Genomic DNA, 72,089 nt, shown 5'->3' on the forward strand with positions numbered 1-72,089 from the left:
CTGAATGTTATAGTCAAGCACCATTTTGAAGTTAGATGGCTCCTTATCAGTAATGGGTGGTTTGTCTGCTATAATAACACTCCTCTCTAACAGCCTAACTTTTTCAATTTCTTGCATAATCAAGGGGCGAGAGTAACCTTTAGACACAAATCGATTAGATAATTCCTGCGACTGGGCCAGATAATCCGACTCCAGGGTGCAATTCCTGCGGAGCCTCACAAACTGGCCTCGCGGGATATTGCATAGCCACAGACGATGGTGACAACTTGACAAAGGAATATATCCATTACGATCAACTGTTTTAAAATAATTTTTGGTTAAAAGCACATTATCTGACTTGAATATCTCAAGGTCAAGAAAGTTTATCTTATCATGGGAGACTGTCCAAGTTAAAACTATATTCTTGGTATTAGAATTCAGTTTATCCATAAATAATTGTAATGAGGGCAGGTCACCCTCCCAGACCATGATAAGGTCATCAATATACCTACGGTAACACCGCAACTGGTGCGGTCTATCTTGGAAAACAACGTCACGCTCCCAGTGTGCCATAAAGAGATTGGCCACACTGGGAGCGAAACGGGCTCCCATAGCAACTCCACATTGCTGAAGAAAGAATTCTTTATTAAACCAAAAATAATTTCTTAACAAACAAAATTTAAGGCAATCCAGCAAGAACTTCATCATGATCGTAGCTAAGGTCGGATTACTCTTACGCCCAACGAACCGAAGTCAAGGCTGCTTCGTGATCGATGATGGTATAGAGCGACCCTACATCTGCAGTCACAAGAATGGTATTGGGAGTGCAGGGGATAGTATCCAAAATCTGAATGATCTGTTTAGTATCCCTGAGGTAAGCAGGCAACCTACATACAAGGGGTTGTAGAAAAACATCAAGATATTGTCCCAGTCGGGAACTGACGGAATCTATGCCGTTTACAATAGGGCGGCCAGGAGGCCTTTCAGCATCCTTATGTAATTTCGGTAGAAAGTAGATAATGGGAGTCCGGCAGTAAAAAGGATCTAAATAAGAGGCCTCCTTACTGGTCAGAACACCCTTACCCTTACCCACTTCCACCAAAGAATGCAGCTCATTTTTATACATCACCATAGGATCACCCCGCAATACAGAATAAGTACTACGGTCGCTCAAAAGTCTGCTCATCTCCTCGAAATAATAAGCCTTACTGAGCACAACAAGCCCCCCCCCCTTATCAGCGGGACGAATCACTATATCATTCCGTTTTTCTAGTGATAAAATTCCACGCTTAATACATTGAGAATCTTTCACTCTCTTGATGTTGAGACTTTCCAAATCTTTACACACCATATTGCGAAAGACATCAAGATGCCTAGTATCTGTATATTGTGGGTTAAAAGTAGAGCGGTTCCTAAGATTCGAATGACCCGGAGTAATCCCAGAGGAATTCCTCTCTATTGGATTAGACAAGAAATACTTTTTCATATTCAGACTTCTGGTGTACTTTTGTACATTGACATAAGTCTGAAATTTGAGACTCTAGTTTCATCATCGGTCAAAGGAACTCCGCTAAGGTTAAAAATTCCAGTACCTATCAGGACCTTGGCCTTTTGGGCTCTTCTACCGCCTCTGACCCCTCTAGATTTTTTCTCTTTAGGGTGGATTTCCCCCTTGGGGTCTGACTTGGAGGAGGAGGACCGTTCTCCCCCCAATCCCCTATCCAAGGAGGTGGGTAAGGCGGAGGTCCCCTCCAAGGGGTCCTCCCCTGCCCTAAAAAATGCTGATTGGTAGGTGGGGGTCCTTCCCAATAGTTCTGCAAAGGTGCATAGTAATTATAGGTGGGCAGAGGTGGGGCCCCCCCTGGGACGCCACCCCTCCCCTTACTGACGTTTCTCAGAGGCTGCAGTTGCCTCTGACTCTGGAGATCTCAATATCTCTTTTAAAAAATTGGGACATTTATTCGATAAAAAAATAAGGACCTGGTGGGATATTGTCACCTTTGAACAATATCTTGTGACTAAAATCATACCCAGACGTCTAAGGTGGGATTTGCCACCTAATGACGGGCTTACTGATGAGGAGTCAATCAAAGAATGGTTAAATTTTTTTACTGAAAAAGGCTTTGAGCTTATCAGGTTTTTACTATCCCGCAAACAGCGGAAGAAGTTATGGTTGGAGAGTCAAATTAAAGAGATAACTGACCGTATTGAGCGACATAAGGACACCTCTGAGTTCATTCGCCTCTCTGGGGAGCTTAAAAATAAGCTTGAAAAATGGGATAAAGAGACCCAAGAAAAAAAGCGCAAGAAGTTCTTGCGTGATGTGAATGATTTTGGGGTGCCTAACGTTTACAAGTGGCAATCTCTTAGCTCTCTGTCTTTAGCCCCTACTTTATCTGCATCAATGGATACCTCTGAACCACCCCCTCCCATGTTATCCCAGGGATCTGGGATTAACCATGGTGATGGGGTGTCAACTAGGACACCTTTGAGACCAGTCAGTCCTCTAAACAGAGGAGGGGGTCCTACAAGGGGAAGGGGTAAAAATAACAAAAATAAAAATACGAGAGGAAAAGCGGGTCACCAAGTCGGTAGACTACCTCAATCACCTGGACCTGATTCTCAGGCCATTCCTCCCTGGAGGACAGTCTCTAACAGGGGGAACGGACAGGGTGGTGGGAGGGGTGGCGTCCCAGGGGGGGCCCCACCTCTGCCCACCTATAATTACTATGCACCTTTGCAGAACTATTGGGAAGGACCTCCACCTACCAATCAGCATTTTTTAGGGCAGGGGAGGACCCCTTGGAGGGGACCTCCGCCTTACCCACCTCCTTGGATAGGGGATTGGGGGGAGAACGGTCCTCCTCCTCCAAGTCAGACCCCAAGGGGGAAATCCACTCTAAAGAGAAAAAATCTAGAGGGGTCAGAGGCGGTAGAAGAGCCCAAAAGGCCAAGGTCCTGATAGGTACTGGAATTTTTAACCTTAGCGGAGTTCCTTTGACCGATGATGAAACTAGAGTTTTAGATAGAGGCTTAAAATTTGCCCCGATCCGGAATATGAACAAATTTCAGACTTATGTCAATGTACAAAAGTACACCAGAAGTCTGAATATGAAAAAGTATTTCTTGTCTAATCCAATAGAGAGGAATTCCTCTGGGATTACTCCGGGTCATTCGAATCTTAGGAACCGCTCTACTTTTAACCCACAATATACAGATACTAGGCATCTTGATGTCTTTCGCAATATGGTGTGTAAAGATTTGGAAAGTCTCAACATCAAGAGAGTGAAAGATTCTCAATGTATTAAGCGTGGAATTTTATCACTAGAAAAACGGAATGATATAGTGATTCGTCCCGCTGATAAGGGGGGGGGGCTTGTTGTGCTCAGTAAGGCTTATTATTTCGAGGAGATGAGCAGACTTTTGAGCGACCGTAGTACTTATTCTGTATTGCGGGGTGATCCTATGGTGATGTATAAAAATGAGCTGCATTCTTTGGTGGAAGTGGGTAAGGGTAAGGGTGTTCTGACCAGTAAGGAGGCCTCTTATTTAGATCCTTTTTACTGCCGGACTCCCATTATCTACTTTCTACCGAAATTACATAAGGATGCTGAAAGGCCTCCTGGCCGCCCTATTGTAAACGGCATAGATTCCGTCAGTTCCCGACTGGGACAATATCTTGATGTTTTTCTACAACCCCTTGTATGTAGGTTGCCTGCTTACCTCAGGGATACTAAACAGATCATTCAGATTTTGGATACTATCCCCTGCACTCCCAATACCATTCTTGTGACTGCAGATGTAGGGTCGCTCTATACCATCATCGATCACGAAGCAGCCTTGACTTCGGTTCGTTGGGCGTTAGAGTCCTCCGACCTTAGCTACGATCATGTGCAGTTCTTGCTGGATTGCCTTAAATTTTGTTTGTTAAGAAATTATTTTTGGTTTAATAAAGAATTCTTTCTTCAGCAATGTGGAGTTGCTATGGGAGCCCGTTTCGCTCCCAGTGTGGCCAATCTCTTTATGGCACACTGGGAGCGTGACGTTGTTTTCCAAGATAGACCGCACCAGTTGCGGTGTTACCGTAGGTATATTGATGACCTTATCATGGTCTGGGAGGGTGACCTGCCCTCATTACAATTATTTATGGATAAACTGAATTCTAATACCAAGAATATAGTTTTAACTTGGACAGTCTCCCATGATAAGATAAACTTTCTTGACCTTGAGATATTCAAGTCAGATAATGTGCTTTTAACCAAAAATTATTTTAAAACAGTTGATCGTAATGGATATATTCCTTTGTCAAGTTGTCACCATCGTCTGTGGCTATGCAATATCCCGCGAGGCCAGTTTGTGAGGCTCCGCAGGAATTGCACCCTGGAGTCGGATTATCTGGCCCAGTCGCAGGAATTATCTAATCGATTTGTGTCTAAAGGTTACTCTCGCCCCTTGATTATGCAAGAAATTGAAAAAGTTAGGCTGTTAGAGAGGAGTGTTATTATAGCAGACAAACCACCCATTACTGATAAGGAGCCATCTAACTTCAAAATGGTGCTTGACTATAACATTCAGTATAAGAAATTTGAAAAAATAGTGGCCAAACACTGGCCCATCTTGAAGGGCGATGTTGTTTTGGGTCCGGCCCTTTCCGGATCGGCCACAATTCATCTATAGAAAAGCCCCCTCTCTGAGGGATAGTCTAGCCCCTGGTGTAATTGACCCGCCAGTTGTTGCACAGCCAAAACTTTTTGACTTCCTATCTGGATTTTATGCTTGCGGTCGCTGTGCGACCTGCAAGCATGTCAAACAGCATATTAAGAAACGGAAGTCTTTCTGTTCCAATGTGACCCAGTTAGAGTATCCCATCAAGCAATTAATTACGTGCGATACTATCGGCGTAGTTTATATGCTTGAGTGTGAGTGCGGCTTGCAGTATGTGGGTCGCACGTCACGGGCATTGCATGTGAGAGTGGGGGAACATATCAGCAATATCAAAAGGGGTATTAGGAGTCACAGTGTATCTAAACACTTTAGGCAGTGTCACCAGAGGAATCCCAAAGGGTTAAAATTCTGGGGCATTGAAAAAGTTACAAAACATTGGCGAGGGGGACATTACATCCGCCAATTGAGTCGGCGTGAGTCTTATTGGATATATGAGACTAAAGTATCCTCGCCAGCTGGTTTAAATGTAGAGTTTGACCTTAATTGTTTCATTTCCAATAGATAATCCCCCCTTTCTTATGTATCTGTATATTTTTAAATATTTTTTAAATATTTTTAATTATATTTTGTATATATTATATTTTATATATATATATATATATTTTTTAATATTAATATTTTTATTTTTAATATTCTTAACATTTGTGTCCAGTATCTATCTGTTACACGTAGTGTTCCTTTTCGAGACCTCAATGGGTTCATATATAAGGATTTACATATGTGTTTTTGATGTATTTTATGTTATTTGGGTGTGCGATCGTGGCTGACGTCATTTATATTTTTTATGTAAGATTTCTTTTTAAAGGGGTCTTTTTTGCCTTTGAGGATTTCTATCCTTATTGCATATATATAACTTTTGGTATTTAGGAGTCTGCCCTTTGATAGTATTCCGATCGAATGTGTTTCCTTTTTCCCATTATGATCGAATCTGTCACTTTTTTCCATCATGGTGCAGTTTGTGCCTTCCTTTGCTGACAGTCTTTGTTGTCTAATTAGGATTGATGGGAGGGCTTGATTACTAGTGGGTGTGTCATGGCAGCCACAGGCTTCTTATACCTAGACAGCGGGACGTTTGCATGCTGCCTTTTTTTACCCCACGCTGATGAAGTCCCGCTCATAGGGACGTAACGTCGTACGAGGGGAAGGGGCCACATGTGACGTCAACCGCGATCGCCGACCTAGACTGAAACCCATGCTCTTATGGATGTTTTATGCTGTTTCGCTGCACTCGTTTGAGAGTGCTTATACAGTGAGTGTATTCGTTTTTTATTTTTAAATAAATGTATTTTGGCTTCAGAGAGCACTAGATTTCCTCTCCTTTGTTTTTTATGCCCTGATTGCCATGTCCTGATCCTGAGTCTGACTGATATTGTGGTTCTACTGCTGCATTGCTTGCTGTCCTCTGAGAACAGGTGGTTCTCTGATTATGCTTTGTGACCTATTGCAGGTCGAAGTTGTAAGGTGAGAGGCCATTCCTGCTATTTGGTGGAGGTTCCTTCTGGATATCACCCTTTGGATTTTTGCACTATTATATTCCGATTTGGATCATCTTTTTGCACTTGAGCACTTTATATGGACTTTATTATATAATTTTTAATTATATATCATATATCATATGTTTTAACTTTCTGTATGTATAGTTTAAAATTGTTTGTTTTGCGCTGCACTATTATTATTTTAGGTTTAGTACACACCCCACACTATAAAAGGCCGCCTGCAGGTCAGCCTTGTGTAGTGTGTTGCGGCGGTGGTTAAAGACAGACAGAGAGAGAGAGAGAGAGAGACAGTGTCATTTTTTCTGGGTAGATAGAGCAGGCAGGCTAGTCAGTTAAAGTTACAGTGTGTAGAGGATATATATGCATCCCAGGTGTTGCACATATATTTATACACTGTAGAGTTTAGCTAGATCAGTTCTTCCTAATTTACTGGCAGGCAGGTGATTGTGCTAGCTGCAGTCCTCTGTAGTTTGCATCTAAAGCTACTTGGTGTGTACTGCACGTGTCCTCTGTAGTTTGCACCTAAATCTACTTGGTGTGTACTGGCCGTGTCCTCTGTAGTTTGCACCTAAAGCTACTTGGTGTGTACTGCACGTGTCCTCTGTAGTTTGCACCTAAAGCTACTTGGTGTGTACTGCACGTGTCCTCTGTAGTTTGCATCTAAAGCTACTTGGTGTGTACTTAAAGCTACTTGGTGTGTACTGCACAGGTCTTCTGCAGTTTGCACCTAAAGCTACATAGTGTGTGTACTGCCCGTGTCCTCTGCAGTTTGCACCTAAAGCTACTTGGTGTGTACTGCACGTGTCCTCTGTAGTTTGCACCTAAAGCTACTTGGTGTGTACTGCACGTGTCCTCTGTAGTTTGCACCTACAGCTACTTGGTGTGTACTGCACGTGTCCTCTGTAGTTTGCACCTACAGTAGGTGAACCCGATTTTGTGTCAATCTCGCTCTCTTTCTCAGCGAGATTGAGCACCTACGAGCCCCATCGCGGGAGCCAGCGCCGAGCTGGCTTGCCGCGATGGATACAGAGCCGTCATAGAAGCGACGGGAGATCCGACTTGGATTCCCGCCAATTCTACACGTGTGCGGCGTTTGTTATGAATCCTGAAGGGGAAGTCCCCGCCGGATTTTAAATAAAAATCCGGCATGGGTCCCCCCTCAGGAGCATACCGGGCCCTTAGGTCTGTTATGGGTTGTAAGGAGAGCCCCCCTACGCCGGAAAAAACGGCGTAGGGGGTCCCCCTACAATCCATACCAGACCCGTATCCAAAGCACGCTACCCGGCCAGCCAGGAAGGGAGTGGGGACGAGCAAGCGCCCCCCCCCCCCCTCCTGAGCCGTACCAGGCTGCATGCCCTCAACATGGGGGGGTTGGGTGCTCTGGGGCAGGGGGGCGCACTGCGGCCCCCCCACCTCAGAGCACCCTGTCCCCATGTTGATGAGGACAGGGCCCCTTCCCGACAACCCTGGCCGTTGGTTGTCGGGGTATGCGGGCGGGAGGCTTATCGGAATCTGGGAGCCCCCTTTAATAAGGGGGCCCCCAGATACCGGCCCCCCACCCTAAGTGAATGAGTATGGGGTACATCGTACCCCTACCCATTCACCTGCAAGAAAAGTGGTAAAAACACAAATAAACCACACAGTGTATTAAAATATTTTATTTTTCTGCTCCGGAGGCCGCCCCCTGTCTTCTTTATTAGCTCTTTTACCAGGGGGGGCTTCTTCTTTGACGTCTTCGGGTGGGTGGGGGCCGCCGTCTGGTTCTCTTCCACCGCCGGGGGGGGGTGGCTTTAAAAAAGCCCCCACCCCCCCGGCGGGTTTACTCCGGCGTCTTCGGCGGGGCTCTTCTTCTTCCGCTATCCCGACGGGTCTTCTCAACTCTCCGGGGTTCTCCTTCTGTCTTCGCCGCTCTCCGTTGTTGACTCGGCGCACCCCGGTTCTTCGTCTCGCTGTCCGGTGTCTTCTTCCGTGATGTACGTCTTCTCCTTCCGTGCTGTGATGAGTTCTTCTTCCGTGCTGTGACGTCATGTTCTTCACTTCTCTCCTTCTCCCGATGTTGCCACGCCGGTCCTCCTCGCTGAAATGACGGATGCGCGCCTTGCATCGGACCTATATAGGCCTCACAGTCCCATCATGCTCTGTACCTACCCATGTGATACCTACCACGTGGGTAGGTATCACATGGGTAGGTACAGAGCATGATGGGACTGTGAGGCCTATATAGGTCCGATGCAAGGCGCGCATCCGTCATTTCAGCGAGGAGGACCGGCGTGGCAACATCGGGAGAAGGAGAGAAGTGAAGAACATGACGTCACAGCACGGAAGAAGAACTCATCACAGCACGGAAGGAGAAGACGTACATCACGGAAGAAGACACCGGACAGCGAGACGAAGAACCGGGGTGCGCCGAGTCAACAACGGAGAGCGGCGAAGACAGAAGGAGAACCCCGGAGAGTTGAGAAGACCCGTCGGGATAGCGGAAGAAGAAGAGCCCCGCCGAAGACGCCGGAGTAAACCCGCCGGGGGGGTGGGGGCTTTTTTAAAAGCCACCCCCCCCCGGCGGTGGAAGAGAACCAGACGGCGGCCCCCACCCACCCGAAGACGTCAAAGAAGAAGCCCCCCCTGGTAAAAGAGCTAATAAAGAAGACAGGGGGCGGCCTCCGGAGCAGAAAAATAAAATATTTTAATACACTGTGTGGTTTATTTGTGTTTTTACCACTTTTCTTGCAGGTGAATGGGTAGGGGTACGATGTACCCCATACTCATTCACTTAGGGTGGGGGGCCCGGTATCTGGGGGCCCCCTTATTAAAGGGGGCTCCCAGATTCCGATAAGCCTCCTGCCCGCATACCCCGACAACCAACGGCCAGGGTTGTCGGGAAGGGGCCCTGTCCTCATCAACATGGGGACAGGGTGCTCTGAGGTGGGGGGGGGCCGCAGTGCGCCCCCCTGCCCCAGAGCACCCAACCCCCCCATGTTGAGGGCATGCAGCCTGGTACGGCTCAGGAGGGGGGGGGGGCACTCGCTCGTCCCCACTCCCTTCCTGGCTGGCCGGGTAGCGTGCTTTGGATACGGGTCTGGTATGGATTGTAGGGGGACCCCCTACGCCGTTTTTTTCGGCGTAGGGGGGCTCTCCTTACAACCCATAACAGACCTAAGGGCCCGGTATGCTCCTGAGGGGGGACCCATGCCGGATTTTTATTTAAAATCCGGCGGGGACTTCCCCCTCAGGATTCATAACAAACGCCGCACACGTGTAGAATTGGCGGGAATCCAAGTCGGATCTCCCGTCGCTTCTATGACGCGCTTGCTGGGATGTGCTGTCACTATTCCAGTGAGTGTGAGATGTCGGCGAGATCTCGGCACCCTGTCGCCGAGTATCAGCGCGACGCTGTCGTGCTAAAAGCACAATATCACAAACACCTACTGTAAAGCTACTTGGTGAGTACTGCACGTGTCCTCTGTAGTTTGCACCTAAAGCTACTTGGTGTGTACTGCATGTGTCCTCTGTAGTTTGCACCTAAAGCTACTTGGTGTGCATTGCACGTGTCCTCTGTAGTTTGCACCTAAAGCTACTTGGTGTGTACTGCACGTGTCCTTTGTAGTTTGCACCTAAAGCTACTTGGTGTGTACTGCACGTGTCCTCTGTAATTTGCACCTAAATCTACTTGGTGTATACTGCACGTGTCCTCTGCAGTTTGCACCTAAAGCTACATGGTGTGTACTGCCCGTGTCCTCTGCAGTTTGCACCTAAAGCTATGTAAAGTAAAGTACTGCCTTTGTCCTCTGCAGGTCATTAGTATGTCTGGAAGGACAACAAGGAGAGGCAGAGAGTCACGAGGGGAAGCAGGCTCGTCGTCTAGAGGCAACAGTGCTGGTCGTGGACACGGTGCATCCTCATCAGCACGTGGCCGTTGGACACGCTCATCCTTGTTTTCGGCAGCTGGCTGCATTGAGCTGCAACATGCCGAAGACTTGGTAGAGTGGATGACCAAGCCGTCCTCATCCTCCTCATCCTCTCTCACCCAGGCTCAGGGTACTTTGTCTGGCAAAGCAGCTGCCAAGGCGTCCTCTTCCCTCTGCTCAATGGCATCAGTCACTCCTTCCCTAGCCCCACCATGTCTTCCGGAGTCACCCGAACTGTTTGACCACAGTGTTGGGTACATGCTGCATGAGGATGCACAGCGTTTTGAAGGCTCTGATGATGGTACACAGATAGAGGAAGGCAGTAAGGTGAGCCCATTGAGAGAGGGTGCCCAAGAAGGACAGCAATCTGGCAGTCATGTTCCCCCAGCTGCAGCATACTGCCAGGTTTTCTACAGTGATGAGGAGGGAGGGGATGATGAGGTCACTGACTCTACATGGGTGCCTGATAGGAGAGAGGAGGAGGAGGCACGGGCACATCTCCAATGAGGCAGGATGCCCTCCAGGGGCCAGCTTAAAGGCAGCACACCGACTGCATCACAACGCAGAGCTACGCATATGCAGGGCGCTGCTGTGTCCCAGCGCTATTCCAAAAGTTCTTTGGTGTGGTCCTTTTTTGAGACAAGTGCATCATATCGCACCGCTGCTATTTGCAACATATGTCTCAAGCGTATCTCGCATGGCCAAAACATCACCCGCTTGGGCACCACATGCTTGACCAGACATATGTCGACCTGCCATGCAGTTCGTTGGAAAGCGTACCTCAAAGACCCACACCAAAGAACAAAGAGGACCTCCCCTTGCCCCTCATCAGCTGGTATCTGCAACCCCACTATATCCTCAGCCCTCTCTGAAGCCTGCACTGATAGGACTGAAGGTGTAGAATTAGGTGTGTCACAGCTTAGTACATGCGGGCAATCTACTATCGTACACAGATGGCAGATTATACCAGGCAAATTTCCCAGCCCCAGCTGCTGCAGCGCCAAAAGAAGTTCTCTCCCAGCCATCCACATGCCCAGCGGTTGAATGCTAGCTTAGCTAAATTGCTAGCACTTCAACTGCTGCCTTTTCAGTTGGTAGATTCTGCCCCCTTCCGTGAGTTTGTGGAATGTGCGGTACCTCACTTTTTCTCACAGAAGGTGATTCCGGCTCTTTAACGGCATGTGGAAGGCAATGTCCATGCCTCGCTGGATAGGGCAGTCAGTAGTAAGTTGCATATTACCGCTGACTCATGGTCTAGCAGGCATTGACAGGGACGTTACCTATCTTTCACGGCACATTGGGTGACTCTGCTGGCAGCTGGGAAGGACACAGGACAAGGTACAGTAGTGTTGGAGGTTGTTCCGCCACCACGCCTCCAAAATGCTACTACTGGTTGTGACTAGGGTTGTCCCGATACTACTTTTTTAAGACCGAGTTTAAGTACTGATACTTTTTTTCAAGTACTCGCCGATACCGAATACCGATACTTTTTTTTAATCTCATGTGACAGTGGCACATGTGTCAGTATTTTTTATTTATTTTTTATCTTTAACAATTTTTTTTTAATTTTTTACAATTTTTATTTTATTTTATTTTTTTTACAATTTTTTTTTATTTATAATGCTTTCTTTTTTTTAAGGGGGGTGTCAGTGTGTTTTTTCTTAATTTTTTTTATTTTCTACAATTTTTTTTTATTCTTTTGTTTTTTTATTCTTTATTTTTTTTTTTTTCAGCCCTGTTGGGGGGCGGATTTACCGGCTCCTACCCCGCTCTCCATCCTAACATTTCCAGGGGGTGGAGGAGGAGCACGGAAGGGGAGAGAAACACGGCGGGATACACGGTGGCATACACGGCAGCATACACGGGATACACGGCGGCATACACGGGATACACAGCGGCATACACGGGATACATGGCGGCATACACGGCGGCATACACAGCGGGATACATGGAGGGAGGGAGACATACTGCAGCAAAATGGAGGGGGGCTGGAGGAGGACACGGGACAGTCAGCGGTGATCGTGTATGGGGGAGTTATAAGCACTGATCACAGCTGATTTTAAAGCAGCTGAAAGCCACACGGGGGAAAGGGTGTAGAGAGAAGCCGAGAAATTACTTTTAAATATATACAGCGGTGATCGGTGCTTGTAACTTCCCCACGCACTGATCACCGCCGACAGTACAAGTATCGGGTGAAGCATCGGGAGCATTTGCCAGAGTACAAGTACTCGGGCAAATGCTTGGTATCGGTCCCGATACTAGTATCGGTATCGGGACAACACTAGTTGTGACACACCTCTCTCCTCCACCCCCTCCTCTTCTTCTTCTTCCTCTTTGGCCTCTTCCTGTGCTGATGTGTCCTCGGAACCAGCGGTGCTCCGTAGGCATTCAAGGGGCTATGCAGGTATGCAGGCAAAGAGGCAAAGAGATGCCATGCAGTGCTTGAGCTGGTGGGCTTGGGGGACAGGAGTCACACTGGACCAGAGGTTCTGTCAGCTCTGCAGGGGCAGGCTCAGAGGTGGTTGATGCCACGCCAGCTTAAGCAAGGAATGGTGGTTTGCGACAATGGCACTAACCTCCTCTCCGCCCTGCGACAGGGACAACTGACCCATGTGCCCTGTTTTGCTCATGTCCTTAATTTGGTGGTGCAGCGGTTCTTGGGCAGGTACCCAGACTTACAGGATGTCCTGAAGCAGGTCAGGAAAGTCTGTGTGCATTTCCGATGGTCATATAATGCCAGTGCTCGGCTGGCAGACCTCCAAAGGGAATACAACCTGCCCAAGAACCGCCTAATCTGTGACATGCCCACCAGGTGGAACTCTACGTTGGCCATGCTGCAGCGGCTGCACACGCAGCAGAGGGCCATCAATGAGTATCTGTGCCAATATGGCAGCAGAACTGGGTCAGGGGAGCTTGTTTTTTTTCCCCACGCCAGTGGGTCATGATCAGGGATGCATGCACTGTCCTGTCACCATTTGAGGAGGCCACAAGGATGGTGAGCAGTGACAGTGCATGCATCAGTGAGACTGTCCCTCTTATTCACATGTTGGAGCACACACTGCGTGGAATAATGGACAGGGCCCTTGAGGCAGAACAGAGGGGGGAAGAGGAGGACTTCCTTACCTCTCAAGGCCCCCTTTATCCAGACAGTGTTCCTGCTTGCCTGCCTATCACACAGGAAGAGGAGGAGGAGGATTGTGTCAGCATGAAGGTGGAGCCTAGCACTCAGCATCAGCAGCAGTCTTCAAGGGATCAATTACAGTCCCAAGGAACCCATGGACTTGTACGTGGCTGGGATGAGGTGGCTGCAGATCCTGTCGTCCTCAGTGACCCAGAGGACTCTGCACCGAATCCCTCAGCAAACCTACATTGTATGGCATCCCTGATCCTGCAAAGCCTGCGGAAGGATCCTTGTATTCGTGCTATTAAGGAGAGGGATCATTACTGGCTGGCAACTCTCCTTGATCCCCGTTACAAGAATAGGGTTGCGAACCTTAGCTTGCCGGCGCAGAGGGAGCAGAAGATGAAACATCTTCGGGAGGCCTTGCAGAAAGGTCTGTGCAACGCGTTCCCAGAGACTGGGGGGTTACAAAATCCAGGTCCTGGACAACGTGTTGCTGAGGCTTCGGTCAGTCACAGAAGGAGCGGTGGAGAAGGTGGCCGTCTGACTGATGCGTTCAGACAATTTTTTAGTCCGCAGCCCCAAGGTATGACCGGTTCCAGCAACCATCGCCAGCGTCTGTTTTACATGGTGCGGGAATACCTAGGGGCAAGATCAGACTTAGACACCTTTCCCACCGAAAATCCTCTGGCTTACTGGGTCTTGAGGATGGATCACTGGCCAGAGCTTCCACAATACGCAATTGAGCTACTGGCTTGTCCTTCATCCAGCGTTCTTTCAGAACGCACATTCATTGCTGCTGGAGGCTTTGTAACGGATCACAGGGTGCGCCTCTCCACCAACTCGGTCGATCGACTGACCTTCATAAAAATGAATCAGTCTTGGATCACCACCAGCTACAAAGCACCTGATGCTGATGTAACTGAGTATTTTTTTTTTAAATGTCATATCCCTTCAAGACTGCCAATGCTGATGCTGAGTGACTATCCTGTTATGCTGAGTGACTATCCTTTTCCTCCTCAATGATCATGCTGATAGCTTGTAAGAACATTTTTGGTTCTGGGCACCGCCACCAGTGGCTAAGGCCCAATTTTTCTGCCCCTGTTTAACAGGCGTGTAATTACAGTTTTTGATGCAATACTTTGCAGCAGACTCATTCCTCCGCTCCAACTAGAGTATCTGTGAGGGGTTGCAGTGTTGTGGCACCAGCACCAGTGCCTAAGGCCCAATTTTTCTGCCCCTGTTAAACAGGGGCGTGTAATTACAATTTTTGATGCAATACTTTGCAGCGGGCTCATTCCTGCGCTCCAACTAGAGTATCTGTGAGGGGTCGCAGTGTTGTGGCACCAGTGCCTAAGGCCCAATTTTTCTGCCCCTGTTTAACAGGGGCGTGTAATTACAGTTTTTGATGCAATACTTTGCAGCAGACTCATTCCTCCGCTCCAACTAGAGTATCTGTGAGGGGTTGCAGTGTTGTGGCACCAGCACCACCACCACCAACAATAAAGGCCCAATTTTTCTGCCCCACAGGGGCATGTAATTACAATTCTTGATCTAATATTTCACAGCAGGGCCCATTCCTGTGCCCATCAAGAGTAACTGTGAGGGCTTACAGAGTTGTGGCACCAGCACCACCACCAACAAAGGCCCATTTTTTCTGCCCCTGTTCAACAGGGGCATGTAATTACAATTCTTGATCTATTATTTCACAGAAGGCCCATTCCTGTGCCCACCAAGAGTAACTGTGAGGGCTTACAGAGTTGTGGCACCAGCGCCAGCACCAAAGGCCCAATTTTTCTACTACTGTTCAACAATGGCATGTAATTACAATTCTTGATATAATAGTTCACACAGCAGGGCATTCCAGCGCCCACTAAGACTAACTGTGAGGGCTTACAGTGTTGTGGCAACACCAACACCTAGGGCCCAAATTTCTGCAGAGGATATACGGCAGGCCCCTACTTTCAAACATTCAACTTACAAACGACTCCTAGGAAGGGAAATTCTCTTCTGTAAGAGGTGTCTCCTGTTCACTGATACTTTATCACCAATCCTTGTTTCACTAAAAAAATTTTTTTTTCAAAACATCATTTGTCATTGGGACAGAAAGTGAATTGCAATCTTCTGAACAGATGCACACAGACAGCAAAACAAATGTTTACAGGGGTGATAACCCTTCTCTATGTTTTCAGAAAAGCTTAAAAATAGATTTTATGGCTGGAGCTACACTTTAAAAAAGTACCAGTTCAAAATTGCAAACAGATTCTACTTAACAACAAATCTACAGTGCCTGTCTTGTTTGCACCGCCTGTATAATGCTTTTCAAAGTATATACTGTAGGGCCAAAGGGGCTTGTAATGACCTGGGGGGAGTGGGGGGAAACCAATGCTATTTTTCTCAATAATTTTCATCCATATTGCAGGGACCAGGCATTACATTAAAGCCGCAAGCAGTTTTAAAGGACTTTTTTCTTATAGTAATCTCATTTTGTGCAGGGACAGTTCTAAACACGTGCCACCTCACAGGCATACTATAGACACCCAGCAGGTACGATATTTAAAGGAATTTTTCATTTTTTTTCTTTAAGCATCATTAAAATCACTGCTCCAGAAAAAAACGACAGTTTTTAAAACTTTTTTTTCCATTGATACATGTTCCCTGGGGCAAGACCCAGGTTCTCAAACCCGATGTCCGACAATAACTTGCATATTAGGCTTTAAAATTATCACTTTTGAATTTGAACGTTCGAGTCCCATTGACATCAATGGGGTTCTAAATGTTCGCGCGAATGTTCGGTCCGTTCGAAGGTTCTGGTGCGAACCGAACTGGGGGGTGTTCGGCTCATCCCTAATGGGGAGGATGTCCCCATGTTGATGGGGACAAGGGCCTCATCCCCACAACGCTTGCCCGGAAGTTGTGGGGATCTGTGGGTGGGGGGCTTATCGGAATCTGGAAGCCCCCTTTAACAAAGGGGACTTCCAGATCCCACCCCCCTATGTGAATTGGTAACGGGGTACATTGTACCCCTACCATTTCACACAAAAAAGGTGTCAAAATGTTAAAAACCACAGTAGACAGTTTGGGACAAGTCCTTTAAAAATTCTGCCCCCAGCACTGCCCATCATGTAAATATCCGCCCTTTCATGTAAATATCCGCCCCTCTCCTACATGAACGTGCCTCGGCAACGCGAGACAACAGCTGATTGTAAACTCAGCTGTTCTGAGGGTCCGTTCTGAGCAGGCATGCATTTTTCGATAGGGGGCAGTTCTCGACAGGACTCCGGGCTGGAGACAGACACAGAGGGGAATGACAGGCAGGAAGGAGGGGGGAGCGGAGAGCGGAGCAAGGCAGCCTATCACGAAGGGAGGTACTTTGACCACGGTGATGAGGGCAGATCTGCCCTGGTTATCGTGGTCTGTTTAGAGGGGGCATACAGGAAGTGCAATATTTCATGTTTTTTTTTTTTTTTCTTTACAGTTTAGAGGGGGGAAGATTACATAGCACAAGCAATGTGCTGTGTAATCTGCTTTTAAGGGACCTGGACCTTCATATTTTTTGTTGGAGGGGGGTTAACTTTAATATTGTTACTGTTTGCACTGTGGTTTGATGTTTAATTAGTGATCATTTGGGCACTGCTCATTCCTAAAAGAACCCCTAGCAACCTTTTGAGGAACCCTGATTGAGAAGAACTGGTCTAGTCTGTATGAACAAGTGACACAACACTGTGGGGCAGATCCACAAAGATCTGCACCGGCGCAGCGTATCTGAGATATGCTACGCCGCCGTAACTTACTTGGCTTTGGTTTGAATCCTCAACTAATTTGCGCCGTAAGTTACGGCGGCGTAGTGTATCTCTCGCGGCGTAAGGGCGCTGAATTCAAATGAGGCGGGTAGGGGGCGTGTTTCATTTAAATGAAGCGCGTCCCCACGCCGACTGAACTGCGAATGCGCCGTCCCTAAAATTTCCCACCGTGCATTGCGCTAAATGACGTCGCAAGGACGTCATTGGTTTTGACGTGAACGTAAATGGCGTCCAGCCCCATTCACGGATGACTTACGCAAACGACGTAAATTTTTTAAAATTAGACGCGGGAACGACGGCCATACTTAACATTGAGTATGCCACCATTTAGCAGCTTTAACTATACGCCGGAAAAAGCCGAACGGAAACGACGTAAAAGAATGCGACGGCCGCTCATACGTTCGTGGATCGTCGGAAATAGCAAATTTGCATACTCGACGCGGAATGCGACGGAAACGCCACCCAGTGGCCGCCGGAAAATTGCATCTTAGATCCGACGGCGTACTAAGGCGTACGCCTGTCGGATCTAACACAGATGCCGTCGTATCTTGTTTGGTGGATACCAAAACAAAGATACGACGTGCAAAATTTGAAATTACGCGGCGTATCAACAGATACGCCAGCGTAATTTCTTGGAGGATCTGCCCCTGTATGTACAAAACATAAACTGTTGATCTGTGTCTGAAAAATATTCATGTTTAATTAAGTCCTTTCTATAAATCAAACAGAATCAATAAACCAATCTCCAGTCGCCCTCTCCCCTGGTAATAAATATGTACCTCTTTTGCAGATGTGCATTTATTAATGATGACATTCATTGGTGTGGGACACCATTGTAAAAGCAAATGATATGTATGTGCTTGTAAAAGAAAAAGTGCCTATCCTATGGCCAGACAGCACTGATCCAGACATCGTCCATCTGTCACTGTAATACACTTCTAATAACATCAGTGCTGTGTGGTTCTGGTACAACTGGAGCGATGTTAATGACACTGTAGATGTGCAGTCATTCATTACCTAAGTAAATTAGCTGCTACATAGTCATGTCTTATGGAATCCATTGATCACACAGACTTCATCTGTAGTCCTGAGCAGGGAGGTGATGACGACTTTTTAGTAAATCCCAGTGGGATCCGGAGTGACGTCTACACACAAGCCACTCGAGTTAGCCCTGTTGACCAGCCCTTCTCTCCCTCACGTTTTATAGGAGCATGTTTCTGCCTCGGAGTATTAAAAGAAAGGAGCCGAGCTTGGCTGAGTACACAACTTCCATTGCCAGGCGGAGAAAAGAGCAGAACGGCTCTTCCCTCTCCCGACGTTGTCTGCTGGGACTTTCAGCACCAAGGACAGCGGAGCGGCTCCTTCGCCTTCTACCATTGGGGACTCCTGAAAACTTGCCTGCTCTCCACATCCAAGGACCTACCGCACGGAAGAGGCAACCCCTGATTTTTGGTAAGTACCTCCAAATGTGACTATGCTGCTGCAGTATGGACACTTAACTATACACACTTTTATTATACAGTTACCTATCGCACACTTAAATATTAGCTGCAGTATATACAGTTATCTGTCGCACACTTAAATATTAGCTGTAGTATATAAGTTATCTATCGCACACTTAAATATTAGCTGCAGTATATAAGTTATCTATTGCACACCTAAATATTAGCTGTAGTATATAAGTTATCTATCGCACACTTAAATATTAGCTGCAGTATATAAGTTATCTATTGCACACTTAAATTTTAGCTGCAGTATATACAGTTACCTTTCGCACACTTAAATATTAGCTGCAGTATATAAGTTATCTATTGCACACTTAAATATTAGCTGCAGTATATAAGTTATCTATCGCACACTTAAATATTAGCTGCAGTATATAAGTTATCTATTGCACACTTAAATTTTAGCTGCAGTATATACAGTTACCTTTCGCACACTTAAATATTAGCTGCAGTATATAAGTTATCTATTGCACACTTAAATATTAGCTGCAGTATATAAGTTATCTATCGCACACTTAAATATTAGCCACAGTGTATACAGTTATCTGTTGTACACTTTTTGTTATATAGTTGCTTTTATGATACAGTTAACTATTGTACACCTAAATATAAGCTACAGTATATACAGTTATCTATCGCACACTTAAATACTAGTTGCAGAAAATACAGTTAACTATTACACACTTACATATTAACTGCAATATATACAGTTAACTATTACATCCTGTTTTTGTTATATAGTTACTTTCATTATACAGTTAACTATCACACACTTAAATATTAGCTGCAATGTATATACTAAACTATCACACATGTACATATTAGCCACATTGTAAAATGTTAACTATTGCACACTTAAATATTAGCTGCCATGTATATAGTAAACTATCACACATGTACATATTAGCCACATTGTAAAAGGTTAACTATTGCACACTTTTTGTTATATAGTTACTTTTATTATACAGTTAACTATCACACACTTATTTAAGTGTGTGATAGTTAACTGTATAATAAATATTAGCTTCAATGTATATAGTAAACTAGCACACACATAAACTAGAACACACATAAATATTAGCCACAGTGTATACAGTTAACAATTGCACACTTTTTGTTATAAAGTTACTTTTATTATACAGTTAACTACCACACACTTAAATATTAGCTTCAATGTATATAGTAAACTAGCACACACATAAATATTAGCCACAGTGTATACAGTTAACTATTGCACACTTTTTGTTATATAATTGCTATTATTATACAGTTAACTATCGCACACTTAAATATTAGCTGCAATGAACACAGTTAACTTGTTGCACACTTTTTGTTATATAGTTACTTTATCTATTGCACAGTTAAATACTAGTTGCAGAAAATACAGTTAGCTATTGCACACTGAAATATTAGCTGCAATGTACATAGTAAACTATCTCACACGTAAATATTAGCCACAATGCATACAGATTACTATTGAACACTTAAATATTAGCTGCAATATATACAGTAAACGTCCACACACATACATATTCATAACAGTGTATAACAGTTAACTATTGCACACTTAAATATTAGCTGAAATGTATATCTAAAACTATCACACACACATAAATATTAGCCACAGTGTATACAGTTAACTATTGCATACCTTTTTGTTATATAGTTACCTTTTATTATACAGTTAGATATTAAATATAAGGTACAGTATATACAGTTATCTATTGCACACCTAAATACTAGTTTCAGAAAATACAGTTAACTAGTACACACTTAAATATTAGCTGCAATATATACAGTTAACTATTACACCCTTTTTGTTATATAGTTACTTTTATTTTTACAGGCAACTATTGCACACTTAAATATTAGCTGCACTGTATATAGTAAACAAGCACACACATACATATTAGCCACAGTGTATACAGTTAACTATTGCACACTTAAATATTAGCTGCAATATATACAGTAAACTACCACACACATAAATATTAGCAACAGTGTATACAGTCAACTATTGCACACTTATATATTAGTTGCAATGCATACAGTTAACCACTGCACACTTTTATTATACAGCTAACTAATGATACAGTTAACTAATGTACACTTAAATATAACCCGCAGTATATCCGATTGTCTATTGCACACTTAAATATTAGTTGCAGAAATAAAGTTACCTATTACACACTTAAATATAAGCTACAATGCATACAGTTAACCACTGCATCCTTTTATTATACAGTTAATTTTATTATACAGTTAACTACTGGTGCACTTAAATATAACCTACAGTACATACAGTTACATATTGCACACTTAAATACTAGTTGCATAAAATAGAGTGACTTATTTCACACTTAAATATTAGCTACTATGTATCCAGTTAACCACTGCACACTTGTATTATACAGTTACTTTTATGATACAGTTAACTATTGTACACTTCAATATAAGCTGCAGCATATACTGTTTACTATTGCACACTTAAATAAGAGTTGCAGACGATACAGTTACCTATTGCACACTTAAATACTAGCTTCAATGTACCCAGTTAACCACTGCACACTTGTATTATACAGTTACATTTATGATACAGTTAACAATTGTACACCTACATATAAGCTGCAGTATCTACAGTTAACTATTGCACACTTAAATATAAGCTGCAATGCATACAGTTAACTGTTGCACACTTTTATTATACAGTTAACTATTGTTGTTCACCTAATTATAATCTGCAGTATATACAGTATCTATTGCACACTTAAATACTAGTTGCAGTGTATACATTTAACTATTGCACATTTACATATTATCTGCAGTGTATAGTTAACTATTGCACACTCATATATGTGTCAGTATATACAGTTAACTATTGCACACTTACATATTAGCTGCAGTATATAGTTAACTATTGCACACTCGTATATATGTTGCAGTATATACAGTCAACTATTACACACTTAAATATTAGCTACAGCATATACGGTAGTTAACTATTGCACACTCGTATATGTGTCAGTATATACAGTTAACTATTGCACACTTAAATATTAGCTACAGTATATAGTTATTCTTTATTGCACACATTTCAGGGGCCAACAAATTCTGAAAGCTGAACACTTCGAGACCTGACTGGCTAATCTATCTTGAGTGACCTTAGATTATGTTTTAAATCATTATGTCTGCTGGAATTTTCAAGGTTGCGAGAAAATGGAGCTTGTTCTTACTATCAGTTAACAGTTATACATAATACAGTTCACATATGTGCTATTGGTAGATGACAACCCTAGCTAGTAATGGTGGTCTTACACGGAATTCATTTAAATATATGATCATATTTGCAATACATTTTCTGTCCAGTTGGAAATATGATCAGGAGATTGAAAAAGAACATTCGATGAGCCCTTTACTTATCAATTTACCTTCCTATACTCAGATTTTCCATCCAGACTGTTTTTTTTTTTGATCAAATCGATTGGTTTAACTTGATATCAGTCAATGACTTTCATTCTTAGATCTGACCATGTAACCTGACTGTGATGAATTGTTTGATCAGATTGGTATGTTTGTGGCCACCATCAAGTCCTGTACACACGATTGGTTTGTTCGGCGAAAACAGACCGATGGACTGTTTTCATCGGACAAACCGATCATGTGTGGGCCCCATCAGTTTGTTTTCCATCGGTAGAAAAAAATTGAACATGTTTTACATTTTTCCTATAGATAAAAAAACGATAGAAAAAAAAACGATCGTCTGTGTGAAAGTCCATCGGTCAAAAATCCATGCATGCTCAGAATCAAGTCGACGCATGCTCGGAAGCATTGAACTTCATTTTTCTCAGCACCTCGTAGTGTTTTCTGTGACCGCGTTTTGGCTCGGTCGGATTTTTGACTGATGTGTGTAGGCAAGACTGGTGAAATTCAGCTTCAGCGGGTATCCGGCGAAAAAATCCATCGGATTAGATTCCATCAGATATCCGATCGCGTGTTCAAGGCTTACGACTTCATGTACACTGCTGTTGGTAAACGGATGTATAGGAGCAATTATGGGCTTTTTTTTAGCTGCCCCTGAACTCTCCTCTATGTTATCTTAATATTACATGTACACAGGGTCGTTTACAGTTGTTTCTAGGTTTCAGATTTTTTTTGGAAAGCAAAAAAATGCCTTCAGGACGGAGGCATTTGAAATGCCAAATGCCTGTAACAGCTTGTGAACGTGGTAACTCGCATTTAGCTGCGTTTCGTTTTCAGGCGTTTTAAATTTTTCACTATTTAAAAAAAAAAAAAAGCTTCTAAATGAAAAAACTGCTAAATGCGGCAAAATGGATGTTTTTAAATGTCGGTTACTATCTGTCAAGTTAAATTGCTCAGAGGTTGTAAAACGTCCTGTGTGCATTAAGCCTAACTGAGTACTTTTTTCATTTTTACATTCTTTATAGTATAATTAATGAACACACACAGCAAGTATGTTTGCTTATATGTTTCACCGTGCTTGCTGTTTGGCACACATTCCTGCAAAACAGTCCCCATTACTATGAGTGTTTATTTATTTATGTATTTATATATTATATTTATTTCTGTCAGTTAAAAAATAAATAAACGACATACCACATACAGCAGTGGATAGGTTAGCAATCCAAAAGCTTGCTTATATTTGCACATTAAAAAGTATGTTTTATACCTTATATACTTTTATGTATTTATCTTTGTTTTTTATAAGTATTATATGTACTGCATTATTTTGATTCTTGAAATGACAACAGGTGTATTGTGATGAGAGAGTGGGTAACCGCTCAAAGAGAACCAGGTAATCTGATTCCTGTGGTCCGAGCCAAGGGTGCAGGCAGTGCAATCAAAATGCAGGTTAGGATGAAGGAAAAAAGCTGGGACAGCCGCACTCCAGAAAAACTCCTCCTTTAATTAAAAATCACAAAATACATGCCACAGCAAAAAACAGCACAACAAAAGAAAAGCTGACGTTTCGCACTATGCCTTAGTGCTTCTTCATAGCTTGGTGTATTGTGACTTGTCCCCACTAAAACTATTTCCATAAGACCCCTTTCACACTGGAGTGCTTTTCAGGCGTTTTTGCACTAAAAATAGAGCATGAAAAGCGCATCTCAAGCCACCCCGTGTGAAAGCCTGAGTACTTTCACACTGGGGTGGTGCACTTGCAGGACAGGAAAAAAAAAGTCCTGCAGCACCTTTGGGGCGGTGGGGGAGTGGTGGGGGAGCGGTGTATACATCGATCCTCCTCCGCCCCTGCCCATTGAAATTAATGAGCAGCGCTGCCGTAGCGCCTGCAAAGCGCTTCAGCAGCGCCACAAAACAGGCGCTATTAACCCTTTCCTTGGCCACTAGCAGGGGTTAAAAGCACCTTGCTAGAGGCTGAAAAGTACCGCTGTAAGGCTGCATTCACACCTCCGCGACAAGATACGCCGCGTACGCGGCGTATTTTGCCGCGAGTGTGTAACTTTTTTTTTTTTTTTTTTTCAACAAAGCCTTCCCATTGCTTTGTATGGCCGAACGCCAATGCCGCCTGAAAAAAAGGGTCTGGGACTTTTTTTCAGGCGGCAGGCGTACGGCGTCTATGAGATGTGAACCATCTCATAGACAGCAATGGGAATTCTCCCCTCCAGCGGCACGAGCATCCGGCGTCGGGCGTTTTGTCGCGGAAGTGTGAATGGGGCCTAACAGCGGTAAAGCACCGATAAAACTAGCAGCACTTTACCGCTAACAGACCCGCCTCCGCAGTGTGAAAGGGGTCTTAAAGTTATCCTTTTCTTCCGGTCCAAGTTTCAGATAATGCTTTTAGAACACTTTGGGGGTTATTTACTAAAGGTAAATCCACTTTGCACTACACGTGCACTGCAAGTGCACTTGGAAATACAGTCACTGTAGATCCAAGGGGGACATGCAAGGAAAATATTATTTTTTTTTTTAGCTTGCACATGATTGGATGAAAAAATCAGCATATCTTCCCCTCATTTCAGATCTACCCCTCAGACTTACAGCGACTGCACTTCCATGTGCACTTTCAGTGTGCACTTGTAGTGCAAAGTGGATTTGTTTTTTTGTAAATAACCTTCTTTGCTTTTAATTAATAATATTATAATAAAAAACAGCAGATCTATAAGCATATACGGCAATTAGTGCCCTGAGACCACATATTTCTATTTATTATTAATATAAATTAGTTACAATCTCAGATCATTCTGAGGTTACAATTTTAGACAGAAGGTTAATGCCCACAATAATAACTTACCTATAGTTATCTAAAAGCAGCATTTATGGTTAAGAATAACAAGTGCAATGTAATATGTTCTACACAACATGTATATATGCTTCACCTTGATTGAATGTGACATGTGGTTTGTACTTTAACAGAGCTGAAGTTATGGAGCACAGAACCATCTTCCACCTTATGGTGACCCTCACCTTATTCAGCGTTTTCTACCTCCGGGCACTTGCATTGCCACCTTTAGGCTCTTATTCTAACAGCAGGTAAGGTTTCACTTTTTTTTAAATAATTATATTCTTAAGCTAACTTAGTGGTTTGGTTTAGACAGTATGTCCATTAAAGCGGATCTCCGCCGAAAAAATAAATATTAAAAGCCAGCAGCTGTGGGAGCTGCGGTGGCTCAACGCGATTGGCACTGCGCTGACAAGCCATTCACCTCTACAGCTAGGGGTTCGGATCCCGGTCTCGGCTACATGTGAATTGAGTTTGGTGGTCTCAGCACGGCTCCTGGTGGGTGTGCTATGCGAGGTAAGCCTGCGCTTAGTACGCCCACCCACCTCCCACAAAAACCACCACACTTACACACGCACTCGAAATTGGGTTAACATGCACACACTTTGACCACGCGGTCTCTAAAAAAGAGAGGCGAAGGACTAACGGGGCTGGTTGAGCGGGCTAGATCCTCTCACTCCCTTATAGGGAGTCCCTCTGCCCCGTTGGGCTTCAAAGCGGAGCAGGTAGGGCGGGCTGTGTGGGAGGACCCCCTCACACACCCGCCATTGCCACCCAGGGCATGGAGAAAGGTGGCAGATTGCCTCTGGGGGAGGCCTGCCTACTCCCAACTCCTGCAGTCCGGCTCCTCTCTCGAGTACACGCACAAAATACACTTTAAAAAAAGAAAAAAAAGCCAGCAGCTACAAATACTGCAGCTGCTGACTTTTAATATTAGGAGTCCAGCGCGGTCGGCAGCAGAGGACGAGTGATTGCTCGTCACTCTACTGCCCCCACCGCCATCCTCGGTGAGGGAACCAGGAAGTGAAGCATTGCGGCTTCACTGCCCGGTTCCCTATGGCGCATGCGCGAGTCGTGTGCGCTGTGCTCACTGGTCCCCGATGTGTTCTGGGAGCCTTGTGTTTCCCAGAACACAACAGGGGGGGGGACCTGACGTCCTGCCCACAGTCTACCCGCAGACTGTGTGGCCGGAAGTGGGTGAAAATACCTGTCTTTAGACAGGTATCTGCACCCCCTCCCCCTGAAGGGTGTCAAATGTGACACCGGAGGGGGGGAGGGTTCCGATGAGCAGAAGTTCCACTTTAGGGTGGAGCTCCACTTTAAAACAGAGTTACTGGCAGCAACCAATTATTGAAGCAGTGGTAACTGAAGTCTAAAGCCCCATGCACACTATTAGATTTTCTGCAGATTTTTGTCTTCAGATTTACCAAAACCATGTAGTGCAAGTGCCTGCCTGATCCATACAAGTTGAAACGCTTAAGTTTGGCCTTATATTATATGGTTTTGGTAAAGACAAAAATCAGCAAACAAATGAATAGTGTGAATGGGGCTTAAACCATTTAAGAGACATAAAGCAACATTTTGCATTTAAAAAAAAAAAAAAATACATTGGTGATCTCAACCAGTGGCTCAGGGGCTACATGTGGCACCCTTGTTGTGACTCTTTGGTCTTTAGTGCTTAAGAGCCTGAACCTTTACTGCATTAAATTCAACAATTAAGCCAGAAATATTCTGAAATGCATTGTGTTTCATCACCACTTAGAGCAGGGATCCTCAAACTACGGCCCTCCAGCTGTTGCGGAACTACACATCCTATGAGGCATTGTAAAACTCTGACATTCACAGACATGACTAGGCATGATGGGAATTGTAGTTCCTGAACACTTGGAGGGCCGTAGTTTGAAGACCCATGACTAAGGCCTCGTACACACGACCAAGGAACTCGACGGGCGAAACATCGTTTTCCTCGTCGAGTTCCTTGTTAGGCTCTCGACAAGCTTGCTTCGCGTACATACAGTCAAGACAAAATCTCCTCGTTCTTAAACGCGGTGACATACAACACATACAACGGCAGGGGAAGTTCGATTCCACTGGCTAAACTCTTGGGGTTGGTTTTGCTAATCTCATGTGTTTGCGTGTTAAGTAAAAGTTTGTTAAGAGACGATTTGCACTTTTCAGTCTGTTACAGCTTGAAAAAGGTGTTATCTCCATTACAAATGCTACTTTTACTCCCGTCTCATACTTTATTCTGAGCAAGCGCGGGTTTCTTAGCATACACATGCCCGAGTTTCTCGTCGAAAACCAGCCCGTCGAGGAACTCGACGAGCCAATTTGAGACTCCCGTCGAGGAAATAGAGAACTTGCTCTCTTTTTGTCTCATCGAGTTTCTCGACAGTTTCTTAGACGAAAATGTACACACGACCGGTTTCCTCTGCAAAAAAATATCTCCCAGCAAGTTTCTTGCTGGTTTTTGCCAAGAAACTCGGTCGTGTGTACAAGGCTTTAGAGAGTTGCTCACAGATTAACAAACTTTGGGGGCCTTTAACTTACATTAGCAACAAAAAATGCATGATAATACACTAAACCAAACATAAATAGGTCATGTATTTACTTTAACTATCATCTTGAATATAACTCGTAATATCATTTTGTTTTCAGGATAAAGAGAAAATACTTTAGGTTTCAATATCTCAATATCTATTTTCTGTGGTTTTAGAACTCATCCTGTTATAATGAATGATTTTACAACACCGTTTAAGTGCTAAAACAACATGTTATAAGTGACATAATGGCGGATATGTGGCTAGAAATCACTTTTGCAATTCCTCCCAGTAAGCAGCATTCTCTCTAGGGATGCAGAGTCTGGCATTCATTTATGGGATAGCTTTACAAGACATTAATACAAATTCCCTGAGCTTTTTATGGTACATAAATCAACAAAATTAAGAGCAGTGGATGCTTGGAGTCTGACACCAATAGAATGTAAGAGAGTTTTTAGGCATATTTTTATTTACTTTAAAGTACTATGCCTGGAAACCTGCCGCTAACTGATATGGTAAATTCCACTGTTTCCACTATAATGTACTAAACACTTTGCATTAAAATATTAAATTATTTGCCATTGCCCCTTCCTGTAATAGAAGTATGAACCTTTTTGTGCAGACCAATATTTATTGTTGTTTTATATCTCTATAGTTCTTTTAGGTGACAGGTTTTTTTTTGGGAAAATTGACCAAAACAGTCCCACAAGTTAAAAACATGTTATGGACTTTTGCTTTAAACTATCCCCAACCTAAGTATAATTATTGCAAAAGATGAAACTAATTGATGATGACCTATCTATCATTTTCCTCTCCATTTCAGTATATTGGATGCCAATATGGATATATTGAATACTAAAATGTAAAACTGGCATAGATATAGGTTACATTTATTAGTTCCTAATTCACCTCTCTCTTTACATATCACCCCGGTGACAGTGATGTTTTTGAAAATACAGGGTAACAAGAGTGGCTCTGGTCTCCTTGCATTACTAAATGAATTGAGAGTGTCCATTTAGCGTAGGGAACAAGGTGAAGCTGTGTAGACTTCAATCATCCAATCCAATGCAAGCAGAAATTAATTTCTATTTCACTTCCTCTGCATGTTATTGGTTTATCAAATTGAACAGAGCTTCCCCTTATTTACAATGCAACGTAAACATTTCCTACTGCTTTAGAAAATCACCCACCATTGTAGAAATAAGTAAAGACTGTATATAATTTGAAAATAAACTGTTAGGCCTCGTACACACGGCCGAGGAACTCGACGTGCCAAACACATCGAGTTCCTCGGCCAGTTCAGCACTGAAGCCGCCGAGGAGCTCGGCGGGGCGAGAGCTCCCATAGAACAACGAGGAAATAGAGAACATGTTCTCTACTTCCTCGCCGAGCTCCTCGTCGGCTTCCTCGGCCGAAAGTGTACACACGGCCGGGTTTCTCGGCAGAATTCAGCCAGAAACTTTGTTTGGAAGCTGAATTCTGCCGAGGAAACTGGTCGTGTGTACGGGGCCTCAAAGGTTCACTAAAGGAAAAATTATTTTTTGCTGAAATGACTGTTTACAGGGTATAGAGACATAATAGTTAACTGATTCCTTTTAAAAATGATTAAAAATAGATAAAAAACAATCATATATTGTACCTACAGTTTAGTTTTGTTTTTGCTGTTGTTTCCTGGTTCTCTGATGTACAGAGCCAGAGAGCCAATAGAGGGCAGTGAAGGTTTTGCAAAACGAAACTGGATTGGTGCTGAGGGGTTTTAGACACACCTCCTTGATTAGTCACCACAGTGAGAAATTTCCAAGTACTGTGGTGATCAGCAAACAGACAACCAGGAAGTGTCCAGAACAAAGAGCAATTACAGCAACATCAAAGCAAAAACTAACAATGAGGACATGAAACCAGTACTGCAGTAAAGTAAAGGAAGCTATTTAGCTAAAAAAAAATCCTTTAGTGACCCTTTAAGAATTCTTGTCTGAATAAGTTAAAAGATAAGTATATTTATTTGAGATTTTTGATAGTTTAATAGTCCTGGCTTATGTTAGACCCCTTTCGCACTGAGGCAGTTTTCAAGTGTTTTAGTGCTAGAAATAGCACCTGTAAAGCACCTGAAAACTGCCTCTCATTCTCTGCGATGGGTGCTTTCACACCCGGGCGGTGCGCTTGCGGGACATTAGAAAAAGTTCTGCAAGCAGCATCTTTGGGGTGATGAATGGGCAGTGAAATTAAAGCATAGAAAATAAATTACCGCGCGAAAATAGAACACTATTATAAAGCAGCAACTAAAAAGTCATATACACACACCAAAACAGACAAAATAAAAACATGTAGTTACGCTGGATTACTAATTAAACTATAACAAGTGAAAACAATATATGAAAAGCAATATCAGCTGTGTGAATCATGTGTTCAATGAAGTCCAAACATAAAACACAATAAAGAGCTGTGTAAATCCTGTGTTCAGTGAAGTCCAAACATAAAATATAATTTAAATAACTCCTTCTGAGATTCAAAATGCAGTTCAGTTGTTGAAAAAAAACATCACCAACAGTGAAAACACCACAAGGAATGCAGGCTTACCAGATGGCAAGCAAAGATGGCTTGCGGCTGTAAACCCCAGCCCGGGCCTTTAATCATGGAATGCAGCATACACCAGTAGGAATTTGATCCTCAAGTCACAGATGTCACCAATGGTATGGCATACCCAGAAGAGATATAGGACTCACAATAGTGAAATACAGTTGAAAATAGTGTAAAAATGATGTTGTGCCCCAGACTACGTCATTTTTGTGATGAAACGTGCGTCGGGAGAGGAGACGTGCTGACGTTTTGCGTGACAGTCAGAGCGAACGGGCTTTCGTTTTAAGCCGGCCGGCTTTACTTTTATGCTTCTGTGAGATCGCTCTCTTGTAAGTGTTTATCTTAATAAATTTTACACTATTTTCAACGGTATTTCACTATTGTGAGTCCTATACCTCTTCTGGGTATCCCATACCATTGGTGACATCTGTGCCTTGAGGATCCAATTCCTACTGGTGTATGCTGCAGTCCATAATTAAAGGCCCGGGCTGGGGTTTACAGCCGCAAGCCATCTTTGCTTGCCATCTGGTAAGCCTGCATTCCTTGTGGTGTTTTCACTGTTGGTGATGGTTTTCTTCAACAACTGAACTGCATTTTGAATCTCAGAAGGAGTTATTTCAATTATATTTTATGTTTTGACTTCACTGAACACAGGATTTACACAGCTCTTTATTGTGTTTTATGTTTGGACTTCATTGAACACATGATTCACACAGCTGATATTGCTTTTCATATAGTGTTATTGAAGCGCCTCAACACAGGAGTTGTTAACCCCTTCTTTGGTATTAAAAACGCCCTGCTAGCAGCCGAAAAGCGGGGCAAAAGCACTACTAAAATGAGCGGCGCTTTACCGCTAACGACCAGCGTTTTCAGTATGAAAGCAGCCTTGCAGTGAATTGGATAAATAAATAATGGAATACTAGTGCGCTACCAAAGTGTTCAACAAATGATTAAACTGATAAAGTGCTAAAGTGAAGGTGTAAACAGCAGCTAAACTTCTATAGTGTTGCCAACACCCGTAGAAATGTGTAAAAATGTTGAAGTAGCGCTAATTACTCTGTTAATAAAGTGAATGTGATATTCATCAAACATTCACTGGTGGCGAATCCATCACTGTTATTTAAAACACATGCACCAATGACCTGCAGTACACATTTAGTGAAGGTCAAATTTACTACCCCTCAGTGTTAGATATTCCCATTGGTTAAGGCTATGAAGATGTTTCTATTAGAAGACCCAAGTGAAGGGTCCAAAAATGGAGAATAACATGTATAATGTAACAAAATATTCATTACTGTACACTGTAGAAGGATTTTTTTTAAATCTCTACTGCAAGCTGCCTTGCTAGAATCTATAAACATTTTTATAAAGAATCTGGCTACGAGAGGGTAGCAACAGATTGAATTGAATTGAAGAGTGGATTTTTTTGTAATGTGATGTAAAAATAACTGAATGAATACTAAAGCAACCATGAACAACCATGAAATCAGCTGATCAAATCATAACAGAAGGACATATTAATTCAGTACAAATAACAGCTACAACCTTACTTAAAATTATTAAACAATCCCATAAACATCTAAATGAATATCCCCTCTGTTTAGATTACAGGTATGAGGACTATGTGAGATGGTAAAGGGAGTTTAGTATTAAATATAATATACATATACGCTTCAGTATCCCTTTGAGAAGCAAGTAAGGACAGCTGTTTGCTGGAGGATCAATGTCATTCCTGGGAAATATACTACTTTCTCATTTACAAAGAACATGATAATATCATTCCATGCTATATTACCCTTCTATATTCCTTTAGGAAATTGAGTTGGTGTCTGACTGCCTTCTGCTTAAAGCATAAAGTGTAATCTATGAGCATGGTGAATGGATGTTATGGGATTCTCAGATGTATGGATGTCATGGTGTTCTCAGCAGCTAGATCTGTTACTGGATCCTTAGAGATATGTTTCCAAAGGGTGTTCATCATGTAAACCCATTGCTGGATTATAAGTAATATGGGACAATTTATCCTTTATTAGACTCTTTTATGGTCTTTTGCATACACATTGTACTAAATTATCTATATATCTTGGGAGCTCCAGATCTAAAAAATCCCCACTTGTGCGAAACTGTAGTAACTGCAAAACGCCAGATGGTGGAGCCATACATCCTTGACAGCTTCTTCAGACTAAAATACTGCAAAGGCATACCTGTTTTTTTAATTTTGGGTAAAATTGGCAATAGCATTTTTTTAAAACATTCAATGCACATATTAAATCTTTCCTATACTCCAAACCCTACACAATCCTTTTCCCAGTTCTTAAAGATGTCCTCTATACTTATCTGTCTATGTTCTGTACATTCATTCAGCATTTTAGCATGGCTAAGCCAAACATATTCATATTCAGGATAATTATATGGCTGTAAGTGTGCAGAGATTGTCAACAAGTCTGTTTAGTGCCATGTATCACTTTCAACATATTTAATGTATAACCTTGACAAATGTGTATTCTATATGCTACAACACTGGCATAGTACTTAACCAGTAAAAAAAAAAAAAATATGTTTTTGTGATCAGGATTTAGAGCCATCAATTTGTGTTTTAATAATGTTTCTTATTTTTTTGTGGTTTAGTACAGTAGACATGAGTTTTGGTATCTGTACAGAAAGTAGAGTGGGAGTGGTAGGCCCCCTGCTACTGTATGTTAATGCATTCAATATATCTTTCAGAATACAAGATTTTTTTTTCAGTAATACAGTAGTCTTTTCTAATATATATATATATATATATATATATATATATATATATATATATATATATATATATATATATATATATATATATATATATAAAGATAATCCCCAAGAATACTTGGCTAACATACCCAGCCCTCAAGCATATAACTAAGTAGTATAAGTGCCACAAGCATGCAGGTCCCCTGCTATGTGAATACCATGTCCTATGCTCTTCAGCATCAGACACATGCTCTGGGAATCAGTACATGTTTCCTTTTGATTCCTTACTCAACTTGACTATGCATCCTAAGTGAAAGTAATAAAAATCATCACGGTAAATAAGATGACCCTATTAGAAATAAAATATATGCCCTAAACCTTCTACCTTACTAAATGAAAAAATGATCAAGGTGTCTTTACAGTCTGATGCTGGGTCTTCTGCTCCCACATCTTCTGCTTAGTGCCTACAGTGATATATTATTGTAGCTGGAGCATAAAGTTCTAGGCAGGGGTGGACTGACAACTCATGGGGCCCCTGGGCGATAGAAGATTATGGGGCCCCCGGGCTTACAGATGGCCACCACGCCAGGAGGCATTGCATAGGCAGGGCAGCTAAAATCTCAGGATTTTTACATCAAAAGCATGTTGGTTTTGGACATATCAGGGACAGATGTAAAAAAAACACAGGTTTTATTGAGCCAGACAACCCTGATGGGGCCCCCTAGTGGCACGGGGGCCCTCGGGCAGTGCCCGAGAGTGCCAATGGTCAGTCTGCCCCTGGTTCTAGGAGTTTCATATTGTTCTTATCAGTAGTATTGGAACAGTCTTTGTTACAGACTTTGTCTTAATCAATTAAATCAATTAAAGTACTAACTAAGGAACTGCGGTGTGGAAATCTAACAGAAAGCCACAACTTAATTTATCGCTAAAAAAATATTCTTACATCTTTTTCCTTCATACTATTATATGAACCTTCTGTGCTTTAAACAAGAAAAATAATATCACTAAGCACTGTAACCCTAAGCAGCTTTACACCATTAATATAATTCCTTAACCCAGTGCAGCACTCTACCCTTTAATTTACCTTCCTATGCACTGTAATACCCATTTAAAAAAGCCTGATATGACAACTAATTTGCACATTGGTGGAGATTTACTGAAACTGGTGCACATCGAATCAGGTGCAGATGTACATAGTAGCCAATCCTCTGCTGTGCTATTGTATTCTCACCCCCTGCCAGAACACACTGATCAGTGCTTACAGTCATTGTTTGTGAGAGCTGATCGGATTTTTGTTTTCCAGCATGTACCTTCAAGAAAAGACGTTCATTAGACTGGTTTCTGTTGGAAAGACAGCTCTACACACTGACCAAATATCAGCCGGTTCTTGTTGAACCGACCAAAACCGTCTGAAATTCTGCCCGTGTGTACCCAGCTTTAGGCTGGTCATACAAGAATAATTTTTCTCTTTGTCAGCTGGCAGGCTGTTTGAAAAACAATAAAAAAATTCCCACATCTACACAAGAGGAGGAATCCTCCCTGCTGTGCTATTGTATTCTGACAGTGGGGACTCTTTTGCTGTCAAAATACTGTACGCTGATCAGCGCAGCAGGCGCTGATAGAATAAATGTTTTCCAAAAGTCCCATCGGATGACTATTAAATCCACTTCTCTTGAGTGGGAACAGCCATAGATGGATTGAAATTGGGCTGGTCCCTGCGGAACTTGACACATTTCGGTCCATCTATGGGCAGCCTTAGAAGTGCTGGATACACTCCAAATGTACTGACCAAATTATACCACAGTTATGCATGCAAAAGTTGCACAGCTTGTAAAAGAATCCTCAAAATCTCTTATTAAAAAAAAAAAAAAAAAACATATGACCCCCTCTCCTTCTCCGCCAAGTCTAAAAAAATAATTCAAAATAGAGTCATTTTACACACCACAGCACAAATTATTCAGAAAAAATAAAATTTGATTGATTAAAAAATAGCCAACCCTTATCCACACAACAGAATAGATCCTGCAGGTCCTGGGGTGATAGGTTAATAGTGTGCTGTGCAACCCTAAATTATTCTGCAAAAGAAAAACTTTTCAGCAGCACATCAGGAAGAATTGTGGGAAATTGTTACAGCAGGTCACCCAACGACAAAAAGTCATGGTATGACTTTGGCCTCTTACACACGACATATCGTTTTGCTCGTCGAGTTCCTTGTGAAGCCGTCGAGAAACTCGACAAGCCAATTTTCTCCATTCTCGTCAAGGAAATAGAGAACATGCTTTATTTTTGGCTCGTCGAGTTTCTCGACAGTTTCCTCGACGAAAATGTACACACGACCAGTTTCCTCGGCAAAAAAATATCTCCCAGCAAGTTTCTTGCTGTTTTTTGCCGAGAAACTCGGTCGTGTGTACGAGGCCTAAGCCCTTTGAAAAGAGGTGCCAGTTTGGAGCTGAACCACCTATAACTCTCATGGGCAAAACTAGCGTGCAGCTGATATTTGTTGCTTTACTCTTGAGATTGGTGATCTTGACAAACCATGTAGTGTGTTGCCAGGCTTCAAGGGTAACATTTATTTAAGGCCTATTTACACTTATGCATACACATTGGTTGATGCATTGACACAAATTGTGTTATCTGTGCACTATCATTACCTAGTCCTGACTGTTTTTTTCCTACAATGCAGCCCATTGTATGTATGTGCTGTGAAGTGTTCAATGGTCAGGTGTGTTGTTTAGTTGTGTGGATTTGCATTGAGGCTCTTTCGAAATGAACGGGAGCACCCCCAACAAACAGGAACAGTGTAAGCATTCAACCCTCATTGTTGCTCTGTAATATGCAATGTGCTGGCTTTAAAGCAAAACTAAACTCTGCTGCCAGTGCTCAGGGGTTTTGTCAAAATGTGCAAGTATGCACAACATATTTACACATTGTGGCAGACTTACTTGCCTCCCTCTCTATTTAGCGATGCAATGTCTGCAATCTGTCTCACCACTGTATCATTGATGGTCACAATTTTGCTCTGGATTTTTCCTTGTTCAGCATCTATGGCTCTCTTGATTGGATTGCCCAGGATGACATAACTTGTATGCATTTGCACAGCAGTTATGTCATCCTGGTGCAAAAGGCATGCAAGGGATTTACAATGATCTGCACATATGTGGTTCAGTGTACATTCTAAAGAAACTTTGCTGGCAGGCAGGAAAGTGGCTTTTATTGCAGAAGAGACATACAGAGGTTTATTTACTTTGCAAGTGCAGTTTTTCCCAGTGCTTAGTAAATGAGGAAAAGCTTCACTTTGCAAGTACCCAATCACATGCAAGAAAAAAAAAAACAGCATTTTTGTTGGCACATGATTTGATGACGAAAGTCAGCAGAGCGTCTGCTCATTTACTAAGCCCTTTAGTAAATCAAACCCACAGAGCCTTTTCATTCAGATTTCATTCAAGTCAGCTTGCAGTTTTTTCCCCAAACTTCTTAATCCCACTCTAATAAAGTTTTAAAGGCAAAGGCATTCTTTGCATTAAGGTAAAAACATTCCAATAGCCACACCCCCAGCCTCCCACGTACCCGAGTCCTTTATTCACAGGATACAGAGTCAGCAGCAGAAACCATTGGCTCATGCTGCTGTCAATCATATTCTGTGAAAAGGGAGTGGTGGGCGTGGCTGAGCCACACTGTATGTGTCTATGGATGTACAAATCTCAGCTCAGTAGTGGGTCCACACAATGGGGTCATTCAGAGAAGAGGAGAAGGGAACAGCGCTGGTGGGGGGCCACAGAAGAGGAGGTAAGTTGCTGCTCTGTGCACAGAGCAGGTAAGTATATTGGGCCGGATTCAGATACCTCCGCGTATCTGTCCGGCCGGCGTAACGTATCGTAGATACGTTACACCGCTCTAACTTTGGGCGTGAGTTCTTTATTCAGAAAGAACTTGCGCCCTTAGTTACGGCGGCGTAACGTATGTGTTGCGGCGTAAGGCCGCGTAATTCAAATGGGGATGTAGGGGGCGTGTTTTATTTAAATTATGCTTGACCCTGCGTATTTGACGTTTTTTTTGAACGTCATTGCTGTCGACGTGAACGTAAATTACGTCCAGCCGTATTCGCGAACGGCTTACGCAAACGACGTAAAAAAATCAAAACTTGGCGCGGGAACGACGGCCATACTTAACATTAGCTACCCCTCATATTTCTCTTTGTATCATTGGATATGAACTGTGTACATGTAAAATAATTTACAATGCATTCTAAAACACATTTAATGTATTTTATCATAATGGTTTGTTGCTATCATGGTGTATTAAAAGTTCTGATCCACAGGCTGAAGAGAATGTCATGCAATATGTCAATACAAATGCTGAGGGAACTTATTACAAGATAACAAGAGATATTATATTTTATGAAAAGAAATCTTGACAGGCTGTAATTCTATGTGAATTTTTTTCTGCAGAAAAATGTGTTCTGAAGTTCATAGAGATTAATTTGAAAAGAGGTTTGTTTTGTTGAAAGTGTTACACACACGGGGGTTGATTTACTAGAATGTTCACTTTGCAGGGTAAGTTGCACTTTGCAAGGGAATTTTCCCCAGAGCATAGTGAATGCGGTGAAGTGTCGTTCTGGAAAGAACACTCAATCACATGCAAGGGAAATAAAAATGACTGGATGATGGAAATCAGCAGAGCTTCAACTCATTCATTAGGCTCTGGGGCAAATTGCTTTGCAAAGTGAACAGCCTATTAGCTTTAAGTAAATAAACCCCACACAGGGTCAGATTCACAGAAGTAGCTCAGTGTTCAGATTAAGGAAAAGGGTTGGAGAGAGGAAACATTACAATTGCAGTTTCTTTATTTCACATCTCTAATGGTGTAAAATTGTATGCACTAGAGTTTATAGGGCAGGTGTATAGACAGCATGGAGTAAGGCCTCGTATACACAATAGGATCGCCAGAGGAGAACGGTCTGAAGGACCGTTTTCATCAGTCCAAACCGATCGTGTGTAGGCCCCATAGGTTATTTAACCTTCGGTCAAAAAAATGAGAACTTGCTTTAAAATTGAACCGATGGATGCCTAACCGATAGGTCAAAACCGATCGTTAGTATGCAAAGGCATCAGTTATAAACCCGCGCATGCTCAGAATCAAGTCGACGCATGCTTGGGAGCACTGAACTTCTTTTTTTTAGCACATCGTTGTGTTTTACGTCACCGCGTTCTGACACGATCGGTTAATTAACCGATGGTGTGTAGGCGTGATGGACCATCAGTCAGCTTCAGACAACGGCCCTTCGGACCGTTCTCATCGGATGGACTGATCGTGTGTATGAGGCTTTACACTACTACAAATTTACTGATTAGAAAGTGAAAGTTTCTGTTTTCAGTATAGTGAAACAATGTAGGATGGAGTCATTATGGAAAAAAAAAAAAAAAGGAGTCAGACAAGAGCACCACACTAAATGTATATGAAGCCAAGTTTATTTATGTCATCCTAAAAGTCCAAAGATTACAAAGACAATGCATTTTGGGGCTATAAGGTTTCTACTTCATCACTACTTCATCAGGGCTAAGGAGAATGTATAAATTGTAAATGTTAATCAGACAGTGAGCAAAAAATATAATATTGATAATAGTAAGATTAAATTAAGGTAAACCTAAAAATATAGATGAAAATGCACTAATCATGTTTAAATGTATTTTTCTGGCTTTAAAACATTGGAGATTTTCCACATATACAGTTAAAAGCAGCATTTAAAAAACAAATTAGTAGATCAAATACATATCAAACGGTCTCGTGGCAACAGCTTACTGCTACATTTAGACTTGCTGACCTGATAACACATAAAAATAAGTATATTTGGATGGCCATTGGCCTGTTGTGCTTGAGATCTCCCCCCTTGAGTCCCACCAACATTTTAAAACAGTGCTGGACCAAGGGAATTCATTCACTTCTGGGTGTGCAGCCCTGCAGTACAGTTTCACACGGCTTATGCATTGTGTTTAAAGAGGAAGTAGGATAAGGTGGAACCATAAGTACCGCAAGGTTATCTTTCATCACTTCCGGTGACTTCAGTATTCATGTTCAGTGTTCTTGTTCAGACAGAACCAGGCTGGTCCATCACAGTCATGCCTCTGCCTGCAGCAATTTTTGTGATTTGAGTATGCATTTTCAGATGGAACAGGGCTTATTCAACTCTGCCCTGCCTCCCTCTGCAGCAACATATCACTGCAGCATTGATCTATTGCTTGCCAAAACAGCTCCTGCAGCTGCAGAACTCAGTGTGTGTGTGTGTTTTCACAGTGCTTCCAATTTAAAGTCTTAATATTTTATACCTTATGCATTCTATGCAAAAAGGTAAAACATGCTCCAATACGAGTTCCCCCCTCAATGTCCCTAAACACTTAACTAAGACCTCTATTGATCCAGCACTGTGTCTGCTTCAGCTCTTCTCTCTTTGCTTCCTGCTCTCACAGGAGACTCTGTAAGAGAAGGGGAGTTATAGACTCCTGCTGATGTCAGACACATCCTGAAAGAAGGGAGCTGGGGGTAGGGCCGAGCCACGCTGTATGTGTCTGTGAATGAACAGAGCATGGCTCAAGAGCACACCTCCCATAGCACTCATAAGAACATGGGGTGGAGAGCACCAGTGGGGGATTCCAAAAAAAAAAGCAAGGCACTGCTGAGTGCAATACCATTGCACAAAGCAGTTGATTATAACAACTTTTTTATTGTAATGAAAAAAGATGCTTTAGAATCTTTTCACAGAGCAGCCCAGATCCTCCTCTTCTCCGATGCCCCTCTGGAGCTCTGGGCCCCTCCCCTCCCCTTGCCACAGAAAGCCGCTTGCTGTGGGGGCACTCGTGCATGCTCCATCCCGAGCTGGCTCCTGCTGCTACATCTCAGCCATTTAGGAGTGTCTTTTTTACACCACTTGATCAAGATCAGGCTTTGGTAAATATCAGGGGGCTGAGGGTGGAGTTACACACTAAAGTTTGTTTTACCTTCATAGAATGCATGAAGGTAAAACACCTTCAGACCTCGTTCACACGACTGAGAAACTCGACAGAATCCATCAAGAAACTTGATAGGAGAGCTTTTTTGCCGAGGAAAACGGTCGTGTGTAAGTTTTTCATCGAGGAAACTTGACTAGGAAAAAAGAGAACAAGTTCTCTTTTTCCTCAACGGGAGTCTCAATTTCCTCGTCGTGTTCCTCGTCCGGCTGGTTTTCGACGAGAAACTTGAGCGTGTGTATGCTAAGAAACCCCTGCATGCTCAGAATAAAGTATGAGACAGGAGTAAAAGTAGCATTTGAAATTGAGATAAGACATTTTTCATGCTGTAACAGACTGAAAAGTGCAAATCGTCTCCGACCAAACTTTTACTTAACACGCAGTAACATGAGATTAGCAAAAGCAGCCCCAAGGGTTGTGCCAGTGGAATCGAACTTCCCCTGCCATTGTATTTGTTGTATGTCACCGCATTTGAGAACAAGGAGATTTTGTCATGACAGTGTGTACGCAAAGCAAGCTTGTCGAGTTCCTCGACAAGCCTAACAAGGAACTCGTCGAGGAAAACGATATGTCTTTTCCGACGAGTTCCTCCGTCGTGTGTACGAGGCCTCAGCCTTTACAACCACTTTAAGAACATTAACATACTTTATTGTTCATGGTTTGGGCAAAGGTGTAATTTATGTACCTCCAAGGAATTTATGGCAAATTCAAGTACTTGTAAAACCATGACTATAGAAACATATGCCTTTCCGTATTAGGATGTAAAGTGATTAACTATATGTTGTTATTGTGCTTATATTGACAGATTAAATGTGCTTTGGTATGTACACTGTATTATAGGTCTGATTTTATAAGGGGATGAAGAAATTAGCTTAATTGGAAAGTAGCAAATTATATAAGTTATTGCTATTGATATATTTATACTTAACAAGTAGATAATGCACAGTACATGTGAGTATTGTGAATATATTGTGGGTAAGCATCACTAATCTAGCCATACAGCTGGTACTGCCTGCAGTGCCTACACCAAACTTTAGAGGGAAGTTTAGACTTTGACTAATAGAAGGAACCTTCTTTAGCTCACTCCACAGTACCCTGTCTCCTTCTTTGTTTATTTCTTCTAGTGTGTGGGCATATGGCATGTACTGAATAGGGGAAATGCACAAGTAAAACATTCTTTTTTTTTTTTTTAGACTAGGGAACAGATTGCCGTATGAAGGAGCAAATGAACCAGACCAGACACAGGTGTCTTTAAAACAAGACATGGAAATGTTGCAGAATACACTACCAGACAATGACAAGTTTTTTCTGGACATGACCCAGGGTGTTGGCAGGTAAAGAACAGATGTCAATAACTAATTTATGACACTTTAATTTGTCTCAGATACTGTTTTTAATCTGCACACAATGATAGTTCACTTCTAAGAAAAAATATTGTCTCTAAGGCCCCGTACTCACGACCAAACATGTCTGCTGAAACTGGTCCGCAGACCAGTTTCAGCAGACATGTTTGGCCGTGTGTTGGCCCGAGCGGACCATTTTGGGACGGATCGGACAGGTTTCCAGCGGACAACTGTTTCCCGGACTTGTTTTAAAACAGTCCGCTGGAAACCTGTCCGCCCGGACATGTACGGTCGTCTGTACAGACCTACCGTACATGTCCTGCCGCCCGCATCCCTCGCATGCGTCGAATGACTTCGACGCATGCGTGGAAGCATATTTAAGGCGGCCCGCCCACGTCGCCGCGTCATTGTCGCGGCGACACCGCGTCATCGACGCGGCGACACCGCGGACACGCCCCGCGTAATGTTTACGCGCGGGCTTCTGTTCGATGGTGTGTATAGCCATCGAACAGAAGTCCCCGGGCAGTCCCCGGCCAGACATGTCCGATGGAAACGGTCTGCAGACCGTTTTCATCGGACATGTCCTGCCGTGAGTACAAGGCCTCAGATCATCTGTAAATGGACTGATTTCTGCTGAACATACCACTGATCTAAGCAACACTGGCCATAGTCAGACAGTAAAGGGGATAAAAAACTGGCAACAATGAATAATGAATAAACTACTTGGGGTTTGTTAAAAGGGTCTTTCAGAATTGACTTGGTATTTGTGATCCCAAAAGCACAATAAACACTGCACATACATTAAAAGAGAAGTGTGGGGATGGTAAAAAAAAAGTATCCAATGCTGCAGCTGTCCCCTGCAGGCTCTATGCCCGAGATGTGAGTAATCATGTGACCACTGATCACTCAGATCTTGGGTCTGCTCTGAGCAGAGAGTGGTGACTGTTTGTCACCACTCTCTACTCTGTTGTGACCCACAATAGAAGTATGGCCAAAATATCTTTGAACATACTCCTGTTTTAAGTCCCTTCAAGTGGGGAAAAGGTCTTAATGGGATCACGTGAGTAGCATTTTTCACCAAATCAATATTCACTCACCTTGCCTTAAAAGTAATAAGTGATGTTGTTCCCTAAAACCACCTTAAGATTTTTATTTCTGTCTTTGACCATTTGTTGGTTTAATGTCAATTCCTGTCATAATGATATAATGACAGGAAATGAGGGAGAGTCAGCAGGAGAAGAAGACAGAGATCCGTATAAACAATATCAGATGTTCTTAACAGATTTTCTAACCCTCTCTTCGGTACAAAACTCAAACAAATGTGGCTGTAGATGGGATTGGAAGTAGAACTACATTTTTAAAAATGTAAAAATAACCCGTTCAGCAAAGTAAAAATGTTCATGTTTAACCAGGAGCTTTCTAGATGCTGAATGTCTTCTAGGTTGAATGATGGCCAGCATCTTTCAACCCATCTATTTTGAATCTGGACAGTCATTGACATGTTACTTTTTGTCTGTTCTTACACAGCCTGGGCTCAGAGTATTAGTACACAGAATACATACCAAAAACGGTAATCCCGAGCCAGACTCTGGATCGCATTGCAAGATACAGGATACAGGGGATTGCAGGATACAGGGGAAGTTACTTACCTTGTCCCTGGATCCTACGATCCTACGATGTCTCCCCGCTGTGTGTGTGAGCTGTCTTCTCACACTGGTGACTGCCGAGTGCCGAGCTCCGTTCCCGAGCGGCACAACGCACAAGGGCGGTGTTCAGCGCCAAATAAATTAAAATGAAAAACACAGTATAGATACAGTATACTGTAATCTTACAAATTACAGTACTGTATCAAATAAATACACATACCCTTTGTCTCTAGTGGTCTGTTCAGTGCCCTGCATGCAGTTTTATATTATAGAAAATTGTCTTTCTGCCTGAAAACTGGAGATTGTCCATAGCAACCAAAAAGTGTTCCTTTATGTCAAAAGTGGTTTTAGAGCAGATAGAACACAGCTATAATAAATTTAAATCACTTGCAGAATTGAGCGATAGTGATTTGTAGGGAAATTCGTCATCAAACACTGAAAGTAATGACAGCGACAATTCTGCAACTGAGCAAATTTCAGTGTTTTAGATTTGATTACATTATTTAATAATTTTTATTATAATTACATTATTATTTGTTATAATTATTTATAGTTATTTATTATATTATAATTTATGATTTTGTGTTTCAAACTTTATCATATCCGGGATGTCTACTAGACTCTTGTTTGGACAGATTTAAGTGAGTTATTAAGAATTAGAGGCCTACAATAAAAAACGCAAAATTTCCATGAAAAATTATTGTACCGCTTTCAGTACCAAAAGTCTGAAAGAACCATACCGTCAGGGAGGTTAAATGAGTGCTGTTCAGTGTAGGAGTACGGACCACTGCTACCAGAGGAAAAAACAAAGGGACTGTAACATCACTGGACTGGCCAGAAGACTCTGGGAGGTGTAAAAGTGCAGGTGGACTTCAGGGAGTGGAGGAGGTTGAGTGGTAATTATTATTCTAAAACTGTAGTTTTCTTTAAGGCATACTGTGGACAGATTGCTGTACTTACTCAGCATCAGTATAATGACAGTTTGCCTATGCCTTTACGGACTGGCATTTACACCATTCATTTTGTATTCACTTTTTTCGTTTTTATACTAACAACAATTATAGGTCTCGAAATTTGCACCTCACACAGAAGCTTTCAATAAAGAATTTAATAATTATTCAAATTACTGCGAGTTACTACAGTAATTAGGGTAATTATTATATTCTTTATTGAAAGCATATGTGTGAGGTGCAAATTTAGAGACCTATAACCTTTGTTAGTATGAAAATGGGATGCATCCCACTCTAGCTTTTTAAATGTAACTTTTTTTGAAAAGAGTATAAGGCTGTTGGCTGAGATCTTCTTTGTTTATTTTAAATTGGTTTTAGCTTTACTTTTACCACTGCAGGTACAACGGTTTATGTCCAATTTTCATCAAAGCAAACCTGTATTAGAAGGATTCAGACATTATCATTATTGCCCCCCTCTTTAAAATGCTGGTAGCATTTGGCTTCAGTGCTTTGAAACATTGGTCCAGAACTGTATTTATTGGCGTATAACACTCACTTTTTTACCCTAAAAATAGAGGGTAAACTGTGCCTGCATATTATACGCAGGGGGCTGGGGAAAGTTTTTTTCATGAAACTTCCCTCTTAAAAGTTAGGGTGCGTGTTATACACCTGTGCGTGTTATATGCCGATAAATACGGTAGATGCAGATCAAGAATGTCTAAGGGTGAGTTCAAACTAACACTGTGAACCAGTCCCAGGCATAGTTCAGCCCCTGGGGCCAGTTTGTTTAGTGTGACTGCTCTGAAGTGTGCCCAGGATGGATTAATCAAACTGTGCCTGGGACCACTTGGAACAGATGGTCCCAGGTAGCGCTCATTTTAAATCCAGTGTGGTTTGCTGCAGTGTGAGTGTGCAAGAGAACAGTTCTCACCATAGAGAACTGTGTAAGGAAACGGGGATTACTGGTCTAATTAGCAGGGGAGTGCACCCAGGGACACTTGTAAGTTACTTTCTTACAATCCATTGTGAGTACCAACCAGCGGGGGAATAGGGAGGGGGGACAACTGGAACCTGGCACAGTTGATTTAATGAATAAATAATTTAAACTTAGCGCTGCTCCTATGAGACTACTAATATACTCAAATCTGGGTAAATATCTACATCACCATATATAACATAAGCCATATCCTCTTTCCGGTGAGTAGAGAATCAAGAGGGGAGCATGATAAGACACATGAACTTGTCATCAGCCCAGTATACCACATTTGATGGACTTTAGTGATTATATTTTGCACAATATTAGCACTGAGCACTTTATATGCTATATATTTTATATAGTTTATGTTATACATGGTGATATAGATATTTACACTGATTATGTCTGTTAGGTCTCATGGGAGCAGCGCTGAGTTTAAATTATTCACTAATTCTTGGGGTATTGACCTTGCACTTTAGCAGCAGCCCTATTTTATATTTTATTTAATAATATTGCCATAGCGCGGGTTCTTTATTTTATTTTACAGTTCATTTAAAACAGTCCCATTGTGAGACCATCCTGAGAGAAGGCAGAACTTTTTTTCTGGTTTCTTCTTCCAAGTTTATGACTAAAGCCCTGGACACACGATTGGTCCATCTGATGAAAACACACCATCCTACACACCATCGGTTAAAAAAACGATCGTGTCAGAACGCGGTGACGTAAAACACAACGACGTGCTGAAAAAACAAAGTTCAATGCTTCCAAGCATGCATTGACTTGATTCTGAGCATGTGTGGATTTTTAACCCACGCAAAACGTCGGTTAGGTATCAATCGGTTAAATTTAAAACAAGATTGCTTTTTTTTAACCTATGGATAAATAACGGATGGGCCCCACACACGATCGGTCTGGACCGATAAAAACGGTCCATCAGACCGTTCTCATCGGTTTAATCGATCATGTGTACGCAGCCTTAGGCTTTGGCTGGAGCCCAAAATAGGACATTTACACAAAAAGAACAGAAGCTGCAAATGACTTTTAAGTATGGCTCAATTCACTAATTACCACAAGTACAAATGACAAGACTCACCTTTTAGCACATTTTGCTAGCAGCTGCTTAAAGCAGAACTGTGCTTTGACTGTGCAATGTAAAGCAACATGTTCACTTTAAATTAGGCATAGCACACTGCTGTGTCCTTTTGTTGTCATTTCAATAATGTTTTATTGCTCATAGAGGAAAAGACCGCCCACCGGACTTCAGTCCTCTGGTGTGTTTTATCATTAGGGACCTACATCTATGTTTAAGCCTCTATTTAGATAAAATGCATCATCGGATTGGAGTCTGATGGGAGGTCCGTTCCTTTTTTTTTCCTCTGTTTTTTATATAAAACAAAAATGTGCATCTACTTTGTATACCTAATCATTTTTGAGAAGCAGATGGATCCTGCTAGGCATGGGCACCCACAGCTGGCACCAAGAAGCTGTAGGTCAACCTAGAGCGATACCATTCCAAGAATGCCATGGGGTTCACTTTAATGGTTGCTGTTAATGATACATTCTCTTCAATCTACCAAAGGTCCTTATAGCTTCTGAAAACTCATCTATCAAAGAAGTTATTTACATACAACTGAAATGAAACTACATTTACATTTACACAATTTTCTTTAAATCAGCTTTTTTTAAGATTCCTAAATACATATCTTAAAGGGGTTGTAAAGGAAAAAAATGTTTTCCTTTACAACCCCTTTAACTCTAATTTCTGGCTGGTCAGGTGATGTCATGGTAATCACTCTTCTTGACTAGTGTCAGTGGTCCTTACTGCTAGACTGAATGGTATTCAAATAAAGACATACAGTATGAGCACAGTTGAGTACAACAGTAGTGTCTTAAGAGCTACACCCCAGGGGGGTCTGTCCATATTAGTCTGGGCTCATAAAAAGGGGTTGAATGACAGACTTACCATCATTTAACCCTGATGTGAGTGGTGATAATTTTCAGAAGATAATATGGAATGCAGTCCTGGAGCATGGAGCGATTGGTATTAAAAAAGGGATAGAACAACAATTGGATCAAGTAGTCAGAAATATGGCTTAGTTCATGTTTTAACTGTAAGCTGATGATAGAATCTGAGTTTACTGTATAAAATACACTATATACAATTTTTGTTTTACAAATAAATAGAGGAATTCTAGAACACAATTGAATTTCTAAAGAGAGCGTAAAGCAGTATTTTTTTTTTACATACCGCTGTCTCTAATAGGGAGAAAGGGGGAATAAAAGGGATGTGTCACTCCCCCGACTCATTCATTCATTAGTGTATATTTCAGCTTGAGTCGTTGAACTATGTAAAAATCTTATGTCAACAAAGCAAAAAATACCCTGTTAAGCAAGTGAGAGCTCTACCTGCTAAGTGGATGTACAAATTCTGAATATGTATGTAATATTTTTTATTAACCCGTAAAATATTTTTTGAGGATGTTATTTTACTTTTGACCTCACTAAAGAACCTGTATGGAGAACTAATATATTTTTCCTGTAATAGATAACAATGATCTTGTAACTGTGGAGGAGTAGCATATTTACTAAAAATGTACTAAAAAATTGACTGCAGGATATTATTTATTTTTTAACAGACAATAGTTGTTTGTGACATCTCTTAGTGATTCTTGAAATATTACAACTTTTGATAAACTAATATTTCATAATGATATAAACTAAACATGTCCTTGTTCTTGTTATAAGTTTCTTAAAATAGAGGCTATGAACACATTTTTTTTTGTGCCAGGACATCTAGGCATGCTGATGGACTCTTTACAAGTGGTTACAGCAAACTTTTGGGTCAGCTTTCTGCTAGACGATACTTAGAATCTCTAATTGGCAAAAGAGTCAGGTAAGATGTCATTGTTAACATTGTTTACAAATTTTTCAGTTATTTCTAAAAGGAAAACTTCATCAAATTTCATATATTCTGGTGTAACATTATGAAAAACTAACTGTACTTATAAATATATCAGGAGAAAATTATTTTAGAGCGTTGTTGCGTCATTATCCAGTGAAATTAAGAGTATTGTTCTTTCCATCACACAAGTAAAAATCTTAGAGAAAATACATACTACTGCTTCTACAAACCTTTTATAGAAACTTAAACTGGTAATATATGGAGCTAGTTCTTTTAACTGTAGAAGCACAATTATATTCTTAGATATATTTAGGTTAAAGGAGTTTGTAAAGGTACACATTTTTTTCCTAAATAGCTTCCTTTACCTTAGTGCAGTCCTCCTTCACTTACCTCATCCTTCGATTTTGCTTTTAAATGTCCTTATTTCTTCTGAGAAATCCTCACTTCCTGTTCTCCATTAGTACAGACCCCCCTCAGGACAAACTAACCCCCCTCCATTAGTACACACTCCCCTCAGGACAAACCACTCCCCTCCATTAGTACAGACCCCCCAGGACAAACCAACCCCCCTCCATTAGTACAGACCCCCCCAGGACAAACCACTTCCCCTCCATTAGTACAGACCCCCTCAGGACAAACCACTCCCTCCATTAGTACAGAAACCCCTCAGGACAAACCACCCCCCTTGATTAGTACAGACCCCCCTCAGAACAAACCACCCCCCTCCATTAGCACAGACCCCCCTCAGGACAAACCATCCCCCCTCCATTAGTACAGACCCCCCACAAACTACCCACCCATTAGTACAGACCCCCCAGGACAAACCACCCCCCCTCCATTAGTACAGACCCCCCTCAGGACAAACCATCCCCCCCTCCATTAGCACAGACCCCCTCCGGACAAACCACCCCCCCATTAGTAGCGACCCCCTGGACAAACCACCCCTCTTCATTAGTATAGACCCCCCACAAACCACCCACCCATTAGTACAGACCCCCCGGACAAACCACCCCCCTTCATTAGTACAGAACCCCCACAAACCACCCACCCATTAGTACAGACCCCCCAGGACAAACCACCCCCTCCATTAGTACAGACCCCCGAGGACAAACCACCCCATCATTGGTACAGACCCCCCTTCATTAGTACAGACCCCCCACAAAGCACCCCCCACCATTAGTACAGACCCCACCAGGACAAACCACCACCCCTCCATTAGTACAGACCCCCCACAAACCACCCCCTCCATTAGTACAGACCCCCCACAAACCACCCTCCATTAGTATAGACCCCCCATTAGTACAGACCACCGCCACAAACCACCCCCTCCATTAGTACAGACCACCTCCCCTCCATTAGTACAGACCACCCTCCTCCATTAGTAAAGACCCCCCATTAGTACAGACCACCCCCCCTCAGGACAAACCCCACCCAGGCAGCAGCTGGAAAGGAGAGGACAGTGTGCAGCCACGCCGCCCGGGTGGAGAAGATCGTGACAGAGAGGAGAACAAATGCACGGCACAGACCCCCCCCCCAACGACGTCACTGGATGTGCGCGGGTCTCTCTCTGAACAGAGACAGCCGCTCCGATCTCTGACAGGAGGATGAAGGGGGACGGACTTAGGCAGCCAGAAAACAGCGGTGGTGGTGACCGGCAGAGAGAGCGCCACTGGACGCCAACATGGAGAGGAGGAGGGAGGGGAGCACTCTGGCGCTTGAGCGCCCCCACCTCTGTGGCGCCTGGGTCTAGGATCGACCCCGATTGTACTATAGGCTGGGCAATAAGGTGTTAAAATAATATATTTTATTATATATGTTATTTTAAGTTAACAAACAGAAAAATTATTTTGGCTCATGTTACATTAACAAACTGGTAATGTATATTCAGGGCTATATTTACAAAAATTGCACTCATTGGCCAGTGCCTGGGGCACAGGTGTCAAACTAGTGGCCCTCCAGCTGTTGCGGAACTCCAATTCCCATGTGGTATTGCAAGGCAGACAGTTATAAGCATGACTCCCACAGGCAAAGTCATGATGGGACTTGTAGTTCCACAATAGCTGGAGGGCCGCCAGTTGGACACCCCTGGCCTAGGGCATCAGGTTAGAGGAGACAGCTCAAAGGTTCAACCATTTAAACAGTTACAGTTGAATATGAAAATACAGACAATATAAAAATACAAACCCAAGCTCTAGTAAGCTTTTTATTTATTTATTTATTTTTATATACAGTTTTTTTTTGCCAATCACTTAATATCTATGGGTACAGTTATTTCTTTAGTGATTGATCTGCAACTTCAAAAAAATGATGGTCTTTAATTAGGTTGATTAAAAAAGATTGTTTTTTTTTCTTCTATTACCAGCAATAGTGTTGTGGAAGATCCAGCTCCAGTAAAACGTCACTCAGATGCAGTCTTTACTGATAACTACAGCCGCTTTCGGAAGCAGATGGCAGTAAAGAAGTACTTAAACTCAGTTCTTACTGGAAAGAGAAGGTATTGATACAGGCGCAGAAAGACTTTAATTAAAATAGCACTAGCCCTGACAATTGCGGAATGACAAATACATCTACTTAGTCATGATTGTCATTATCTTGTGAGATTAATCTGGATTCTTTTCAGACAAGTTAAATGATTACTGTGTACTGTATCTAATGGAATAAAAAATGGAACCCTTAACAAAATTGCATTTTCAGCATCTATTATTGTGAATTCATTTTCTGGAACATTTATCTTAGATAACATTTTTTACATATTTGTTACATATACCTACCTTTAGCCATTTGTATAATATAAATGATTTCATTTATTTTTTTATGTTCTTCAATTCAGGCAATCATTTTTTTTTATCAGTCTGGGAAAGAACTAAAGACTGCATATTTTGATAATTTGGACCTTCTTAAAAGTGTATAATTTAAAGCCTGTTTTTCTGGCCAATGCTGTTACATTCTCCCTTTAACCGCCCTGGCGGTATGATTATTTCAGATTTTAGGTGCTGAAAGCGGTGCCATTATTTTGCATGGAAATTTGGCCTTTTATATTGTAGGCCTGCAATTCTTAGTAATAACTCACTTAAATCTGTCCAAACAAGAGTCTAGTAGACATCCCAGGTATAATAAAATTTGAAACACAAAATCATAAATTATAATATAATAAATAAATATAAATAATTATAACAAATATAATAATAATAAAAATTAATACTTTTAATTTTTTGATGATGAATTTCCCCACAAATCACTATCGCTCAATTCTGCAAGTGATTCTAATTTATTATTGCTGTTTTTTAGCTAAAACCACTTTTGACATAAAGGGACACTTTTTGGTTGCTATGGACAATCTCCAGTTTCCAGGCAGAAACAACAGTTTTTTATTACATAAAAGTGCATGCAGGACACTGGGCAGACCACTAGGGACAAAGGGTGTGTGTATTTGTTCATACAGTACTGTAATATATAAGATTACAGTATACTGTATGTATTGTGTTTATTACTGTTTTAAATTTGGCACCGATCTCCGCCCCCGTGCGTCGTAACGTCACAGGGAACGGAGCTCGGCGGCACACGGGCACTGTGTGAATCGAGCGAGGACACAGCTTGATCACACAGTGGGGAGGCATCGCAGGATCCAGGGACAAGGTAAGTAATTCCCTGCCTGTGTACACTGCGAGCGATCCCGAGTCTGGCTCGGGGTTACCGCTTTTGGTCCTGAAATTCCACCCCGAGCCAGACTCGGGAATACCGCTCAGGGGGTTAAGGAGATATTGGCTAAATTCCTTATACCTTTTGTGTCTGGTCAGTCTTTCAGTGTGAAATATAATGGGATGAAAGATGAATTTGCTCAGCTCTTTTCTATGGTCTTTATTAACTGATATAAAAAGGGACATATATCAGCACTTTTATTTTAACTAGATGAATTATGATTATAAACATCTTAAATTAGACTGTTAAACTACTTTTTTGGTGCAGCCTCCAGTTGGTTTTAATTTAAATGCAATTCTGATTCTATTTCTCAATGCCTTTGAATGCTTTTATTTATAGTACAGTTTCATTATTCCAAACATTCTGTGTCAATCTTGAGAATTTTTTTCAGTCATTGGTTTGGAAAATACTGTTTTCCCAAACTAAAGATACAGCTGTCAGTCTAACACTGCTCAGATGGCACAAAACTTGTTGGTCAGGTGCAGTCCTTAGGCTTTCTGACCGATAAAATATTTTACTTTGAAATGTGGTTCCTTTCCATCAACAGACCACTGAGTATGCTGGAGCTAGCTTATTATTATTATTATTATTAGTAGTAGTAGTAGTATTATTAGTATTATTAGCTGTCGCTGCTCATCATGTATGATTTTTATTTCAGATCCATCATCATGTATTTTTCAGAATTTACAGTATGTTAGGACTATTTTTCTAATTTATAGATATAATTAATAGATATGAAACCTAAAGTTTTGACTGAACAATAGCCACAGAGGATGAGCTACCCAGTGAGTGTTCTTCACTCCCTAACATCATACCCTAACCAAAACCCACTACCTTGGTACCTCTACTTAAATAAATGCATTACTTACCTGTCTGAGTGTGGATCTAACTAATGAGTTATATTGTAAAAAAATGTATACATATTGTAAAAAGTTTGCTTTGGGTAAACCTTTTAATGAGCTACATGTAGGGGCTTTAATTGCAAACTACCTTCTAAAAATGTAATTTGTCCTAAATACAGATCCATTAAAAAATCTTGCAATTGTTAAACAAAAAAGTCTAAACCTAAGCAACATTTATTTTTGAGAATTTTGATGAGAAAATCATCCTGTGTTAATATGATGAATTCAGGTTAAGTAGTTAAAGTGGCTTAATTATTGACCCTAATGTTCTATATGCCCATATGTTACATAGTATTTAAAGACAGTGAATAGCAAGTTTAACAAAACTTACAACAGCATCAGCCAAAGATCCATATACAACACATAAGGTGCCAACAAAAACAGACTCATCAAAAAGATATTAATATTTCTGTTTTGGGACCTGTGATAATGGGCTATGTTGATGAGCTTGCTTTTGTCTCATGTTTGAGATGTTTCTAAGATTATTATAAATTCATTGACAGGTGCATTGGACTTACATTTGACCTGCTTCTTACCTGATTCAAGTTGCTTTTGCATTTTTAAAGACTTATATGGGAATTTTAGCCATTCTGACACAATCAAAAGCCCATTGATGTACACCTATTCTTCTAAACATTAACTTTTTTATTACCTAATCTAATCAAAGGCTGTTTGGCTGTTTTAAATATGTCAGGCATTCGGTGACCAGTGTTTGGACCAAAAAAAGAGATCTAAAATTCATTTTTTCTTGCTTTATAGTCAAGAAGACATTAACCCTGCAAGTCTTCGAGAAGATAATGATCTAAGTCAAGCACCATTCTCAGAAAACTACGATGATGCCACCATGGATGAACTCTTAAACCATCTGCCATTGGTAAATTAGTGATTGTAAATATTGTTCTTGTTTTAAAACCTTTTGTCTTTAAAATAACTCTAAACTTTAGAGCCCTATATAAGCATTTTAATCTACATATCAAATGTGAAGATCAGCATTTTCTGCAGAACTCAATTTGCATTGTGTTATTCAGCCAGGCTTATTCAGCTATACTGTATTTTCCTGGCATTGCTCCTTAGTTATGCTGAATAATAATTGTTTTCATAAAGTCCTAAAAAAAGGTTCCCAAACTATGCATGCACACATTTATATTATAGCCTCTGCTTATGGACCCCTTGGCAGTTGCATGGCCTACTATGACTATTGAAGCACTCGTGGGTCTTGAAGCAGATATAAGTCAAAGCAACAGTGTTTCGATGGAGTTCTCAAGTCTTGAGAAAGATAGACCGAGCTCCATTGAACATCGAAACATTGACCTCTGCTGCAAGACTGGTGAGTGCCTCTATGCCTGTTTTGGATTTGTATGGATTTCTTTGTGGGTGAGCACCTCGGCATTTACCTCACACATAAAGTGTGGTGTATCCACTTGACAGTAAAGTTTTGGATAAAGGTACATTACCCGTCCCAAGTGCTAGCCAATTTATAATGTTGAACTTTTGAAAAAATATAAAAAAAATGCTCTGCTCTGACTTTTTTTATTTTCACATAGTTTAACTTTGGTAAAATAATAATTGCTTCTTATTTTGCAGAATCTTTGAGGAAGACCATTTGGTTGTTTTATCAGAAGAACAAGTTTACTATATTTTTGAGTTTCACATAGTATTTCAAGAAGATAACTTCTGTATTCAAACCAAAACAAATATGTTGTGAGGTGAAAATTGTGGCAAATATGTTTCTTATAATAAAAAAGTTGATGTTTACACTGTAAATATTACCTTAGAGATCTCTATTTAGAGCTGTAAATAGATATGCAAGAACTCATGGAAAACCTGTTATTTCATATGCTTTTAAACCTTTATTTCAATAAACGCATTTAAAAGACGAACATGAGGAAAATGAAAGTGTTACATATTGTAGGATGAGATATTTCAGTGCAAGCATTAACATAGGTATTGACAGGAATCCTTGAACACGACTGACAAATTTAGCCATTAGGAGACCCCATGCACTTCGGATGTGGTTTTTCAAAACTGAAGGAGAGAAAAGTGTTTCTGTTGACCATGATGGCCAATCTGAGTTTAGCTAAATTTTATCTGGTTGTTATAGATAATACCTTTTCTACTTTTCTAATCACTCCTACATGCTTAAAAGTATAACCCACCTAAAATCATTATTTCACTTTTGGGTGTATACCAGTGCAGCCAGTTCTTGAGGACTCCAATGGTGAAAGGTCCTTCCTGCTATTATGTCGTTAATGAATACATGGATTATCTAATAAAGACAACAAAATACATATACATGGTAGCTATGAAAGGTGGCCAAACTGGGAGCTGAAATAAAGATATCTGAACTAAAGAGTTGCTGAGACAAACATGATCAAACCAGTGTACTTCCCAAAAGTGAAATCTCCAGTTTTGGTGGACTGAGCACTTAATCTGAATCTGTCACAAAGCAAAATAGTTTTATGTTCAGAAGCCTCTGATAAAAGCTAATGTTCCAGAACTCGGAACCTTAAATGTAATTCCAGAGCAGTGATATCACTAATTGGTTTAGGTAATGTTGTGAGACCTGTATGTGTTTCTTGACCTAGGAAATTACAGCATTTACTTGACATGTCTAATAGACACGTGCAGTTTGTTTTGTTCCGAATAAATATTCAGAAAAAAAATCATTATTCTCCGAAAATTTGTCAGAAATTCTGAAATTTGAATTAAAATTCAAATCAAATTTTACATCAAATTCCAGTCTAATTTGAACTGTAAACATGTTTCTGAAATCAAAGACTATGTTATTAGAGTACCATTTCAAAATAATGCTGTTTAAGTTAAGCCAAAGGGGATTTAAAGAGTAATTGTAATAATTTGATGAAGATTTTTCTTTTGTTTGTTCACTTTGAACAATTTGAATCGAAAAAAATCTGTAAATTCAAAGAAAATTTGAAAGACATAAAACTAATTCAGAATACGAATCCTGAATACGAATTGAATGACTCAACCAAATTTAACAAAACAAAATAACTATATTAATGAATCTAAACAAAAGATTCATTTTTTCGTCATGCACACGTCTAATGTCTAATGTAAGTGTCTTGCTTTGTGACAGGTTCCTTTTAATGCTACTGGCCTGAGTACTAAAACATTACTGTTGCTTGTGTAGACTTTATTCATTCATCAGACTACCAGATAGGATTCAGACTTCAGAATAATTCACACATTCCAAGTATATAAAATATATGTCTATTTTAGAAAATTTATAATGGACCCTGGCCCATATCTGTAATGCACCTTTTCATGAATTGTATTTAATCTTTATTTTTTTTAAAGAGTTTTATAAGTTTGGTCAAATAAAAAGGCTGAATGTATCTGTCATTTCAATACTATGCTGTATTTGAGTAAAACATTGTGGTTCTCAAACGGTTAAGTCATGCCTAAAGGGAGATAGAATGAAGAGATTTGTTTAATGTAAAATTTTATCTACAGCATATATATTCAGAAATTAAATTGTGTATATCTTTGCTGATGACAGCATTACTTATATATAAAGTGGATACTGGGAAATTATGATATTTTTTCAAAAATGAATGTAACTTATGAAATATGCAGATAATAAAGAGATTTTATCATCACTGCAAATTCAGATGGTTTTGCATTTGAAATGTGTTATTCTGGTTTCTAACAAAATATAGCTTTATACAACCTTATAATTATAGCCACTATTGTTTTATCCCCGATACCTGCACTTTATATATAACACAATGGGGCTGATTTACTAAAGCAGAGGCTGCTCACTAAGCAAAGTTAATGTGCATTTACCACTTTTCAAAGTGAATGATAGTAAATAAGGAGAATCTGTGTTTAATTTCAGTACCCAATCATGTGCTACAAAAGTTAACAAGCAAGATTTTTTAGTTTTTGGACAGATTGAAGGGGGATTAAAACCCCTGTTAGGTGGTAAAAGAGGGGGGATCTTCTAATGAGGGCACTAGTTCTGTGACCCTAATTTGCAGGGATTTCAAATTTCCATTTACTTCCTGTTTTGGCTGGGGAACAGGAAGTAAAGGTAAATCTCTCCAATGGGACACAGATGTAAAAAAGACTAACAGGGGTTATAACCCCCCCTTACTCTATGCAAAAGGAAAAAAATAGTTTGCCTATAATTCTACTTTAAGTGAGATGAACATTTTAAACTTATTCAGTAAGCTCAGTGAACAATCATTTTGCTAAGTAAACAGAATTTGTTCTTTTAGTAAATCAACAACATGCCTTTTTCCTTAGCCCATGTCTGCAATAGCAGCTCTGGCTTGTGCCAGAAGGACTGGCAGAGTACTAACCTCCCTGGCGGTATGATTCTTTCAGAAAAAAGGTGCTGAAAGCGGTACCATTATTTGCAAGGAAATTTGGCGTTTTATACTGTAGGCCTGTAATTTCTAGAAATAACTCACTTAAATCTGACCAAACAAGATTCTAATAGGCATCCCGGGTATGACATTTTTTTAAAAACAAAATTATAAATTATAATATAATAAATAATTATAACAAGTAATAATATAATTATAATAAAAATGATTCAATAATGTAATCAAATCAAAATTACTGAAATTTGCTCAGTTGCAGAATTGTTGCTGTCATTATTATTTTTTTTTATGACGAATTTCCCCACAAATCGCTATCGCACAATTCTGCAAGTGATTATAATTTATTGTCGCTGTTTTTTAGCTGCTTTAAAACTATTTTTGACATAAAGGGACACTTTTGGTTGCTATGGACAATCTACAGTTTACAGGCAGAAAAAAAAAAGTTTTTATTATATAAAAGTGCATGTAGGGCACTGGGCAGACCACTAGGGACAAGGGGGGTGTGTATTTTTTACATACAGTACTGTAATCTATAAGATTACAGTATACTGTATGTAATGTGTTTGTTTACATTTTTGAATTTGGCGCCGTTCTCCGCTCCCGTGGGTCGTAACGTCGCAGGGAACGGAGATCGGCGTCACACAGAGGCACTGTGTGAATCGAGCGAGGTCCCGCTCGCTCGCTCGCACAGCACGGTGGCATCGCTGGATCCAGGGACAAGGTAAGTAAACACAGTCTGTGGATCCAGCGAGGCAAGCCCGAGTCTGACTCGGGGTTACCGCTCGCAGCAGGAAAATCTAACCCCGAGTCAGACTCGGGAATACCGCCAGGCAGGCTAAAGGTCTGCAATTAATTCTTTAAGAACTATCTATAATGTTGCAACACTGCTTAATTATTTTAAGACATTCGTTGTAACCCATGCACTAAACCACCAGTACAGAACTATGCCTGCAGTGTCAGTAAAGGGACACCAATGATCCTACTGGTTTGTCACACAGGGCATGTATACACAAAATGGGGGTTTATGCAAGCACTGTTTTCCAAAACCAGTACAACACTGCCTGTTTCTATGTGCAGTAACCTTTTGTTGGGATTCAAGGAATCCTTTAAATTAAGTATCTCTGCAAAATATTATTTTTATTTAGCAAGTAAATAGTTGCTTACGCATGTCAAAACATATAGTTTAGTACAAACCATATACTGTATATATTGGTATCTGGAGGAAAAAAAAGATTTGATTTGTTTCAGTGGGTAAACAACTGTGGTGCATCAGAGAAACAGAGAGGAATCTGTAGGCTGCCATTGCTGACCGCCTAATAAATATGTTCATTATCTGGTCCACTGCTTACCCACTAGTGTTGCTCACGAATATTCGTATTGCGAATATTCGGCTCGAATATGGCATATTCGAGTATTCGCGATATATTTCGAATTTCGCATTTTTTCAATTTTATTTTTAAAACAGATCACATCCTATCGACGTCTAAAAGCATTGCTGGTATGATTAGAGACCCTGGGCCGAGTAGCTAAGCTGAGGCGATCCTTTTATGTTGCCGAATTTAAAAAAAAAAATTGCGAATTTTCTCTAATGCGAATGCGAAAATGATTGCGAATTTTCGATAACTGTGGGAGGAGAACTCTGATTGTCTCTGATGCAAAAGGGGGGGGGCTTTGTGTATGTTTCTGTTATTAATATTTGTATGTTTGATATTATTTTTTTTTGTAAGAAGGAAAAAATTGCGCATACCTTAAAAAAAGGGGAGAATACAGCAGCAACTCAAAAATGTTATACAACATAAATTAATACAAGACAGAAAATGGAGTCGCTCTACAAGAATAAAAAATATGTCTAGTGACAAGACATGTGGGCAAATTATAAAATAAGCAAGCGCAAATAACTTGTGAAATACACAGTGAAACAAATATATAAAGAAATATAGTCCCAATAATAGAAAAATAATCTTTCATAAAAATGTCTTTGATATGTGAAGTGAAAAAAAGTCCAAAGCATGCAGCATGAACGTGTTCAATCTTCAAGGTGTTTGATTGACAAACGGCTGTGACAGATGGATAGAGTAAAGAATCACCACCAATGCAAAACACTTTTTATTTTTTATTGTAAAATATCAAGAATATTCTGAGCCAATCAGAGTGCTCCTTCCGCATTTGCCGAATATTCGCAATTATTTTGTATTGTAAAATATCAAGAATATTCTGAGCCAATCAGAGTGCTCCTTCCGCATTTGCCGAATATTCGCAATTATTTTGTATTGTAAAATATCAAGAATATTCTGAGCCAATCAGAGTGCTCCTTCCGCATTTGCCGAATATTCGCAATTATTTTGTATTGTAAAATATCAAGAATATTCTGAGCCAATCAGAGTGCTCCTTCCGCATTTGCCGAATATTCGCAATTATTTTGTATTGTAAAATATCACGAATATTCTGAGCCAATCAGAGTGCTCCTACAGCATTTGTCGAAATTGCGCAGTAAATATCGCATTCGCATTTTGCGAAATTTCGAAAAAATATCAAGAATATTCTGAGCCAATCAGAGTGCTCCTACCGCAGTTATCGAAATTTCGCAATTATTTTCGCATTCGCAATAGCGAAAATTCGCAATCATTTCATTTTGATAAAATATCACAAATATTCGAATTTAGTGAATATATCTCGAATATTCGACTATATATTCGAGATATATCGCGAAATCGAATATGGCGTATTCTGCTCAACACTATTACCCACTGATGTCAATATTTCCCTTTACCCCAAAAAAGAAAAAGTATTCCAGGTAAGAGTAAAGGAACACATTACATCTGCATAATTGTCCCTTATTAGTGATTCAAACTATTGAAGTCAAATGAGCTGCACAACAGTCAGGCAGCTATCATTTGCAGAACAAAAGACAATGTTGGCAACATCTCTGTCTCTTTTGGAATTTATTTTTTATTTTTTATTACATTGGTACTTGAATTTTGGTTCATGGGAGCACTAGTTCCTCAACTTACAAAAGTGCAGGCCATGTGTTCCGAATTCTGGGCATTGCAGACTCTTTGTAAACAGAGATGGAGGGAAGTTGAATGGTAGTGCAGAATAACTGTAGCAAGAACCTACAGTCCAGCCGAAGAGTACATGTGAGAAGCTTACTGAATGTGGCTGTAATGGGCTACATACAAGGCAGTTGTAAGCATAATTACAAGATAGAAATGGTGGTAATCATTAATCCCAGTAAAGTAAAACAAATGTTAATGAAACTTTGCCATGTGTTAGTAATTCTATACATACAGTATCATTGCAACTACTTAGCGTATCCAGGTAGTATTATCAAAGGTAAACTAGCCAAAATAGTAAGGTTTTTGTTTTTTATTTAGCTGTATATTTCTTGCCATTACTAATACCCACCATCAAGAAAACGGCAAAATAAATGTTCCTACTCCTGAAATTTGAGGCGATACCATGTTTGTTGTTCGCAAATGTAGTAAAGCCAAGACACAATTAATGAATATTTTTCTTTTTTTATCCTACCTAAAACACACTGACACTACATGAAATCTGAGGCTATTTTTTCTTTATTTAATCGTATAAATTTGACTTTTGCTGCAGTTCAAAGGATAAAGCAGAGGGACAGAAAAATGAGCTCAGTCTGCTGCTTCTCCTTTCATTGTCCATTTATATCGTGGAGGAGGGGCAGGCCTGTAAATGGTACTTAACTGCAAAAAAATAAAAATATTCCTCCTGTCCTGCCCTGTCAGACAAGGCTGTGCTGCGTACCAGAACTGTGTACATCTCAGGTCTGGATGAACAGAAATACAAATCATTTAACAGATAAAACAGCTGCCTTAAATATACTGTATTTCAGATGTTTATTTAAAGAGTAACTTTTGTTGAGAAAAAACACACCCCTCTGGGTGATCCATGTGTTGTACATTGCAGGGATTTTAACCAACTTTGTTGCAGATACCTACCTTTTGGTATGCTGAAGAAATAGCTGTTTGTTTGTCTGTGTCCATGTGCAGTGAATCTGTGTGGGAGGGGTTTTATAATTTTCAATCAGCAGGGTCGGCATCCCTTTAGATGTGACTTCCCTTTGAGAGTATCACACTAAAAATGTAATTTGTGTTGCACCAAAATGCTCAAAATCTGTCTTGTATCTTAGTTCAGACATTTAGAAAAATCAGTAAGCAAATCACACAAGCAGGAAATTACACCATCTGTGTACAGAACATCTCTAGGTAGCCATATTGCATTGCATTTTACAGAAAATTACAGAGCAGCAGATTTAAAAGGGAAGGTACATTTTAATAACATTCAATTACAATATGACTTAAACATGTACATGCTATATTATATTATTGTACATGCTATGTTATTATTTATTTATTTTCAACAATAGGTTTTTATTAGGATTTAGTACATATTGGGCTCATACATGATAATAGTACAAACTGTACAAAATTGCAATAAGTATAAACCTTCAAAAAAATATATTTTTTTTTATTTTCCAATTTAACCACTTCCCGACGGCCGTACGACTTTGTACGGCCGCAGGGTGGCTCTACATCTCGCGCGTCTGGCGGAGGCGCGCGCGCTCGCCGCATCGCTGAGATGCCGATGCGAGTGCCTGGCGGCCGCGATGTCCGCCAGGGACTCGCGATCGGCGGCTACAGGGACAAGACGTGGAGCTCTGTGTGTAAACACAGAGCTCCACGTCCTGTCAGGGGAGAGAGGAGACGGATCTGTGTCCCTTGTACATAGGGACACAGCATCGGTCACCTCCCCCAGTCACCCCCCTTCCCCCACAGTTAGTAACACAATTCAGGGTACACATTAACCCCTTCCTCACCCCCTAGTGTTAACCCCTTCAATGCCAGTCACATTTATACAGTAATTAGTGCATATTTATTGCACTGATCGCTGTATAAATGTAAATGGCGCCAAAAATGTGTCAAAAGTGTCCGATGTCTCCGCCATAATGTCGCAGTCACGAAAAAAAATGCTGATCGCCGCCATTAGTAGTAAAAAAAAATAATAAAAAATAATAATTCTGTCCCCTATTTTGTAAGCGCAATAACTTTTGCGCAAACCAGACGCTTCTTGCGATTTTTTTTTTTTTTTTTTTTTTAACAAAAATATGTAGAATAATACGTATTGCCTAGACTGAGAAAAAAATATTTTTTTTAAAAAAATTGGGCAATTTATTATAGTAACAAGTAAAAAATATTGTTTTTTTTTCAAAATTGTCGCTCTATTTTTGTTTATAGCGCAAAAAATTAAAACCGCAGAGGTGATCAAATACCACCAAAATAAAGCTCTATTTGTGGGGAAAAAAGGACGTCAATTTTGTTTGGGAGCCACGTCGCATGACCGCGCAATTGTCAGTTAAAGCGACGCAGTGCCGGAAGCTGAAATTTCACCTGGTCAGGAAGGGGTATATGTGCCCAGTAAGGAAGTGGTTAAAGTGGGGTTAACCCTTTAATTGTTTGTCTGGTGTTTAGGTTTTTGGTAAACTGAGTGAGCTTTATAGTTTTAGTACAGCTAAAGTATGCCCTAGAAAGCAAAAGCAATGAACTGACCGACATTATATGTAAATCACAAGCCTTTAGTGTAGAAATGCATGTACATAATGGTTCATGCACATGGGCATTTTCTTTGAACCTACATTGTATTTTCACAGAGATTTTTGTTGAAGGGTAGATTAGCACAGGACAGGAGTGTGTATTAATAATTCTACATGTTTGTCCTTAGTTGCATTCTTTGGTATTTTGCCATCAAACTTCCTACATTTTGGAAAAACAGACTTGACATAACAATAAGATTTTATTATCATAGTTGCTAGGAATTTATCAGGGCATATTTCTAAAGTTCACCAACCATTTGTTACTTTGTCATTGCTAAAACTTTCAACTCAATTGTAAAGCCTATTTGGTTTCTGGATTTACCACCATTAGCTTAAGTAACACTCATCATATTTAGTATAATCTAATCATATTTATTTTACAATGAATGTTAATGTACATCTGTTGTTTCCAAACATTATTAATCATTCATTTTATCAGTGATTCGACCATTGACCTATATGAAAGACTCGCTGGACTCTTTGCACACATTTGCTATACATTCAAAGCCCCACCAATTAAATTTTTATCTTAAATCTTAATTTGCATATACTAGTTTTCTACATTTGCACTTGACACTCAATTTAATAAATAAACCTCTTGGGGTGTAAGTGAACATTCTTAAAAAATAGCAGATTTTTAAGAATCCCTAACAGCCTTTGGTCACTTTCAGCTGGAACACCGGTGTTAAAACGATCATCTAGGGTACAACCAGCATGTCGGAATTTTCATGTGGTTATTGCCAGAAGCTATAGCCACTAGCAATAATCACTGTGTGTTCTACCAGCAGGGACAGCTCCACGCACCTCCCACTGGGAGACCTTAATGACTCTGCAGAAAGGAAACAAGCTATTTTTTTTTTTTTTTACTGCAACCCGTGGTCACAGGGATAAAAACCAATCCATCTTTGGCTGGCTTAAAAGAAGGGAGGGTTTAAAACTTAAAAGTAGGATTTACTAAATTATTCACAACTGGAAATCAAGATATTCATTCATCCCTAGTCAAAGATGTTAAAACAACATTATATGTAGGTGTAGGTGACAGGCAAAAGCTGCTGAAGGGGGGGGGGAGTTTTCACTAACTACTACTAGATATAGCTGGGTAAAGGAAAGTCATACTTCCAAGGATATAAATTTTTGTACGTGTTGTACTAGCTGTAATGCCTCGGCTGTGTGTGTTGCTTTAGGTACACAGCTTAACATCAAGTATAAACCAAGTCCCAATGAAAGACGCGCTGGTTGTTGAACTGATGCAATCTTTACTGAGATATAATGAACAGGAATGTGTACAATAGTATGATGATATGGGATGAGATGTGATGTGATTTGATATGGTAAAACTGTGAAACAAACATAGAAAACAAATATAAGCATGGCTAATCAAGCAACATACATTATACATAGCTAATACAAAAGACGAAGTCAGCCAATGACGAAACGCGTCAGGGTGTGGCCAGCAGCAGACGACCGATAGACTGTCAACCTGGTGGATCAGGAACAGATGAACGCGCTGGAGCGCCAGAAACTGTTTACAAACAGGCACAGTACATTTATGCTTATGTTTGATTGCACTATGGTACGCATATATTATAAGGGGACTTGTGGGTTTGCTCAATAAACTTTTAAACGATAACACACTATCAGAAGTTTATTCCTTTGTATGTATACAAGCAAGACTCACTTAAGCAAGAGTTGTGGAGAGTGCAAAGCTGGTGGCAGAGGCTGATGTATCCAATGCTGATTTTTACTTGCGGTCTGGTGAGTGCATCCCCATAAGGGGCTAATACCCCCCCACGCGGTGAAACACTAACATTCCTGGTGATAAGAAGCACATTGAGATAAAGACACTGTTATTTGTCGCTGTCCACCCGCACCATTATTTGGGATATCTATGTCACCATAGAACTTGTTTCAGAGTGAACACTCTGTTTGTAGCGCTGCTACAGTAACACACTGAACTGTTTGACCATTGTCATCCATACTTTCCTTCTGTTTACTGTCATTTGCATATATTTCCTTTTTAAGCGGCTGCTTATTGTATATCCAGGTGTCTCTTTTTCTCTAATCAGTATCCTCAATTGTTTACTCTTGTGCGCTGAGTAGTGCTTTGTTTAGGTTGGGCGGAGTTAAGCACTTTTGGTACAATACAAAAGATAGGCCTAACATGTGCTTGCCTACTACACTGAAACACACATTATCTATCTGCAATGTCTAGCATCCCTCTACACAAGCTGAACTAGCAAAACCCCTTTACTCACAGGCTTTGGTGTTCGTCAGGTTTGCAAATTGTGATAGCTTTAAGATGTCTTGTGGATCTGGTCACTACAGTAGCTAGAGCTGGAATGAAACAGGAAATGTCCCAGCAAGCCTTAGACATACAGAGAAGACCCGCCTCTAGGCATCAAGAAAATAGAGGGTCTTAAAGAAACAGACATTGCTGAGTGCCAAGCATGTAATATACATTGCAAAGGCAGCACACTCCCCACCTGGCATACCTTTTGTTATGCCACTAACCTTTGGACAGAAGTAAAACTACTTCGGAAATTGGCCTAGCATACACCTTGGGAATGCCCTGTCTAACAATTCTAACTTCAACCTTTCTAACTCTAGCATCACTACTAGGATCAGTCCCCACAATGAGTCCAATAGGCCATTCGTTCCTGTGGGCCTGAGTGTCTTTTAATAAGACAATGTCTCCAACTTGTAAGTTGGGTTTGTCATCTTGCCATTTCTTGCGTGGCTGGAGTGTCACCAGGTATTCCTGTCTCCACCTCTTCCAGAAAATGTCCGCAAGACTTTGAACTTGTCTCCATTGCTTGGTGTACGAGTCCTTGAGGTCAAAGTCTCCTGAGGGAGCTGTCACTGGTTCCATCTTCTGGGTCAGCAGCATTGCGGGTGTCAAGACTGACGGCATCTCCGGATCTGTAGACACTGGAACCAAAGGTCTGGCGTTCATAATGGCCACGACTTCAGCCATTAGTGTAGTCAAAGCTTCATGAGTGAGGCGAGTAGACCCAACCTTCAGGAGCATGGCATCCAGAATACGACGAGCTACTCCAATCATCCTCTCCCAGGCTCCTCCCATATGCGATGCGTGTGGAGGATTAAAAGTCCAAGTGCATCCTTGATCTTGAAGATAGGAACCTGTTTCAGAGTCTGTAGAGATGATCTTCAACTCCTTGCAGGCCCCAATAAAGTTTGTGCCACGGTCTGAACGAATCAATTTCGCTGGTCCTCTGATAGAGAAGAATCTTCTCAAGGCATTGATGAAACTTGAAGTGGATAAAGATTCAATAACTTCAATATGAACTGCTCTAGTACTCAGGCAAGAGAACAGAACAGCCCAACGTTTACTTTCGGCACTGCCTCCTCTGGTCTTGCGAGAAGAGATGTTCCATGGTCCAAAAACGTCTAGACCTACGTGAGTGAACGGAGGATCTGAAGCAAGTCTGTCTGCAGGTAAGTTTGACATCTTCTGAACCTCAAGTTTCCCTCTAATCTTCTTACAGGTAACGCATTTGCTGACCGTACTGCTCCTTCAGTGAAGTGTCGTCCTTGATGTGCAACTTGCTCATGATAGTGTCTTACCAGAAGAAGAGCGATGTGATGATTCTTAGGTATGATGAAGGGATGTCTCTCTTGGATAGTCATATCCGCTGCCGACAAACGACCTCCAATTCTTAGTACTCCGTTTTCGTCGAGGATAGGGTTCAACTTCTTGAGCGAACTGAGTCGAGAAATCTCTTCCTTTTTCAGAAGGCTTTGAATTTCTTCTTTAAAGACTTCCTGCTGGATGCATTTGATGATCGCGACCTTAGCTTGTTCAAGATGGTCGTTGCTACGCTGATCAGTATTAGTAGCTCTGCAGGAGTATCTAGCTAGACAGATAAGTTTTCCGATTGCACGGGTTAAAGACTTCCAACTGGAAAACCTTTCAAATCTATGGGCGCCCAGACTGTCTCTGGTAACTAAAGTCTTACAAACTGCAACTTGAGGTCTTACCTCTTTGTCTTGATCTGGTTCTATGAGCTGAAAGGTCTCTACCTGAGTAGTCTCTTTGGTTTCTGGCTTACCAAGAAACGATGGACCTACGAACCAGTTAGTTTGCTTGAGTACAGCGGCTGACACCAATCTTGTCCCATGATCAGCTGGGTTCTTGTCTGTGCTAATGCCACTGATCTGGACTTGTAGACTTTCTGATACGTGTCACTCTGTTGGTCACGTATGTGTAAAATCTTTTTGTAGCGTTGTGAATATATCCTAACACAATCTTGCTGTCTGTATAAAAGTTCACTGCATGGATCTCAATGTCCAGTTCAGTCGTAACCATGTCTGCCATCTCTACCGCTAAGACAGCAGCACAAAGTTCTAGACGTGGGACAGTGTGAGCAGGTCTGGGAGCTAGTTTAGATTTTCCCATGATGAACCCAACATGGCTTTGTCCCTCAGTGTCTATTACCCTAAGGTAAGTTACAGCTGCAATAGCCATAGTGGAAGCGTCAGAGAATACGCATAATTCTCTCCTCTTTGTAGCAGACAAGGAAACAAATACGTACGGTCTTGGAATGTTGAGTTGTTCGAGCTCTAACAATGAGTCTTTCCACAACTTCCACTGCATTTGCTTCTCTTCAGGAAGAAGTACGTCCCAGTCAATTTGTTCTTGCTCAGTAGTGATCTGTCTCAAAAGAGCTTTGCCTTGCATGATGATGGGTGCTACGAATCCCAGGGGGTCATAAAGACTGTTGACTGTAGATAGGATGCCTCTTTTTGTGAATGGTTTCTCTTCTCTGGAGACCCTGAAGGTGAAACTGTCAGTCTTTAGGTCCCAACTAAGCCCAAGACTTCTTTGCAAGGGTGGTGATTCTGTTCCTAGATCTAAGTCTTTGAGGTCTTTAGCACGGTCTTCCATTGGAAATGCTTCCATGACTCTGTAGCTGTTGGAAGCTACCTTGTTTAATCTTATGTTGGATTCTGCCAACATTTCTTTTGTACTTTTCAGGACGTTAATAGCTTCTTCGTTGCTGGAGAAAGAAGCAAGTCCATCATCCACGTAGAAGTTCTTCATGACGAACTGTTTGGCTTCTTGACCATGTCTTTCACCTTGCTGTGCTGCTCGTTTCAGATTGTAGATAGCTACAGCTGGGGAAGGGCTGTTTCCAAACACATGTACCTTCATCCTGTACGCTGTGATGTCTTTGTTAAAGTCGTTGTCTGCATACCACAGGAACCTTAAGTAGTTTCTGTGATCTTCTCGAACAAAGAAACAGTAGAACATCTGTTGTACATCTGCTGTTACTGCTACGAGTTCTTTTCTGAACCTGATGAGTACTCCAAGGAGTGTGTTGTTCAGGTCCGGTCCGCTGAGAAGGACGTCATTTAATGAGATGCCTTCGTGCTTCGCACTAGAGTCAAATACTACACGTATCTGACCTGGTTTCTGAGGATGATACACCCCAAATATTGGTAAGTACCAGTGTTCTTGGTTCTCTTGTAGTGGTGGTGCCCTTTCTGCCTGCTTGTTGTCAAAAATCTTTTGCATGAAGGCTTGGAAGTGTTTCTTCATATTTGGCTTTCTTTGTAGAGTGCGCTGCAACAAACTGAAGCGTTTCTCTGCTTGTACCCTGTTGTCAGGAAGGCGATGGCGTGGTGACCGGAAGGGTAGAGGGGCTACCCAGCTGCCTGACTTGTCTCTGTAGACTTCTCTGTCCATGATCTCAAGGAAGAGGGTATCTTCCACCGAGGGTGCTGGCTTGTCGTCGTCTCGTGTTCTTTCAAACACCTTACAACCCAGTTCATCTGCATTTCCAGTTGAGGCTAAGTCTTCCATGCACCTCTGTATACTTCGATGATGTTTTGGGTTATCTAATCTCTCTTTAATGTGTAGACTGTTGGTACATGGGCAAAGACAAGATGTACGACCATTCTGCAACAGATGTGTTCTGTAGACATTTACCTTTGCTGGTTTGTGCAGTCCGTCTAGACATACTTCTCCAACGATGACCCATCCGAGATCAAGGCGTTGTGCAAATGGTGCATTGTGTGGCCCATTGTACTGTTCTCTGACTTTGTGCACTCTGAGAATATCTCTCCCGAGTAGAAGGGTGATTGCAGCATCTGGATCTAGTGCTGGTATTTGGTCTGCTATTCGCACCAGATGTGGGTGATGACGAGCAACTTCAGGTGTGGGAATCTCTGACCTGTCGTCTGGTATCTCATCACATTCTATGAGGGTAGGAAGAGTCACCTTTGTCTTTCCATCTAATGACTCGATGATGTAGTTATTTGCTCTTCTCCCTATTGTCTCTACAACTCCAGAACAAGTCTTCAAGGTGTATGGAGTTGGACTTCCTTTGTCACCAAAGAGGTCAAAGAATTCTGTTTTTGCCAGAGATCTGTTACTCTGTTCATCCAAGACTGTGTACATTTTGATTGCCTTCTCTCTGAAACCTGCTGGATACACCTTGACTAAGCATATCTTGGAGCATGATCTTGAGCGGCCCTGCTCTGTACAGATCTCAGTGCACTTTGAGGTTACTGCTGGCATTGTACTCTCGCCTTGCTCCCCACCATGGTCTTCTTGAGTTGCCGGAACTTCTTGTTTCCATGGTGGTGGTCCCGGGTGCAGTGTTGACAAGTGTTTGTCACTGTTACACTCTGCGCATTGTATTGTTTTTGTACAGTCTTTTGCAAGATGCTGAATTGAAGCGCAGCATCTGAAACAAATGCGATTGTCTTTAAGATAAGCTTTGCGCTCTTCTAATGTCTTACTTCTGAAACTGCGACATTTTCTTAGTGGATGAGGCTTGTTGTGGATAGGACATATTTTGTCTGGCTCCTCAACTTTCTTCCTTGTGTTGTCTTCCTGATTGGCTGCAGATTCAGGCGGAACTTCTGTCTTCCTTACAGAAACTGTTGCTCTGCGTTCTTTGTAAAGCCCTGGAGGTTTCTGCTCTACCTTTGGGAAGCTTGCCATTCTCTTGTTCAGGAAAGCAAAGCTTGGGTCATTGCGTATTTCAGCTTGGTCTTCTATGAATTCAGCGAAGAAGGCGAACGGTGGAAATGCAACTCGATGATCTTTCTTGTATCTTGAAGCTTGAGCTACCCACCTTTCTTGCAAGTTGTAAGGAAGTTTCTCGATTATGGGCTCAACTCCACGTGCTGTATCCAGATATGAGAGACCTGGCAGATATCCACTAGACTTAGCGGCTTCTATTTCTAAGAGTAGGTCTCCCAAACCTCTCAGCTTTTGGTAATCCTTACTTGTTATTCTTGGATAGTTTTCTATCCTTTTCAGCAGAGCATCCTCGATCACTTCAGGTGATCCATAGCATTGTTCTAGTCTCTGCCACACCATTGCAAGTCCTGCTGCTGCGTCATGAACATGTACTGATCTGATCCTTTGGGCTTGCTCAGTGGACTCTGGTCCTAGCCATCTGACGAGCTGGTCAAGCTTTCCTTTCTCCGTCATATTTAAGTCTTGGGTACCACTCAGGAAAGATGACTTCCAGGCCCAGTAGTTTTCTGGACGGTCATCGAATTTCATGAGACCAGCGCCTACTATCTCACGGTGCATCAGGAATTTTGCCACTTCTATAGCACTTGTTGCGTCTGGCGAATACTTCTCGGGTGTAAACTCAGGGTATGGCTGCGGCTGGTAAGGCTGATGAGGCGCTTGACTGAATCCACTTTGTTTAGGTGGTTGTTCTCGTCTGTTGTAAGTCTTTCTGCTATAATCCAGACTTGTATTTGCTTGAGGAGGGAGTACGCGAGCATCCGTTTGCACTCTTGGAGGGTTGGCAGATTGGTCTCCGAGCATGCGACCACTTGACTTCCCACTCTGGGATCCTGATTCAGCCTTGCAATGTGGCGTAGTATCAAAGTTGCTTATTGCTAGTGGAGTCAATGAAGACCTAGGTGCGTCATTGGACTGCTGGTCGGTGTACATGGTTGCTTGTGACTGTACGTACTCACGGGTGCGCTGGATTGCGCTATGGGATGACGTCTGGTTTTCTATGCCATCGTACTGAGCTTCGGCAGCCCTTGTGAAAACTTCTGCCTCGGCTAAGGCTGCTGCAGCGTTTTTCTGCTGTTTGAGTAAGTGTAAAGATGCTTCCACTTCTGCTTTCTTTTTGAGTGCTTCGGATTCACTTTTTGCTTTTTCTCTCATCAATTCAGCTTCTTGCTCCGCATAAGAAGCCATGGCGCAAGCTGCCTCTGCTTTTGCTCTTGCCTTAGTCGCTTTGTCGCTAGCCGATGACAGACTGGTAATGCTTGAATGTCTAGAACTAGTACGCTTAGATCTTGCTGAATCTGCGCTAGCTGAAGTCAGATTTGTTTGACTAGATGCTCTAGACAATGTTGTGCATCTAGACTTGATTCTTGGCAAGCTGTGTGTGTCATCCTCCTTATAGGAGCATTGAGGGTTAACTGTCAGAGTGTTGTTCTCTGTGTTCTGCATCTTGATTTAGCTGGCAGAGTGGATAATGATGATGACTGGACACAGGCAGTATCAGTGTTGTAGTGAGTGAGAGAAATTAGTTTCACTTTAGCTTCACTCCACGTGGCTGAAAGGAGTTAATAGTCCTTTTACTGCTGAGGACGATTCAAAGCTGTTTAACTGCTTCTGACAACTTTTTAAAGCCTTTTTACTGTAATGCCTCGGCTGTGTGTGTTGCTTTAGGTACACAGCTTAACATCAAGTATAAACCAAGTCCCAATGAAAGACGCGCTGGTTGTTGAACTGATGCAATCTTTACTGAGATATAATGAACAGGAATGTGTACAATAGTATGATGATATGGGATGAGATGTGATGTGATTTGATATGGTAAAACTGTGAAACAAACATAGAAAACAAATATAAGCATGGCTAATCAAGCAACATACATTATACATAGCTAATACAAAAGATAGGCCTAACATGTGCTTGCCTACTACACTGAAACACACATTATCTATCTGCAATGTCTAGCATCCCTCTACACAAGCTGAACTAGCAAAACCCCTTTACTCACAGGCTTTGGTGTTCGTCAGGTTTGCAAATTGTGATAGCTTTAAGATGTCTTGTGGATCTGGTCACTACAGTAGCTAGAGCTGGAATGAAACAGGAAATGTCCCAGCAAGCCTTAGACATACAGAGAAGACCCGCCTCTAGGCATCAAGAAAATGGAGGGTCTTAAAGAAACAGACACTGCTGAGTGCCAAGCATGTAATATACATTGCAAAGGCAGCACACTAGCAATATTCAGTCATTTGCTTAAATCCCAACTCCAGGAAAAGATGAATCTGTTTGCTGGGTTAAGAAAAAAAATCATAATTTTCACTTACCTTTAACCATGGTCATGTAATCATCCTACTCTTTTCTATTTGCTTCCTGGGGGGGGGGGGTCCTTCTTCTGGCTGTATGATGTGGACACACAGAGGTGTCCTGACCAGGAGGCACAGGAGCAAAGTGGAGGACAGAAGGAGAACACTTCAGGGCAAATCCTCAGGGAGGAAGACAGCCAGGAGGGCTGGTGAGTGTACAATCAGAGGACTGAGAGGCATACCTGAGAGGACTGGGTGCAAGCAGTCTGTGATGGATGCAGAGCCAGTCTGGGAGGACTGTGGAGTCTAAGCCAGGGGGCTATTGGAAGGGGCATCTGCAGCCAGGCATACTGGCAGTGTCTGAAGAGGTGGTGCAGGGATTAGTATCAACAGGACACCTGAGCACTGGGACTTTTTTTTGCCACAATACAAAAGGGGCCTGTGGTCCCTGCCTGCAAAGGACATTTGCTTCAGGACTGATTGTGCTATTATCAGACCATCCATAAAGTGCCAGCTTGTCCTGGGAGTTGTTCCACAAGCAAGACTGTGCTGGAGGTAGAAGGGGAAGTGTATATACAGGCTGTATATTGTTTGTGTCCCTGAAGAGTTCTGCTATTTGAGATGCTAAGTGGGCATCTCATAATATCCTCAGCCCTATCTGAGTTCAATTCCCCTAATATAATACAAAAACAAACTGCATTGACTGATTCTTGTCACCACTGTGTAGTGGAACAATCTGTGTGGCTGGCTGTGCAGGG

General features: G+C 41.5%; 1 protein-coding gene across 1 annotated transcript; it reads left to right on the forward strand.

Moving 5' to 3' along the window:
* The first annotated feature begins 18,144 nt into the window (after window positions 1–18,144).
* LOC120937564 (vasoactive intestinal peptide) lies at window positions 18,145–53,939 on the forward strand. The gene is made up of 7 exons (XM_040350887.1): window positions 18,145–18,481; window positions 24,928–25,044; window positions 40,835–40,975; window positions 47,345–47,449; window positions 49,821–49,952; window positions 52,819–52,933; window positions 53,644–53,939. Exons 2-7 carry the CDS (start codon window positions 24,938–24,940, stop codon window positions 53,650–53,652), a joined length of 609 nt encoding a protein of 202 aa, XP_040206821.1. The 5' UTR covers window positions 18,145–18,481; window positions 24,928–24,937; the 3' UTR covers window positions 53,653–53,939.
* The last annotated feature ends 18,150 nt before the right edge of the window (window positions 53,940–72,089 follow it).

This window comes from Rana temporaria, chromosome 4 (genome assembly GCF_905171775.1).
Source record: "Rana temporaria chromosome 4, aRanTem1.1, whole genome shotgun sequence".
Lineage (NCBI taxonomy): Eukaryota > Metazoa > Chordata > Amphibia > Anura > Ranidae > Rana > Rana temporaria.

What these genes read in the sequence shown, in the direction of transcription:
- LOC120937564 (XM_040350887.1), top strand. Translation starts at nt 24,938, where the DNA reads ATGGAGCACAGAACCATCTTCCACCTTATGGTGACCCTCACCTTATTC. An exon ending in GGCTCTTATTCTAACAGCAG is followed by an intron (nt 25,045 to 40,834) that starts GTAAGGTTTCAC and finishes TTTTTTTTTTAG; the next exon opens with ACTAGGGAACAGATTGCCGT. An exon ending in CTAATTGGCAAAAGAGTCAG is followed by an intron (nt 47,450 to 49,820) that starts GTAAGATGTCAT and finishes TTCTATTACCAG; the next exon opens with CAATAGTGTTGTGGAAGATC.